The sequence below is a fragment of the Ursus maritimus genome, unplaced genomic scaffold (genome assembly GCF_017311325.1).
Source record: "Ursus maritimus isolate PB19 unplaced genomic scaffold, ASM1731132v1 scaffold_3, whole genome shotgun sequence".
NCBI lineage: Eukaryota > Metazoa > Chordata > Mammalia > Carnivora > Ursidae > Ursus > Ursus maritimus.
Window position 1 is genome coordinate 6,524,996 of NW_024425563.1, and position 65,687 is coordinate 6,590,682.

Consider the following 65,687-nt stretch of genomic DNA (forward strand, 5'->3'; position numbering starts at 1 on the left):
ATGCCGAAGATTGTTACAAGGCAAATGTGTTCGAGCTAAAAATTAATAATTTTTAAATTTCCAACCCACTGTAAAAGGAGCAGCTGCTAATTAACATACATCCTTCTGTGTTTTTCTAAGTTTACACGCATACACACAAGCCTATGTGAACACACAGGGAGACTTGCTAAGCATCTTGTTGGGCAATCTGCTTCATAATATGTCCTGTACAGCTGTACGAGTCAGTACACGTAGCTCAACCCCGTTTCTTCAGGAGATGCTATTTGCTCCACAGCGTGGACATGGAACATTCCGCACTAATGTAACAGTTCCTTTATTGGTAGACTATCGGGTTATTTCTGGCTTTACTATTTCAAAAGATGCCACAATAATTACCCTTATACATACATCTTTATATATGGGAATGTTTTTATTTCTGGATAATAGTCCTAAAAGTGGGAATCTTGCTCAGTCTCCGTGTTGTTAAAGTCCTTAATGTCTCCATAACTTATGTGAACCTTATACACATCCATAATAATACTAATAACAATAATAATGGCAGCTGATAATCAGTGGATGCTTACATCTCAAGTATTTGCAAATAACTTTGTAAGCATATATTTCACTGAATCCTCACGAAAATCCCTGAGATTTATATTATTACCTCTGTTTTACAGAAGACAAAAATAAGATCCTGGGTCAACAAAACGGATATGAGTTCTGTCCCTCAGGGAGTCTGTAGGGAGGGAACCACCGCAAGTATAGTCACAGCAATCACGTGACTCGCTGGTGGCCATGCGAGGAGTGCCATGATGGAAACAGGGCCGGTGAGGAAGACTCTCCGAGGAAGTGAGCTCACACTGAGGCAGACGGATACAGAAAAGCAGACCTGGTACAGGGTGGGATGGCAGAGGGGAAGTGTCCAGGTGGACTAAATCACAGGTTGGAAGCTTCAGAGTGGACATGAAGGCAAGTCAAGGACCACAGGGAAGGCCAGTGAGACCAACACATGAAGAGCAAGTTAGAGGGTGAGGGACCAGCTCAGGTCAGGGATTCTGAACTCGATCCGAAGATCACTGGACAGTCACTCCAGCATTTGAAACAAGAGGGTGTTGTGTTCAGGGTACATTGCAAGAGCTCATTCTGTGCTCTGATCCTCTCTGTGGACATCCCTGTTCCAGACAGCCTTCAAGAGACAGACAAACGGCTATAAAGGAGAAAGAGGGAGGGCAGAGCTAGGAGATAAGAGAGCAACAAGTTCTCTCAAGCCTCAGGGTCCTCACCTGTAGAACATGAGTACCCAGAGCGCTTGTGAAGACTTCATCCGTTCATGTGCCTGGGACTCAGTAGATACTCAGTAACTATAGCCTTCCTTCTCATTTCCATCCTGTTTGGGCTTAACGCTCAGCAGTTCTCAGAGTTTCACTCTGACCAGCACCCCCCCACACACTGGATTTTTTGCTTGCTTTACCTCCGCTGGCATTTGTGTTAAGAATCCTCTGTCCCAACATTCACTTACTTATCCTGAATCAGGAACTGTTTTGTGTCTTATACACGAGTCACTCAAACCGAAGTATAAGCTCCTCAAAGGCAAAAGCCTGAATTTTTGTATTTTTCTTGTTCCATTCAAGTTTAGAAATTAAATAAAATATCACTCTGGCTGTTGTGTATGAAATGGATTGAGGGGTAAGGCACAAGAATGAATGGGGGGAAGGTTGTTTGTAAGACAGGACAGGCAAGAACCGAGGCTGGCTTGGACCGGATGGGGGGAGTGCTGATGGAGAGAAGTGAGTGGGTTCCAGGCACACTGACCACACAAAACTTGATGACGTCTCGGATATCAGATGGCAGCTAGTAGTAGCAGCAAAGCTGACCTCTGGGTTTAGGTTTGAAGAGTATGGTGAGCAGCACGACTGTTTACCCAATTGAGAGAAAAACGGAAGTCCTACAGATTTCAGAGGGAAAACCAAAAGTCTGGATGTGTGAAGTCTGGGATCCTACAGGAGAGCCGAGTGGAGATACCAAATAGCAGTCAGATAAAGAAGCAGGATTCAGAGGAGAGGTCAGAACTGGCGTGATGAATCTGGAAACCGTTAGTGATCGACAGAGCTCAAAGCTAGAAGGCAGAAAGTTGAGAAAGCCTAGAACCATGCCCTGAAGATGCCAACGTTCAGAGGCCATGTGAGGAGAGCTCAGGAATCACTAGAGTAGCCAGAAAGGGCAGGAGGAAGAAAACAAAAGAGTGCAGCTGTATTGAAGCCAAGGGAAGACAGGGTCCATTTGTGTGTCCAATACTGTGAGGGATAAAGTTAGGTAAGGACATAAATGTGTCCATTAATTTACCAAAAATCCGAAGTCCAAAGGGTAATACTCAAAGCACCGTACCATCGGGTGTCTCATCTTTGCAGATCATGGACAAAAAAAGCCTGTGGTCCATCACACAACGCCGCACCTCCCTTATCTGTGCCCACCATCCACCCACGAGCTCTAGCAAGAAAGATCCTTGCAGACCTTAAGAATGTCTTACCAGGAACCTACTGCCTTCTTTTCTGAAGTTCACGATATACGGTCCTCCGTTTTCATCCATCAAACGCTGGACCTGGCAGAGGAGCCCCCTCACCTGGCGGGCCCGCCCCTCCTCGCTTGCCTTGTTGTTCAGAGCGCAGTACCGGCCTCCGTAGTTTTCAACCAGCTCCGAGAGGTACTCCTCCCCTTTGATGTACTCTTGCAGCGAGTTACCCTCCAAATCATCCTCCCGAGTGAAGACGATAATGATGTACCTCCTGGCTTCGGCTCCAAACAACTTCTGGATGCCCCTGACTGCCTCTTTGTCCTCCCCCTTATAGCGGCCGATGGGAATTATCAGCAGCAGGACGTGGAGGCTGGGCGCAGAGAGCTCCAAGCAGTGTTCCACGTTACGTTGCTTGTCTTCGTCAGAAGACATGGAGGAGAAAAGGTCGGGGGTGTCGATGACCACAACCTTCCCCTCTCCTATGGTCCCACTCTCTCTCTGGCACATTTTCGTCACCATCTGGCCACTACATCTGGACACAAACACAGTTTTGCCCAGAATCGTGTTTCCTGTGGCACTTTTTCCCGCACCACAGCTCCCTAAGAGGAGAAGCCTCAGTTCCGGCATGGAGCAGCCAGGCTCCGGCTCTCTCTCCTGACACGGGCTCTCGTTGGTTCTGCTGGACAAAAAGCAACGTATCAATGTGCAACCATGCAAGAGTCGCTAGAGGAACAGCAAGAAAATGCATTCTCTTTTTAGTTTCTCGCCAAGGATTGGGGCTACTGACGTCAACTCAGACTAGATTGGGATAAGAAATCCTGTTTCCCAGGATACTCTCTGTGCTCTTGCCTCTGAAATAAATCCATATTGGTAAGACGTCACACACTGTTGGTTGGCTAAATGAACAACCCCTTCTCTATATATTCATCCCCCACTATACACACTGGGGGAAATGGAGACACTATGATAGACAGAATAATGCCCTCTCCCTGAGATGTCCATGTGCTAATCCCTGGAACTTGTGACTACGTTATTTTACGTGGGAAAAGGGACTTTGCCAATGTGTTGAGGATGTTGAGATGGGGAAATAACCTTGGCTCATCCAGGTGGACCCAATATAATCACACTGTAAGAGGTCCTTCCGAGAGGAAGGCAGGAAAGTCAGAGTAAGAAAAAGAAGATGTGAGGACAGAAGCAGAGGTCAGAGAGTGAAAAGAGATCTGAAAATGCTACACTGTTGGCTTTGAACATGGAATATGGGGCCACCAGCCAAGGGGAAGGCAGGCAGCTTCTAGAAGCTGGAAAAGGCAAGGAAACAGATTCTCCCACACAGCCTTCAGAAGGACCCTACCCAGCACCTTGATTTGAGGACTTCTGACCTCCAGAACCGTACGATAATAAGTTGGTGGGTTTTAGCAACTAATTGTGAGGCAATTGGCTACAGCAGCAACAGAAACTAATACACTTTCTCTCCCAGCTTCCTTTCAACTGGGAGTGGCCACGTGACCCGGTTCTACCTGATGACAGTTGAGAAAACATTTCCTTGGGCTTTCTTCTTATTTGGAATTTAAATGTGATATCTGGGGGCGCCTGGGTGCCTCAGTCAGTTAGGCATCTGCCTTCAGTCAGGTCACAATCCCAGGGTCCCGGGATCGAGCGCTGCATCAGGCTCCTTGCTCAGTGGGGAGTCTGCTTCTCCCTCTCCCTCTGCCGCCCCCCACTGCTCATGCTCTCTCTCTATCTCTATCTCAAATAAACAAATAAAATCTTTAAAAAAAATAAATGTGATATCTGGAATCACAGAAGATATCACGAGGCAATGAGGTAACCAACAAGAGAACAAAAAGTCAGCATATACCATCACGCTGAAGGACCGCAGAGCAGAGAGATGAAAGAATCCCTGATGACCTCACTGGGCTGCCTTGAGATCACCTTTTTGTTAAGTAAGTAGCTGGTATTCTAAAGATTTAGCTGTTGCTACTCCAAGCGTGGTTCACAGGTTAGCGATACTGCCAATAATTGAGACCATGTCAGAAATACAGAATCTCGGGCTCCACCCAGACTTCCTGAATAAGAATCTGTCATTGAACAAGTTCCAGGTTCATGCTTCTCACGAACACACGAGTTTGAGAAGCACTGGTATAAGCCACCCTTAGTTCAAGATGAGCATTCCCAACTGAATCAGAATCCACTTGAAGAGCCAAGTTTCCCAGCACCATTTCTTGAACAGTCCATCCTTTTCCAAATGATTCTGTCAGATACCATGTGCCCGAAATTCCATGAGTCTATTCCTAGGTTGTCTGTTCTGTCCATTAGATGCTCGCTCAGTCTATTCCCAAACCAGAAAATTTTAGTTACTAAAACCAAAATGACTTAATATTATTCTACTTAAAACATAACTTTAAGTCTTCATTATGTGATACAGAAGGTAGGTTCCAACACCTTGTTATTGTTCAAAATTGTCACACTCCTCTTGCCTTTTTAATCTCATGTACAACTTTGAAAATTGGTTGTCCTTGTCTTTAGGAAATCCTGTTGAAATCTAGAATGCCATTGCATTGAATGTGTAGCTTAGTTTTAGAAGAACTGATATCTTCATGTTGTTGTCATTCCCTCCACTCTTTTTGTTGGTTAGTCTTAAACATGGTCTAATTTCAACCATTATTTCTTTTTGATCCATAAATTAGGAGAAGTGATTATCGAATTTAAAAATGTATTGGGAGACTTGCTATCTTTTTATTTATTTCCAATATTATTACTCTCTGGCCAGAGAACAACATCTGTATAAAATATTTGTCACTGGTAGAGATTTACTTTTTAGCCCAATAAAATTTTTGTAAATGTTTCACATGGGCTTAAAAAGAATGTGTAGCCTGCATTTGGGGGTGCCTTCTTAATCAGGGACCCCACCTCAATTCTGCCACCTAGGCTCCAGTTATCCAGAAGGTCCAGCATGCCCTTCCCTGCACCACTCTCCTGTCTGTCTGGAAAATTCCTCCCCATTCTTCACCACTTAGCTGAAGTGTCACCTCCATGTCAAGCCTCTTGTGATTTTTCCAGATTGAACTGATCATGAGCTCTTTTCTGGACTTCTGCAATATCACTATCACTGGTCCCCCTGCTTCCATCCTTCTAGAGTCTATTGTCCATCAACAGCCAGGGTGCTCCTACCAAAACAAGAGACAGATAATGTCCCTCATCAGTCCAAAATCCCCCAATGGCTTCCCACTGACTTGAAGTAACAGGCAAAGCCTTTGCAGTGGTCAGCAAGACCCTACCCAATCTGGGCTCTACCTGCCTCTCCGATTTCATCCCCCACCCCTCTCCACCTTGCTTTGTCTGCTATAGTCACATTGGCCTCCCTGTTGTTCCCCAAACATCAACCTTGGGGCTCTGTGCTGGCTGTTCATCTGAGCTAGAACATTCTTCCCCCAGACCTGTGCAAGGCAGCTTCCCTTCCTTTAGGTCTTTACCGTATTGTCCCTGTAGTGCAGAAGGCCTTCTGTAGTCATCCTATAATTAAGAGCAACCCTCCCTGCTGCACCCCACCAGCACTCCTCGTCCCCCCCACCCTATTCTATTTTGCTTCCCAGAAACCACGGCAGCCACCTTTCACACGGTGCCTTGACTTGCTTCTTTTGTGTCTCCCTACCACTGAAAGGTAAGTCCCGGGAGAAGGAGGACTTGCCCTGGTTTGTTCACCATCGCATCTACAGCTTAGAGAAGGCATTCGGGGCTAAGTACCGGCTTGTGACTGAGTGGATGGCTGTGGACTTGAAGAACAAAGACGAGCAGCTGAAGGAACTGGAGAGTGGGCCCAGAGAGCCCTGCAGCTGGGAGAAGCCAGGAAAGGTAGTGCACAGACTCCTCCTCCCAGAAGCCCACCATGAAAAAAATGCAGTGGACTGAGTGAGGTGCAGAGGAGGTCATCGGGCCATGGATGGAGGCCTGGGCTGTTCTCTAGACCTGTGTCTCTGGATCTCCACAGGATGCAGGAGGCAAAGCAGCCTCACTGGGACCACACACCTCAGAGTTGTCACGCCAAGAAGAAACAGACTTCTTGGTGGCTGAGGTCCAATCACTCTTGCAACGCTTCTAAGAGTACCTTTGTACCCCGACACCCCCCTGAATGAAGAGACCCTCTCCCTAGCTTCTATGTTCTAGTTTCTCCCTTAGTATGAAACTCCACAAGCATAGAGACCACGCCTGTCTTCTCCTGTGTCCTGAGGTCCTAGTACCGTGCCTGGCAGGTGGCATATGCTCCATAAGGGGCTTTAAATGAATGATCATGGGGGAGAGGGGTGACGAAAGGAGGAAAAACAGTTTTTAGAAATGAAGAGGGAGATAAAAGTGATGTCACTTTCTTTTTCATTTTCATTCTGTTTTATTAGGTATTTATTTTATTTTTTTATTATTATGTTCAATTAGCCAACATAGAGTACATCCTTAGTTTTTGATGTAGTGATGTCACTTTGAATAATAAAAGAGAAATAACTTGGGGGCACCTGGGTGGCTCAGTCCTTTAAGCCTCTACCTTCGGCTCAGGTCATGATCCCAGGGTCCTGGGATGGAGCTCACCGTCGGGCTCCTTGCTCTGCAGGGGGCTGCTTCTCCCTCTCCCTTTGCCTGCTGCTCCCCCTGCTTGTGCTCTCTCTCTCTCTGTCAAATAAATAAAGTCTTTTCAGAAAGAGAGACAGAGAAGTAACTTTATATTGTATCCCAAGCCAGTGAAGTGGTATTTTTTGTACATCAATTTTTTTTAATTCAAAAAAAAAAAAAAAGACCCCAGTGGTTAAATAGCTGAAGGAAGCAGACACCTCCAGCAGGTCTAAAGAAGAAAGGAATTTATTTCCCACCTAAGCTCCACTGTTTTACGTGATTGTCCATCATAGTAACTAAATTAGTCTTTGCTAAACTCCTAGCCAGGCCGCCATATTGAAACGGGACCCCCTTCCCTTCTTGTGGGCAATTGCTAACCTGTGGCATTTTTTCCCCAGCATATAAAAACACTTTTAAGGACAAAAAGGAGCCAAAACACCGCCTTCCCTCACTCTCTCCTTTACCCACATTCCCCTCCCATCATCTCCCAGACCACTCTGGAGACACCCAGCAGGTTAATGGAGAGGAAGAAAGAGAACTTTCTCTCCAAAACTTTAGTTGAGACACTCCAGCAGCCTGCACTTCTCAGGATATAGCCCAAGGGGGACGTGGCTTCAGCCATCTAAGCAAAGATCCCAGTGCTGTGGGGATCTGTCCCACATTAAGGGGCAGTTCACACCCACAGAAAAAGATGGCCAGAGAAGCTTCCAGAACCCAGTCTGGTGAGGACTCAGTCCCAGCCCAGCAGGTCAGTCATCAGGAGGAGGAGAAAGAGTTCAAAGGTGAGAGCCCAGGAGGCTTAAAATCAGAGTCTTTTTGGCAACCCCTGGCATCTTCAGTGCTCAGTTAACAGGATCCAAAAGTGCACAGGGAGGAAAATACTAGAAAAGCGAACATGGAAGACCGACGTCCGAGCTGCTAGCTTCGCAGGGAGGCTGGGTGTCCTCCCGCGGGCTCCCTCCGGCCCAGACCCGGCCCTGCCATCAGCCCCCCACGTCGGGTGGGGGCGCCCCGCGAGGACGCCCTCCCCCTGGAAGGCCGTGACCCGCGCGCCAGCCCCCAAGCCCCCCACCAAGGCCCGGCCTGAGCGGCTGGCTGCCAGGGAGCCCGAGCCCGGAGCCCGCTGCCCGCCCTCCAGGGGCCCCCGCTGCCCCCCTTGGTCGCCACCTGCCGCCATCTCGGCCCCCGCGCCAGCGCGCACGCACCTCGATCCGGTCTCCGGGCGCGTCGCAGGCTCCATGGCTCCGGGGACGTCGCTGAGGTCCCCGCGGGCAGCGTGGAGAGAAAGAAGCGGCGAGCCCGGCGCGCCAGGGGCGGGATCCTTCTGACGAACTCCGCTTCCTAGCAGGAAGAGGTTTCTACGTTGATGTACAAACGGGAGGCAGTTGGGGGTGGGGGTGGAGTTCGCAGGGGTGTCAGGTTCGCGCGACCGCCGACCGAAGGGCAAGTGGGGACGCGAGAGCGGAGGCTCGGTCTGGGGCTGCGGCACGGGAGCTGGGGCCCAGGCCGAGCTTCGGGAGGGTCCCCAGAGACGGTCATTGTGAAGGGGCTCCCCGTCCCCGGGTCGGACACCGTGACGCCTGCGGAGGCTGAGCCAGGCCAGGGAGGGGCCGTTCTCCTCCGGGTGATCTCCGCCACCCCGGCTCCGAGGCCCCTTCCCAAGACTGCGGAAACCGGGAAGATGCTGTTTTCTTTCTCCCACCCCCACCTCCAGCAACTCCTCACACCCCTCCAGGGGGACCTTCCAACCGGACCTGGGGAACGCGCTGCTTCCCAGGCGAAGAGGTTCCTTCCTAGAGCTAGTAAGACGTTTGAAATGCTAGAGCTGCCACCCCTTCCCTTTCTGTGAGTGATGACAGTTTCCGAAAGCTCCCTACCGCCGAACGCAGTTGAACACTGAAACAGACTTATTTTATTATGGTTTTTAGAAAGGCAAAGCACGCATAATATTACATAAATTTACCATCTTAGCTTTTTTTAAGTGCACAGTTCAGGAGCCTCGAGTACATTCGTTGCTCTGCAAAGAGCTCCGGAACTTTCCCATCCTGCAACAATGCAACTCTGTACCCATTAGCCCCTAATTCCCCTCCCCCAGCCCTGGTAACCGCCTCTCTAATTATTTCTTCTTCTTCTTCTTCTCATCCTCCTCCTCCTCCTCCTCCATCTTCTTCCTCCTCCTCCTCCTCCTCTTCTTCTTTAAGATTTGATTGATTTATTTGAGAGAGAGAGCTTGGTGGAAGGGCAGAGGGAGAAGGAGAAGAAGGCTCCCCACTGAGCAGGGAGTCCCACCCCCCCGCATGGGGGGGGGACTCCATCCGGGGACCCTGGGATCACCACGCGAGCTAAAGGCAGGTGCTTAACGAGATGAGCCACCCAGGCGCCGAGGCAGCCCTCTACGTTCTGCTTCTATGATTTTGCGGGCTTTAGATACTTCGTATGAGTGGAATCCGACAGTGTTTGCCCGTTTGTGACTAGCCTTCCTCGCTTGGCTACGGCGTGTCCTGGAGGCTCATCCCCTTGACAACACTTTAATGCGCTGCAGACGCTGAGGAGCCATGGCCTTAAGCTCACACTAGCTCACCAGGCTTGGTCTGAAAGGTCTGAGGTGGTGCTGAGACTCCCAGAGAGAGACCCAGAGGAACAGGGAGGGCCCTGAGCAGGTTCTGAGGGGCTGCTCTGTCCTAAGTAAGGGTCCACCTCCCCTCTGGGCTGGTCTTCATGTTCCACCTCCTTAGAAAGCCAAAGAAAACCTGGAGACACTGGCGCTACACCGTGACAGGGGCGCCTGGGGGGCTCAGCCGGTTAAGCGGTTAAGCGGCGGCCTTTCAGCTCATGATCCCAGGGTCCTGGGGATCCAGCCCTGAGTAGGGCTCCCTGCTCAGTGGGGAGTTTGCTTCTCCCTCTGCCCCTCCCCTCCCCTGCTCTTGCTCTCTCTCTCTCTCTCAAATAAATAAATAAAATCTTAAAAAAAAAAAAAAAAGCAGCGTCTCCCATTCCCCACCCATTTATGCCCCTAGTAAGGAGGACCCATTCTAGAAACAATCCCCACCCTCTTTAGGGTGCTAGGTCAAGTCACATAAAATCAATTCATTAAAATAATCAGACAAAAGCCTTCAATCCCACCCCGTGATCATCCCAGGAGAGTGGAGGTCAGTTCGAGGGCAGAGAGTCACAGCCTAGTGGAATATCATTTCCCCAAAATAGAGAAAATAGTAAACTGAATTCAGGAAAAGCTCGCTTCTTCTGAAACATTAAGCATTTGGGGAGCATTCTGAGTAAAACCACAGCTTCAAGTAATTCCTCATTGATTTAGCAAGCTGATTACCTGCTGAGTTGACCATTTTGCAAAATGATCTTTCAGCACATGGGCTTCTTGGAAAATTGAATTCTGCGGGGAAGGCTGGATGGGCTGGCATCGGGGGAAGGATGGGGGTTTTCTGCCCCCTAGTGGCCTTTTGGCTAATGACAAGGGCACCAAGACTGCTTCCCCAGCACTTCCTCTCCCTTCTCCCTTCCTCTCAGTGGGGGTGAGGAGGGAGAGGGCTGACCTTCTAAACATTATATAAGCCTGGAAGACACAAACTGTGCAAACAAGGAGGACTCTACCGGGCCAGGCACCATATTAGGTACAGGGGCTCAAAGACCCGCAAGACAAATCTCCATTGAAGTCAAATGATGGGAAGAGGGACTGAACTATGGTTATGGAGAAATAGAACATGTATTATATAGAGATGTGGTCAGGGTGCCACGGGAGCAAAGAGGAAGCTCCATAAATCCTACAAGATGAGAAACAGCCAAGTGGGGAAACAAACGTAGGAACAAATCCATAAACCATTCATTTTCTATGGCAGATACTGTCATGGATGACATTGTAAGACACACGGGAGCTCCACACAGTGGGGCTTCCCCCTACCCTAAGTCGTGAAGGGCATGTAGAAATGTCCCTGCAAAGGACCCTCAGGCAAACCCCGCAGGCAGGCGTTCCTTGTGCTGTGAGCAGCATGGGGAGGTGGGGTCAGGCTGGAGGTCGGAGCGAGCTAGAGGGTACTGCAATAGTCCAAGCTTGACGCACAGTGGAAAAAGGAACATATTGATGATATATTTAAAAGACGGAAACAACGAAATAATTTTTAAAGAGACTAATTAACGGTTGCCCTTGCAAGGGCCCAGGCTGCCACATCAAGGGGAGGCTGTTCACAGCGTAGACAGTGCCTTCTCTCCGAAAAGTTGTGTTATCTGTTGTTTAACTTCATCGATGGGAGCTGTGTTTACCACAACGTTGGCAGATGGTAGTGAAGTCTCTTGTAACTAAATGTGTATATTTTGACAGTTTTCTGATGGAATGAAATGTCTTATTCAAACAGAGTCTTTGTTTGTTACAGTAATTATTAAGAAATAATATGCTTATTTATAAATGTTTCACTTGAAGAAGAGACACCATTTTCTCATTCACATAGAGGCCAGTGGTCACCCCAGGCCGATTGGCTGTGGAATGTCTGGGGTCACAGCACTTCTAGGGGCCTTCATGGAGACAGAGCTGTGGGAGGCCCATGTTTGGGAGGGACGGGGGAGAGATGGGCGCTTCAGCCTGGGGACACTGAGTCTCAGGCACTGGAGACAAGATAGGCAGAGAAGTCCCAAAGGTCATGACTGCTCCCTCCTCCCATGTTATTTATATCAACCCTCCACTGGAAACAATTGCAATTAAACAAGAGAAAAATGTTTTCTTCTGCTCAAAAGCATCCAGGAAGCAATAAAGCAATAAGAAACTACTGGGCCACAGCAAGAATGGAAATGCAAGTAGGAATCCTTTCCCTGGGGGTGGGGGGGCAGTCCTGGAAAGATGAGAACCTTTGCTTTGCAGCCTCCCTGGGAGAGGGGATCAGACACCAAAGCCCCGTGGGAAGGGTCAGAGCAAACCTGCCCTGGACGAAGCTACCCCATCAAGGAAGACTGTTCAGGGCTCAGTGGTGAGCACAAGAGGCCAGCTGCTGAAGCAGGGCTGGGACTGGAAGGGTTGGTATGAGATGGTGGCAAAGTGCTAGAGGACGTGAAGGGGACACTGGTTAACATGATTAGGCCACGTGGGTTCGCGGAGAGGCACCCACATCAGTTAGGCTTCTACCCTCCCACAGAGACTGGGAGATGGGCCGGCATCGCCAGGGATGGGTACATTTCAAAGGGATGGCACCCACATCTTTGAGAAAGACAGTTCTGGGTTGTAACACTGGCAGGAGGCTTTATAAAGATTTGCATCTCCAAAGAGTGGAGAAAGAATTTGCAATTACAAGTTTTCTGAAGTAAATTGTCTAAGAAGGGGAAGGTATGGGGGGTGGACCAAGAGTCAGGACCAACCCATCTCAAGTTTAGCCGGGCTGGGGGACGCGAACACACCTGGCTACACCTGTGCCTGCCTGGCGGGAGTGGCTGGCGGGGGCACACGCACCTGCTGGCTGGCCTCTCTTCACGCTCCTGGTTATGGTCCCGGGGTCTGACGGGCTCTGAATGCTGGGCATCACCCCCAGGAGGCGCAGCCCCAGCCCCTCCCCACCGCCCCAGCCAACTACTTCCTAGCTTCTCCTCTCTTCTAATGCTCCCCCACCTCCCCTCCCCACTCAGTGGGTGCCTTCACTTCTTCACTCTTTAGGAAAGCAGAACCAGTGGGTCCAAAAGCCCCACTGCTACATCCCCTCCACCCCCCCATCCACCCCCACCCCCAGCCTTGGGCTGTGCCACGGACTCCACCTGCCTTCCCATTACCGCGACCGACCTGTCCAGACCCTGGCCTGAGCCCAGCTCCTCCGATTGTACATCAACCCTCTTCCTCACCCTTCTCAGGGACGTCACTCTGGCAAGTGCCCCCCGCCCCAGACCATCTGTGCCCCCTCTCTCCTGGACCACTGCCAACAGCATGCGGCCATGCATGTTCTCCCAGTTTTAAAAAGAAAACTCCCTTGCCCCACTCTCCCCTCGGGCTACCACCTAATTTCTCTCTCCTACTGCAAATTTTGCAGGTGTAGTATCTAGGCCCAAGATCACCTTGGGAAGAGGTGATCTTTCCAGGCTTTTTGTTTTTCTTTCATTTTTTTCTTAAGGATTTGATTTTTAAGTAATCTCTGCACCCAACATGGAGCTTGAATTCACAACCCTGAGATCAAGAGTGTCACAGACTCTGCTGATAAAGTCAGCCAGGCGCCCTGGCCTCAGCCTTTAACACCAGGCATAGGGCACTGGGAAGGGAGGGCAGCTCCCCCTGCAAATGGTTCTGACGGCACCTGGCAGGACATTTTCCAGGATCCCGGGACATCCGCTCCTGCCACCGCCCCGCTGCTGGCTGGAGAAGAAGCAGAAGAGGATTTGCAGGGAGCTTTCTTCCAACTTACAGCCTCCCTGGAGCCTCTAGGTCCCCTGCCACCCCCTGGGCTGCAGCCACCACCCCCACTCTGTGAGTCCCCCAGGGTGCTCTTAATTTGTTTTCTTAATTTGTTTTTGGTTTGAGGTTTTCTGAGTGGTTTTATTTTTTTCCCCCCTGATGCTGCTGCTACTTTTGGTTTTGGTTTCTGAAATCTTCGTTTTTCTGTCCCTTCTTCTCCAAAGGAGACTCAGCAGAGGGGGTGAGCCCCGGGCGGCGAGCTTGGCGTCTTGGCAGGACCAGGCTGACCTTGCTGTCTCCCAGGAAAGCGGGAAGCTGCCCACACTGCCATCGGGTGCTGAGCAGGTGGAAGTGTTTAAAAAGGGGCCCTGACAGGCCGAGGAGAACCCCCACCAGACACCCAGTGGGCTGCTGCCAAAAAGCATATCTAGAGGCAGAGGAGTGTCACTCCTACTTCCCTACTTCCCAAGGGAAAACAGTCATGAGACACTTTTCTGTGGCCTCTGCAACTGTGAGAACCCCCACCCCCCACTACTCCACCTCCCCACTCCATAAGGCCCAAGATGGCCGCTTCCAGTGAGGTTCCAGAGCACGGAGCAGGGAGACCCGTGAGACCCGTGGTGGTCCCTTGTAGTGAAGGGCCACACAGGGCTGTCCTGATTTCTGGCTGTGTCCTGCTGTGTTTATTGCTAAGCAAGATGAAGTGCTCCCTTGTTGTTATGGTGATGGTCATTCTCTCTGCACCTCAGCTGTCAGCAAAGAAATTAAAGAGTTGAATTGCTTCTGGAAGGTTCTAGAGACACAGGCCAGGCCCAAGAGTCCTTGAGATCTGAATCGCCAGTGAAAATAGGAAGTTCTTAAACCCCAAGTGATTGATAATGGTAGCAAAACAGCTTTTTGGAGGTTAAAAGTGTGTTTGTATCAGACTTTTGAAAGGTCAAGAGTAGTTAAAAGCTAGTGAGAGACCTGATTTTGACATAAAGGAAACCACCCAGAGAGAAGGAACATGTCAGCATAAAGGGGAGGGGAATTTCTGGGAAATTCAGCAAGAGCTTTACAGCCTCCCAGAGCTTCCTGTGAGGGGAGACAGTTTCACACTGGTTCTTCTTCCAGAAGTTTCTCCAAATTCTCCAGATTTGTTCACCTATAAAGAGCAAAGATTTCGGGAGAAGGGAATGGGGAATTATGGTTTAACAGACAGAGGGTTTCAACTTTACAAGATGAAGAGCGCTGCGGATGGATGGCGGGCATGGTTGCGCGGGCATGACCGTGACCTTGCGAATCCTGACCAGCTGCACACTGGGAGCGGAAAGGCAAGGCTCTCGGCCATGACGCGACCTCCACACCAAGTTAGTCCTCTCGGGTGTCTGGTTCATCCCCACCTCTTCAGAACACCGCTGCACACGAGGAGAGATCCCTGCGCGCCAGGACCTCGTCATCTTGCTTCCAGTTGCATCTCCAACTCCCGCCACGCAGCCCACGTAAGGGACAGCGCGCCCATCCGCGGATGAACAAAAGAGTGCGGGAAGGAATGAATGAGTACATGAGAAAAGCACACACTCCTTCATTCTGGGTTTCTTGACATAAACCCCAGGAGTGACACATTCCTCCCGGAGCCTCCTTCGATTGTGTGTCTGGAAGAATGGGAATTCGGTCTGCCTTCCTCAGGACTTGGTGCGTGGTAGAAACCGACGCCTCCCACCCCTCAGCCACGACCCCGTCTTTCAGCCTCCTCGCGTGGCCTGGGCCACAGGTGAGCATTCCAGGACTTCATACCGGGAACAGGAAGAGAAGCAGAAAGACAGAGGGACCGCTGGACACCTCCAAGGGCAAACTGTCCCCCTTCCCCAAGGACATGCTCCCCTTCCTGCTTCCCAACCCCTTCCTGCCCTCTTCTCCCCTCCCCTCTGTATTTTTGACCAATAGGTCTTTCCCTTCTCACATCGCCAATTGTTAAGATGTGGCTTAACAAAACTTCAGTTTGTGGCTCTTCTGGACCTACGGACAAGAAGTTGGAAGATGTTAGAAAAAATCAAGGAAGCAGTCAGTCATCACTCATGGTCACTCTTACCCTTTCTCGCCTGGGCTTATCATAAATTGATAATTATATATGTGGCCAGAATTGCATTTTCTGCTATCAACCCATAGATATTATCATCCTGGTACCCCCGGTACCAGGAATGGCAGGTGGTAGAATCCAGCTCGCCTGGCCACACAGCTCTTTGCGGGGCTTGGGGGACCAAGGATGTGAGTGCGAGCATTTCAAGAGCCCCCCCCCATCCCCCCCAACTAGACATTACCAGAAGGAAAGCTACATCTTCCTCCTTCCCGGGGATTAATCAAGCCTGGGCAAATCAGCAGGCATCTAGCCCTGGGCCAGCTCTCCTGGAGATGCACTTCGCAGTGTCAAGGCCTTTAGCACCGCTAAAGTGACATCAGCAGCGAGTGGTGAGGGGTATTTACCGTAATTTACGGTACCGTAAATACCGTAAAAAGTGGTACGGTATTTACCCTAGGGCAGAGCAGACAAAGGCGACTTGGCACACCAGAACAACAGCGGGCTGAAAGGCAAGGGGGCCAACAGACGAGCCATGAGCCAGAAAGAACCTCGGGGTCGCTTGCCTCCTGCTTCTCAAACCTGGGTGCTGCTCCGTGGGCTAAGGGCCAGCGCTAAGGCTCTGATGGACCAAATATGGACGGATAATAAAGAATCATTCGCCGTGAGAACTTCTGAGCTAAATGAAAACTTCCCGAAAAGCCTGGTTTGCAGATGGTGCCCTTGGGACACCCCCGCCAAGCCTGTCTCTTGGGCCAAGGACTGAGTCAACTCTTTCCGAGATGCAGAGAATAATCACATTATATACTTGAAAGTTGTTAAGAGAGTCGGTCATAAATGTTATCACCACACACACCGAAAAAAGAGAATTATGTGAGAGATGGAGGTGTTATCTAACCTTAGTCTGATCATCATTTTACAATACATGGGGTATCAAATCCTCACATTGACACATTACTTATGTATGTTATATGCCAATAATATCACAATAAAGCTAGAAAAATATTTTCAAAAGTTTAAAGGCCCTTTCTTTTGAATAAATAAAGTTAACGGCAATGGTGTGACATCCACGTGTCCTGACTCCTGGCCCACGATGTTTCCTGCCACACCACACCTGTATTTGATTCCATGCATTCCAGAAGCATAATGAATTAGAAGCATCAGGACCATAAAAGTCAACGTAAGAGACAGTGCAACACGGCCGGAAAGGGCACGAACTTTCAGGGCAGGTAAAGCTGCACCAAGTCCCAGGTGGGAGCCAGGAGCAATCAAGTCGACCTCTACCCTCCTCACCTCCTGACTCCGGAGCAGGTGCTCCCAGGACCAGCCTGCCCTTTTTCTCTCTTGCTTCTGTCTCCAAACTGCTCTTGGTTCCCCCTGGATCCCGGCTCTGGCAGCTTCTAGCTCTGTCTCCACGGGGTACCCATCCCCAACGCCTGCTTTCTGCCCTGGCTTCCTGACAACTGGGGATGATTCTCTGCTGCCACCTGCTGGCACTCATCAGTTACACCAGCCGGTCATCCTGAGTTAGCAACCCTTGGTCAATTACATTTAAAAGTTCCCTCCCCAGTAGGGAGTGGGCTTCTCCCTCTTCCTCTGACCCTACATCCCCCCATTCTATCTCTCTCTCTTTCTCCCTCTGTCTCTCTCTCTCCAATAAATAAATAAAATCTTAAAATAAATAAAACAAAAGATACTTCCCTCCAAAACAGACCTCACACATGCACACATGCACTGTATATACATACAGATATATCAGCATATACCAATTATACCAATAGAATACCAATATATCTTATGAATACAGACACACAAATCCTCAGCAAAATACTAGCATACAAAATCCATAAATATACAAAAAGAATTATACACCAAGAAAAAGTGGGCTTTATCCCAGGAATGCAAGGTTGGTTTGACAGCTTAACATCAATTAACGCAATATACCATATCACTAGAATAAACAACAAAAACCACATGATCAGAGACACAGAACAAGCATTTGACAAAATCCAATGCTCTTTGGTAATAAAAACATTCCATAAATTAGGAATGGAAAGGAACTTCCTCCTCCTGATAAAGGGCATCTACAAAAAATCCGCAGCTGAATCTCAGGTCCTCTCACTGCAAAGTGGATGCACCTTTCACTATGCAGGGAGGTGGCTAAAGCTGCCTCTGCCCATTGTCCCCCAGGTGTCTCTGGCAAACCCCAGGACAGGAGAGGCTGGAGGGTCACGAGAAAGGCCTCTCTCCCCTAAAGACTCTCTCCCCCATGTCCCAAACACCACACTGTCATCGGGCCTCTGGTCTAAGGCATAAAAGACCCAGTTAGAATGCTAATTTTATGCAGGAGGGTTAATACATGAAGCCCCTGTCACTTGTGACCCCTTGGCCTGAATGAATTTTCATGAGCCCTAGCAGGGGGCTCAGGCATGGGTCATGAGACGAGTATACTTTGGTGAGTGAAGGAATAAGGAAAGCTGGATCTCAGGGGTGCTGAGAGCAGGCCAGGTGGGCATTGGGGCCACAGACGCAGAAAGCCAGAGGTAAAGCTGGAAGGGCAGAATGGGCACGAAAAGCCAACTGGCCATGTCTGGTGCCGCAGAGCAAGCAGCCTTTCATGCCCCGAGTGTGGAATACCCGACGGAGAATTTGCTCCAGGAAGGACAGAGCGGGCACTCAAATCTGGTGGGAAAGGGCAGAGAGGCACCAAGGCCCACAGAATGCTCTGGATCCACAGCTGCTCCGCCCTGGAGAGCAGATAAGCTGTGGGCTGGAGAAGAAAGGAGAAAGCCCAAAGCTGCAGGAAGGGGCCCGACCCGAACTCTGCCTTCCCAGCTGGGACCCCCCGCAGGACTTTGTGCACTTGTCCAAGCATGGTGCCCCCTTGCGAGAAGGGAGGTAAGAAGACCTGGTTCCTGTGTTCCCTGATGCACATGATGGCAGCTTGGTGGATGGAAGTCTGCGTCCTGCCTTTGCTACTGTTGAACGGCACATCCCTGGCTAAGTGCTGGCACTCTGCGTGCGTCCATTCTCTCCTATAAAATAGGGAAAGTGGAACACACTTCAGAGACTCACAGGGGGGAGGACTGAATGAGACTCTGCTTGTAAATGATCAAGTGCCCATCCCGTGGGGGTCCCTAATAAATGCTAGCTCAGATTGTAACCCAAGGGCGCCTGGGTGGCTCACTCGGTTAAGCGGCTGCCTTCAGCTCAGGTCATGATCCCAGGGTTCTGGGATCAAGTCCCACAAAGGGCTCCTTGCTCAGTGGGGAGTCGGCTTCTCCCTCTCCCTTTGCTCCTCCACCCCCACCCCGTGCTCTCTCTCGCTTTCCCTCTCTCTCAAATTAATAAATAAAATCTTAAAAAAAAAAAAAAGATTGTAACCCACGCCCCAGGAGTGGCAAGCAGGCACGGAGGGACTGGTGAAGTATGTGAACATCGAATTTGAGGAGTGGGGTCCCTGGCACCCCACAAAAGCCAGTAAAGGCAAAGGGTGAAGCAGAGAGCCTCTCTGAGCATTTCTCTCATTTGACTCAAGATCTCTCAGTGCCTCCCACCAGTGGAACCGCCAGATCCAGACTCCAACGGGCAGGTCACCTGGAGCGCCAGGGGACACCCTCCATGCCTGAGCCAGGCAGGGGATCGGACGCTCCCCCTAAACCGCTAGGCTTTAGGGATGGCTTCTCAGAGCCTGATAAAGACACGGTGCTGGAATGGACGCCCACCCCGCTCCTTGGACCTTCACCAGGAAATTACCATTTTAAACAGACTGCGAGCTGTGTGTGCTGGCTTCTTCACAGTTGCTCTTTTCAAGGATGGCCCGGAGCCTTCCAGAACCTTCCTTCCGAGGGGTGGGCAGGGGTTGAACTCAAACATTTCCTCTCCCCCACCAACACTAGCTTTGCTAGCAGTATTAAGGGAAATTTTGAAAGGCTAGCATTGAGCGCAAGCATGCTTTAAGCTGTTACTACGAAATCTTCTAACACACAACAACGATAGAATGAGTGAGAGGAGCCCAGCTACCTGTTGCTTGACTTCAAATTATCAACACGTGGTCCCTGTGCTCCATCCCCTTGGTTCCCACCCCCCGTCCTGGTCGAAGCAAATCCCAGACAGCATTCCATTCCGTGTGTATCTCTGAAATTAAAGATCCTTTATTAACATGAGTACAGTAACTAATTATAACTACGAGGAAGCTGTATTATTGAATACCCAGTAAACGCTCAGATTTCCTGCAGAGCATCCACACTTTGAAGATTTATTGACTGATGAAAACAGCCCACAGCTCTTGAGCTCGTGGCTGCTTCCCCACTCTTACTGCAAGTTTCCCTCCCTCTGGTCCTGAGGCCGGCTCAGCCAGGGGCTCCGGGCACCAGCCCATATCACAGCTATTCCCACCTAGGACGAGTCAGGCTATTTGGAGCCAACTTCCTTTGCTAGCTTTTTTTGGCTAGCTCTCTTCAGAAAGTGACTCTAGTTTCCATCTTATTTCCTCTCGAAACCCAGGAAAGAAACACGCACAAAGCTTCTGTGCTTGGAATTTTCCCTTCTCTCCTCTATTAGCCGTCAGACCAGTTCATCTCTAAGGGGACAACTTACTTTGACAAGTCGGCTTTTTTGACTCACTTCCACGGAGGCTCCGAAAAAACCCGATGGCTCTATTTATTCATTCAAGGCATATTTATTGACAGCCCACAAGCTCCCGGACCTGCCGCTTCTAATAAAAACGTGGCCGGGGCACCTTCTGGGAAACAGCCCTCCTTGCGAAGTCCAAGGCACTGAACGTCAGTTCTCCAAACGTGCACTAGAGGGCACCACTCTCCCTTCGACCTCTGCTGCAAAGTCTAGCGTAACTATGCAGCCTCTTCCGGGTTGTTTTCTTACTTGAATACATTTTACACACAACATGTGGAAGTTCAAGATGTACAATGTGTTGCTTTGATATATTTCTATATTTTAATATGACTGCAGTTCTACTGATATCTATCACATTACATAATTATAGTACAATATTGTTGTCTATACTCGCTGTACTGTGGGATAGATCTCTGTGGTTTATTTACTCTGCCTTGCAAGTTTGTATCCTTAAACAACGTCAATCTGATCCTCTTTGTCTTATTTAGGCTCTGGATACCTAACCACATAGTCAGCCAAATGAGGACTCTCACACGTCCTGAACCTTAAGAAGGAAATAACTTCATTTACTGGGTGCACAAAGAGGGAAAGATAGGAATTCTATAATTCTCCCAAGCAGGTCCATTTATCCATTAGCCACAGGTACAACTGGAAGGCTTACGGGTTTTGTAAAATTACGATTACGTTGAAGACTGTTTTTAATTCAAAATACCCAAAAAAATCTGCACAATCGCAATCAATAAATCTTTGCTGAAATGTCTACAACCAGCAATGTATCAACTTTGCTAACTTTGAAGTGTCATCTCAAAAAGATTCATTACGTTTGAAACAATTCATAGGAACAGACAACAGCGGTAACTATGAAAGATGGGTTTGGGTTTGGTTTTGTCCTATATTTACTTGGTTTTGTTTTGGGTTTTTAATTACAAATACATCGAGTCTTAGCTAAAGCTTTTTCTACATCTATTCAGATGACCATGTTTTTCCTCCATCACTCTGTTGAAGGGGTATATTTCTTTAACAGATTTTTCCAAAGTTGAACAATCCATATATTTGTTCCATAAAATCTTCTTGGCCATGACATATTTTTCAATAGATTTCAGGATTTGATTTGCTAATATTTGTTTTGGATTTGTGTGATTATATCCCTAAGTGGCATTGACCTAAAAATCTTCCTTTGTTGTGTTGTCCTTGTTTGGTTTCGTTTTCAAGCTTTTGCTTGACCTCGTTAAGAGTTTGGAAATGTTTATCCCCCATTCTCTGGAACTGACTGTAGATGAAGGATCATTTCTTCACAAAAGTTTGACACACCTTCCCGGTTAAAGTGACCTGGGCCTCCCATCTTGATCTGGGGGGTTGAGGGAGTGTTGTAGTTGATGACTGATTCAATTACTCTAGGCTCATAGATGTATTCAGATTGTTTAAGTGTCTTTGGATAATTTATGTTCTTCCAGAAAATTATTCATTTCCTGTGACTGTAAATGGTCATGAATTGTGGTATTCTTCTGTGATTTTTCAAAATCTCCACTGTGCGCACAGCTACAATCTCTCCGTTTCCAGCATCATTTACACGTGTCTTCTCTCTTTTTAGCCGGAGGTTTGTCTATTTTATTTGTCTTTTCAAAGAACTGGTCCGGGTTTTATTGAGTCGCTAATAGGATTTTGTTTGCCACCCTATTGACTTCTATCTGTGTCCCTCTTCTTCGGGGCACATTCTGTTGTACGCTTTCTAACGTTTTAAGTTGAGCTCTTCACTTATCGGTTTTCAAACTTTCTTCTCTTCAGATGAGTGCAATAAGGCTAAAGTTTCCCTCTAATTACTACTTTCATTGTACAGCACAAGTTGGCTTTTTTAAAGATTTTATTCATTTATTTGAGGGAGAGAGTACTAGTTGGGGAGGCGCCGAGGGAGAGGGAGAAAGGGAGAATCTCAAGCAGGCTCCCCGCTAATCACAGAGCCCAATGCAGGGCTCGATCCCACAGCCCTGAGATCACCACCCGAACCGAATCAAGAGTCAGATGCTCAACCGACTGAGCCACGCAGGCGCCCCTGTACAGCACACGTTTTAAAATGCAGTGTTTTCATAGCCATCCGTTCATAAATATTTTGTCATGTCCATTACATTTTCTTCTGTGATGTGAACTATTAGTGCGTTTTTAAGTCCCTGAATGTACAGAAACTTTTGTTGTTTTGTTATTAATTACCTCTAATTTTATTGCATTGAGTTCACAGAATATGATCTTCCAGTGATCTTTGGGGGTTTTTTGAGAGTTGCCCCATAAATAGGACTGTTGTATTTACTGGTCCTATTTCTCAATTTTCTCATATTGTTAAGATTTCCCGAATATGCTCCCACGCTGGCCAACAAAACAGTCTCATTGTATAATACTCTCCAGTCCGTAGGGGGAAGTGACTATAAATACGTACCAACCAGGGGGAGACGATAGAAACCGAAAGAAGCTCCCAAAATGATATTTTTGTTCCAACTCCAGCACTATACCCAGAGCACAAACCCAGTCAAAGCCAGCATTCATGCACCCAGGCCATCGACCTCTTCCCTGGGCTCCCAGGGTCAGGCACCTCGGTCCCAGACCTGCAAAATTTCACCGAGTCTTTGAGGGCTTTACACACAAGAAAATGAACCATCAGATGATGTTCAAATGTTGTTATTGGAGATCAACCAAAAACATGAGAAATTAAATATTTTCTTTTTTTTTAAGATTTTAATATTTATTTATTTGACAGAGAGACAGCCAGTGAGAGAGAGAACACAAGCAGGGGGAGTGGGAGAGGAAGAAGCAGGCTCCTAGCGGAGGAGCCTGATGTGGGGCTCGATCCCATAACGCCGGGATCATGCCCTGAGCTGAAGGCAGATGCTTAACAACTGCGCCACCCAGGCGCCCCTAAATATTTTCTTTTTAAAGATTTTATTCATTTATTTGAGAGAGAGAGCACAAGCAGGGGGAGGGGCAGAGGGAAGCAGGCTCCCCGCTGAGCAGAGAGCCCAACACGGGGCTCGATCCCAGGACCCTGGGATCATGATCTGATCCAAAGGCAGACGCTTAACCGACTGAGACACCCAGGCGCCCTGAGAAATTAAATCTTAAGAAAAAAAGCGCACAAGGCATATGGGATAATCTGCGCAGTCAAAGGGAGAGAGCAGAGTACCGGCTGGACAAGAAAGACAGCCCACCGCCTGTCAGTTCACTGCTGTCCGGGACACGTGCTCAGACATGCCCTCATAAGCCCCCCGGACTGACCCTGACCCTTTGCCCCTCACCACCCTGGCCATAAGGACCGGTGTGTGCCTGCTCGGCAGGTACCCTCCCAAGGCTCACCGGCGAGGTCGGCTGTGCCGGGAGAATGGACTGTATCCAAGGGACTCCCTCAAGGGACAGTGGCCAGTCACACCAAAATCCACCCTGGGGACTCTGTGTGTGAGACAAAGAGAAGGACACACAGGGCAGGAGGCGAGGAAGCCAAGGGCAGTGGCAGAAAGCAGCATTAGCGATAAGGCGCCGCGGCAAACACCGGACCTCAGGTGGGAAAGACGGCCAGTGTGTCCTCCTTTGCTGGCCCAAAATACACTTCTTATGTTCACATCAAGACCGAGTCCTCCCCGATCCCAAGAACCCTGTATGATCCATTCTTCCTCCAGGAGCCCCACGCCGCACATACACTCAGGGGGTTCTGGGAGTGCTCATCTGCGGGGGAGGCTGCCTGTCCCCAGTGATCCTCAGGCTGTGTTTCTCTCACCTCCCAGGACCCCCTGTGCACCCCCATGCCACCCACCTCCAGTGCACCCCTGGCCCTCACGTGGACACAGTTCGCACTGCTCCTAGACACAAAGGCTCTCTTGAACCACATGCCTTAAACCTAACGTCAGGGGCACTGCTTGCCCCTAGCGGGTTTCCACGCGCCAGGAGAAGGACCAGCTCGGCCCCTCACAAATGAAAGGTCCTTCCCACAGTTCAGAGGCCCCGATCCCCAGGAGCTCTGCTGAGGGCTCAGTCTGTTGAGCATCCGACTCTCAGGTCATGAGATCAAGTCCTGAGTCCGGCTCTACGCTCAGCACACGCTCTATCTCTCTCAAATAAATAAATCTGGAAAAAATAAAATAAAATCACAATGATGATTATCAAACACACAGCTAACAAACTGTCTTGAAGCATCTGCATTTGAAATGCTGTCCAAGTCCCAGGCTAGTTTGAGACGAGCCGTGAGAATGTGTTGTACGTGGGTTTAACGGACGACTTTCTAGAAACAAAGGTCTGCTCCAAGGTGTCTTTCCGTCTGTGCAGCTAGAAACTGCAGTCATCTTGCCTAAAGAAAAAAAAATTAGTTCTAGTTCTGCTCCAGAGTCGAAGAGGTGGCAGCCATAGGAAGGAGCTCAGCTGAGTCACAGGAGAAGTGTTGGGACCAAGGAGGAGGAATGCCCTCCTGGGGGACACAGCTACAGGGCCTCCCTCACATCTCATGAGACCTTGCAGCCAGAGTGGTCTCGGCTCCTTACAACCCCAAAAGAGCCCACACAAGCAGTCAGAAAGTGACTATGGAACTTCAACCCTAAAAGAAACTTTGGGGGGTGGCTCGTCTACACGGCTCATTCCATGGATCAGAACTAATTGCGGTTCAAAATGGTAAGGATCTTGAGGTGCCTGGGTGGCTCCGTGGGTGGAGTATCCAACTCTTGGTTTTGGCTCAGGTCACGATCTCAGGGTCATGGGATCAAGCCCCATGTCAGGCTCTGTGCTCAGTGGGGAGTCTGCTCCAGATTCTCTCTCGCTTCTTCTCCCTCTTCCCCTCTCCTGGCTCGCTAGTGCTCTCTCTCTCTTTCTCTCAAATAAATAAACAAATCTTAAAAAAGAGAGAGAGAGAGAGAGAGAGAGTGAGAGAGAAACTACTTAAAAAATGGTAAGGATCTTGGCCAAAGCCACACAGCTATACTAGACCCCAACCCTTGACCCTTCGTCTAGATTCTAAGGCCTTGTCTGCAGCTGGGAGGGGCCCTAGAGCAGTGGGTGAGGAGCTGCCACACCAGCACTTAGGGCCTCTGGCCTGGCCCCTCACAGAAGAGATGGCCACGCCAATCTGTTCATCCACTGGCAGTTCTCCGCTAGAAGCCTACGGGTAACCGGCCCCACACAGAACCGAATAAAGATATTTGTCATGGGGCGCCTGGGTGGCACAGCGGTTAAGCGTCTACCTTCGGCTCAGGGCGTGATCCCGGCGTTATGGGATCGAGCCCCACGTCAGGCTCCTCCTCTATGAGCCTGCTTCTTCCTCTCCCACTCCCCCTGCTTGTGTTCCCTCTCTCGTTGGCTGTCTCTATCTCTGTCAAATAAATAAATAAAATCTTTAAAAAAAAAAAAAAGATACTTGTCATGACCTCTTGCACATGCAAAGTGCTTTAAGCCTGTATTCCTTAAGACATTTCCTTAGTCTGGAGTCCCTAGAAGCAGAGCCTGAGACAAGGATTCTGTCCAAGGTGAATAAGTACTATTGCAAAGTGCTCTCTGGAGAAAGGGAGTGGGAAGTAAGATCGGGTGGGGAAAAGAGCCAGGGATGGGGTCTCGGCTGGAAACTGGTGTCCTCTGATCCCCCGGGCAGTTCTGAGGCCATGCTGCACTTCAGAGCTGCCCCCCCTGCCCATGTCAGCCTCAGTGGGGGTTGGCTGGGGCAGCCCCACAGGTGACAAGCTGTGAACCCTTAGCAGCCAGCACTCACAACAGCTCAGACAGGGGATCTGGCGTGGCACCAGCAGCAGCCGTGGCAGACATCCTCTCACTCGGGCATCATGACAGGGAGGACATTGAGACCTGGCCATGTTTGGACAGACGGGGCTCAGACAGAGGGGAGAGGTGGACCCGGAGGGTGCACAGTGGGGGGAGGAACTGCTCTGTGAGCCACCTGCTTCCTCACCCAGGACTGGCCACCCTCCGGGACCTTCTCTCCAGGTCAGGATAGGCGCTGCTGGCATACATCCCCAGGATGGGGTGGGCACTGCGGCGGCCAGGGACGTGGACCCCGCTGGAGGTGGCATCCTGTCTCCACACCCACGAGCCTGCCTCAGAGGAATGCACATCCCCATCTCCTCCTTTAGACGGAAGTGTGGACGGAACGTCTGAGTCCAGAGGCCCACCTCGGGGAGGAGGGGAAGACGGTGCAGACAGCCTACACACCCAGCTGCCCGGGGGGTGTCCCCGACACGCAGCTCCCGACCACATTCTGGAGCGGGGCAGCCAGCATGCACTTACAAGGTCCCAGGTGACTTGGCGGCGCTGGTCAGGAGCCAGAGCGTCAGTCCATCCTCCTGGAGCCCACTCACTGCCTTCTCCTTCTGGTCGTCCCCCCTCACTTGCAGACCATGGGCTCCAGGCGGGGCTGACCCCTCGGCAACAGTGCGGGCCCAGGGCCTGGCCATTCAGATCGCTGCCCTCTGCCGCCCAGGCAGCCCTGCAATGGGTTCAGACCTTTAGGGGAGAAACGAGCTTCAGCAGGCAGAGGGCTTCTTCCTGCCCCGTGTGCGAGCTGGGGAGGCAGCCCCCAAGAGGGAGGGCAGAGCCAAAGACGGGTTAGGGTCCCCGCTGTCACCATCAAGTCACTGCACCACTGCATGAGCTCACACTTCCCCCATTTCGGCATTAGTCAATTCCAGTTGAACAAGAGTCCTGCCTGATTCTCCCCCAACAGACCCAGGTTCCCAAGTCCCCTTCCTTGAGTTACTGCCCCTCAGGACCTTCCTTGGCTGATAGAAACAACCGATGTGGCCCCAAATCTGATTGAAAGAGGACACAGGGGCACCTGGGTGGCTCAGTCGGTTGAGTGTCTGCCTCTTGATTCCTTTTTCTTTTTTTTTTTTTAAGATTTTATTTATTTATTTGAGAGAGAGAGAGACAGAGGTAGCAAGAGAGAGCATGAATGTGGAGGAGAGGGAGAAGCAGGCTCCCCACTGAGCAGGGAGCCCACAAGGGGCTCCATCCCAGGACCCCGGGATCATGACCTGAGCCAAAGGCAGACGCTTAACCGACTGAGCCACCAGGCGCCCCTGACTCTTGATTTCGGCTCAGCTCATGGTCTCAGGGTCTGGAGATGGAGCCCCAGGTCAGGCTCTGCACTCAGAAGGGAGTCTGCTTGAGATTCTCTCTCTCCCTCTGCCCCTTCCCTTGCTCTCTCTCTCTTTGTCTCTCTCTCAAATAAATAAATCTTAGGAAAAAAAAGAATAGGACACAGGAGCAAGGTTCTGGGGTGAGCCTTGGCCATGACCAGGCCCAGCGCCTCACCAACCGCAGGAGGGAAATCACTCATCCACCGCTACCCGGTGGCAGACCTGACATCCCCGCGCCCTCCAGCACGTTCTGCTCCAGGAGACTCCTGGGCTCTGACACCAAGGGGTGCACTGCCAGGTCCCCCTTCAGCCCGAGGACAGGGACGGCAAACCCCGGCCTCCGCGTCCTGCTTGGCAGAGTTTATGCACATTCTAACTCGGCCCTCACAACTCTCAGGTAGGAGGAGCACGGCAGTCACAGACGAGGGGACCAAGCTCCGGAGAGATACGTGGCGGGCCACGGTGCCCCGGGGGGCAGTGGCGGGCCTGGAGCACGGATGGCCTTTGGGAGGAGCACGCTCAGCGGCCATGTGTCAGGGGTGACCGGGATCACCACGCAGCTTTTCAGCAGACCCGGCCTCACTCCCAGCCGAGCAAACAGCTGAAGCTGCTTGAAGGGGCCCCAAAATCCATTACCCAAATCCAGACTGCAGTCATCATCCAGACCATCGCTGCCATGCTGTGGCTCATGAGCTCTGCTCTCTACAGCCTTGGGCAACCGTGGAATGTGCCTCCTCGAGCTAGGAACGCGGCAGAGCTAGAAGCCACCCCTGCTCCCAGCTGAGCCCCAAATGACCACCGCTCACACCAGCTGATGTCGAGAGAACATTTATTCCACTTGGTCAGCCCCAGCAGGTCTCAGTGACCGACAGAAACATCCAGCCCGGACACCGTTCCCACGCACTCCTGCGTAGCCATGTGGGGGGTCCCTCCTGTCCCACTGCCCCAAGTATGGGGGGACCTGAGGGCTCCCATGGCCATTCCTGCCCCAGGGGAGCCAATTCACGCCCCAGTGAAATGCACCGGCGTGTGAACTCACGGGCCCTCCCCTTCTCCTCACCACCAGTCACCCCACAGCCCACCAGCCAGTCGACAAGTATTTCCTGAGTGTTATGAGCCCAGCCCTGTGCTGGACCCTGTTGGGGTTCAAGAAGACATGGCACGTCCCTTGCCCTCAGGGAGCTCACAGTCTAGCTGGAGACTCACACACACATGCACACGCGCGTGCACAGAAAACCGGAGTGCAAGGCTGCACGTGCTACCCGAGGGTGAGACGGCGTGTTGACACGGGGACAGCTCGGAGGACGGGGGTGGAGGGCCTGGCAGAGGAGAGGGCTCAGCAGGGCGGCAGAGGGCCACATTTCCGAGCAATTCCAGGGAAGATGGAGAAGGCAACAGCGGATGCAGGCCGTGAAGTTACAGGGAAGGGAGGAGATGAGAGGACAACCAGCGGAGAAGGGGTGCATCTGCGAGGCTCCCTTCAGGTGCGCCAAGGATCAGAGCACGTGGAAGCTTCTGGAGCTCAGACTGCCTCCTCTTCCTCTGATCTCCCCCCCCCCCCGAGCGGTGTGTCATTCCAGGATGAGGCATATGGCAGATGGCCCGTGAGAACCTCTGTGCCAAACCGAACCGCATGGGAGACGCGACCAGCAAGGTCCCGGGCTGGGAGCCCAGGAGGCCTCCCGACAACCCTAACCAAACCCCAGCTTGGCCCTGGGACATCCCACCTGAACAACTCCACTGTGCCCCCCACAACTCACATTGCTGGGATTTGATCTGAATCCCATGGCAAGAGTCCTCTCCCCACCCGCCAAGGGTCTCACTAAATAGAACCGGCATCGTGACGCCTGGTTGTCATCGGAAACCCATCCCAGCCCTAACTGGCCACACCTTTTCAGGTTGAGTGGTTCATTCCAAGGAGGCCAGTGAGCTCCAGGCCAGCTTGCTCCCACTGTCCACGCCAACACTGGCAGGCCCCAGGAGCGAGGCTTGAGCTTCCTCCCCAGCCGTCCCCACACCATGCCCAGCTGCGCTAAACTCCTGTCTGGCAGGACACAGCCCCGCCGTGGCTTGGATGCTGGAAGCAGCACCCCTCTCCCAGGTAGACTTGGCCCAAGCTCCTGCTCACCCCACATCCAAGGAAAATTCCAGCTTCCCGGCCACCTCCACAGTGAAACTGGAGTCCAGGCTGCGTGGGGAAAACCAGCAGCCAGGTAGCCAGAGTAAGCAGCCCCAAACCAGAGATGAGAAACCCCGCCCAGGGAGCCTCCAGCAATGTCTGCGGAAGGGAGGAAAGGTTCCAGAAGCCTGGGGCACTGTTAGGCCCGGGAGAAGAGAGTGACTGGAAGGGTCCCCTCCTCAGAATCCTTTATTCCTGAACGAGGGAAGGAAGTTCAGCCCGGGGAGGGAGAAATGCTACTTGCAGGGTGGCCCAGGCTCTTGGTCAGGTGAGGAGCGCATGGCGGGTTAGGTCCTGGAGCTCCGAGCTTGCTTGCAGGTTCTTGTGTCTACATGAGTATGCGTGTTTTCCTGGGGAGAAGCTTCCTAGTGTTTGTGAGACTTTCAAAGGGCTTCATGCCCCCCACGCATTAAGAACCACCGCTCTGAGCGGCGAGTGGAGCCCGCAGGTATGGGTCACACCTGGGGCAAGGCTTTGCCTCTGGAGCCAGGTCTGCCACCGACTTGCTGTGTTCTCGTAGGCCAGTTCCTCACCGTCTCTGGGGGGCCAGGCAGGCACAGAGAAGCCGGCTCTCCACACAGGTACTGTCCCTGCGGCCACAGGAGTGTGGACTGTGGCCGGGCAGCCAGGACAAGCTTCTCCAGCTGGGACTCCCACCGGGTTTGGGGAGTTTTTCCACTGAGCACAGAACCCGCTTCCAATTCCAGGCTGCACAGTTCCCCTCTGCAGGGCACCTCCCAAGGTAGGTCTTCTTAGGGGACGTGTCCTCATGCCAGTGGGCAGGTCCCCATGGGGCCCAGTTCCTTGTCTCTGTGCCCAGAGGGCCTGCCCACTCCACATCTGTTCATGGAGACAAAGAGACCAGGGTCAGGTCTGGGGCTCAGACATGGGCCCTGCCCAGGCCCCCTCGCCCCCTCCCACCCCCACCCCCCATGGGTAGGCGGGAGCGGTCAGCTGGGCCACCCTGCACTTGTCCGGTGCTTTGAGCCAGTCCTCTTAGCCCCCTACCAAGCACTCCAGGATTATCAATCCCATTTACCACTGAGACAACTTGAGTTCAGGGCATTCGAGCTCCAGATGTCCCAGGTCCCGGGTTAATCTCTTCATCTCTGCCACTAAGTACTCGTCCACGTAGCAGCGGCCACATTGCAGCAGCCACCTAGTGGCAAGCAGAGGGCCATTGACCCCAAGGAGACACGAAGCTCTAAGGAAGGGCAGAGGGCGGGGACAGGTCTCCAGCACCTAGCAAGGTGGTGGCACAGGCTGGGCAGAGAGCAAGAGCTCTGTGAGTGCAGGTCCCCTCCAAGCCCCCAGCTCCCTTCCTCCCAACCCACTACTGTGGATGCCATGGCCCCCCAAGCCCCCACACCACCCAGGGGCACCCCTGCCCAGGATCCTGGCACCTGGTCTCCACTCACATCCCCACATCCTTGACACCCCATGTCCCACCAGTAAGAGCCGCCCTCAAAGGCACAACGGTAGAGATGAAGAGTCTTGGGAACCAGGCTTGCCCTGCCCTACCACTACGTACTAAGTGAGATTTGGAGCAAGCTTGGGTGAGCCTCAGTTTCCTCATCTGCTAAATGGTGAAAAAGCCTGTGCTTTGGAGCACCAACTTGGAATCAGGGGCCTAGGGTACAGGCCCGACTCTCCCCTTGGTCAAGCCTCTTGGCTAGGGGCCCCATTTTCTCTTGCCCAGATGACCCCACAACTCTCAAGGCTCCTGCTCATCGCACTTTGACCTGTCCTCACAGTGCTTCCATCTCTCCTTGAGCTGCATGCCTGAGATCACCGTGCTCTCCTCATTAAACATCTTGGTGTCCTCTCTCCCCCACCACAAAGTCCCTTGGAGGGCAAACATCAGCCTCCTCCATCTGATCCCTGCCTCAGAGACTCTCGACCTTTGCTCTCCCTAGAGCACCTCTATTCATCCCCAGAACCCAGTTCAAGCCATCAGACTGCCTTGGGTGACACCAATCCCCTCCCCCAACCTCCCGGACCACCCGATAGGCTGTCCCTTAGGATGCTCTGCATACCCTGTGTGAGCACCAAGTGTCACCCCTTAAAGCTTTATGTCTGTACCTCCTCCCAAGAGCACAGCATCGTGCATGACACACCGGGGTGCCCAATAGATGTTTTCGGACCAGTGAGGTCACCCTCTTTTATCTGGTAATGTTAAACCACAATCCTCACAATATCCCAGGAAGAAGTCCCTTGTTAAATGCAACTTACAGATGAACAAACTGAGTCACAAAGTGAAATGACTTCTCAAGTACACCAGATAGTAAGTGTTGGAGCCAGGACACCTTGGGGGCTGAGGGTGGCCTGGGCATTGTGGAGAGTGGCCCTCTCCAGGTGGCTTTCAACTCTGACATTCTGGGAATGAAGATCTAGTAGGAAGCTAGTCATAGACCCAGAGCCCAGTGCACCCCACCTTCCCTGCCTGTCCCCCCAACCCCTGCCCAGGCCTGAGAGGGGCTCCGGGTGGCCCTTGGGTCTCACCTACTCTAGGCCGGGTGAGCCTGAGGAGGAAAACCAACGCAGGGCCCCAAAGCAGCTGTGGGCGGCCAGCCAGAGGGTGGCGCAGACACGGAAGGAGGCGTCCCAAGCCCGGCAGCGGCCCATTCCTTCAAGACCCCAAGCCAGCCCTCCCCGTCTCCAGGGATTGCATCCAGACAGGGGGCCTCAGCCCAGCGCCATCTCCAGGAGTCACGGCCCCAGCGGCCCTGGCCCAGGAGAGAGGTGGCGGCAGGCCTGGGGCTCATCATAGCACGCGGCCTAAATGGGCCGCCTGGCCCTCGGGCCCGTGGCCGTGGCTGCGCTGGTGGGTCTTGAGCGAGCCCTCGCGCGCGAAGCTCTTGCCGCAGCGGGCGCAGAAGTAGGGCCGCCGCTCCCCGAACACGCCGGGGCGACGCGGGTGCGGTGCGGGCATGCGCGCGTGGGTGCGCTGGTGGTTGAGCAGGAAGCGCGGCTCGCGGAAGCAGCGGCCACACTGCGCGCACTGGTGCGGCTTCTCGCCGCTGTGGATGCGCTGGTGCGTGAGCAGGTTCTGCTTGAGGCTGAAGCAGCGGCCGCACTCCGGGCACGGGAAGGGCCGCTCGCCGGTGTGCGTGCGCTGGTGCACCTCGAGGTTGTGCTTGACGCTGAAGGCCTTGCCGCACTCGGGGCACACGAAGGCGGCTGCGCGGCCCGCGCCCGCGTGCGCCTTCTGGTGCCGCACCAGGCTGGGCTGCTGCGAGAAGGTCTGGCCGCACAGTGGGCAGCGGTGTGGCTGCTCCTCGGCGGGGTGGTGGATGACCAGGCCTCGCTCGTCCCCCAGGCCCTCCTCCCCGTCCCCCGCAGGGGACCCGCCCCCCGACGACGCCAGCTCTGTCATGGGCACTTCCAGCTGCAGTCACCAGCCCCTGGAGAGGCAGAAGCAGAGAGAGGAGTCAGAAGGGAGGTGGGGGGCATCTAAGGACCAGCCGGCCCCCAAGCTCAGGGAGGACACTGCACTGGCTCCCCACAACTTCAGCATCTGCCCCTCCACAGTCTTGGTCGAGCCAATGTTTCCCTGCTGGAATGCCCTTCTCTCTCCTCTACACCTTAATCACAGCCCGCCCCTCCTTCAGGCCTTTCTCAAGTGCCGCCTGCTCCCACGGCCTTCCCTGATCCCTCCAGCCCCTCCGGGGCCCTATGGCCCACCCTGTAACCCTCCGTCATCACACTGCATCCAGGCCAGTCACGGCCACCTCGGTCTCCCAGCCCTGCGCATGCCTTAAGGACAGAGCTGTCTCCTTCTTTTATCCCCAGTGCCAAGCACTGTGCCTGCCATTCCAAGCATTGGATAAATGACCATAGGTGAGATTCAGGGGCTTCTAGTATTGTAAGTTAGCCTGCCCCTGGATAGGTCTTCTCTCTCCAACATTCTAGAATCTCAAGGAGGGGGGTGCAGACCCAATCTGGAGGGAAGGGTGGGGTCACCGGTGGTTCAAAGATATTTTTGAAAAGCTTGAAAGAAGAAACAACACGAAAACCCTGTAAACTTGAGAGTCATCTCAATCAAACATTAAGGGCAGCAGCTCTGTGTTTATCAGAATGAGGCATGCCTGTAAAAGGCTTGCAGATCCCTGAAAGAGGGGGAGGTGAGCTCCCAGGAGCTGGTCTCAGCCTGATTCCTCTTGGCATCCCCAAGATATGGAAGTCTGGCTCCACGCTCGACAAACACCCCCAGGTTCAGCTCCACCCCTTTCATGCTGGTTCCAGAGGGTCCTCTTCCCCAGGGCACTGCGTTCCTCTTATTCCTCTTAAATCGTTACCCACTGTGCTCACAGCAACCCGGGGGAAGGAGCAGACCTTCCTGAGCCCCGCTTTATAGATGGGGTAACTGAGGTCAGCTTACTCACCCAAGGTCACACAAGGTGAGCCAGGGCTAGGCCCTAAGTTTCCTGACTCACTGGCAAAAGCTCTTCTCAATATACCAGCTGCTCATCAACTGAACTCCCCTCAAAACACACACACACACACACACACACACACACACACACACACGACCACCACGACTGTCCCGACCACCACGGGGTTAGAGACACCCAAAGCACCCCTGCTCCTGGAGGGCCCTGTCTGCCGCCACCACCTGCATGCCCCCCAACAAACCTAGGGCCCCTGCAGAGCCCTGGGGCCTGCTCCAGAGGAGGCTGAGCGGGCACCCCCCTGCAGTCCTCCACCCCCATCAGGGACCTAGACCTCCACGCAGGCCTTCACACTCGCAGATCGCACTGCTTACTACAACCTCAGTCCACCTATCTGCAGAGTGGGAGCTCCGAGATACCCCTTTTGTCTCCCCCGCCCCTCAGGCCAGGGTGGAACACACACCCACCCTGGCGAAGGAGACAAGTACTACTTGCAGTAGACCCACCCACGAGGCTTTCCCCAGCCAGCGGCACTGACATTTGCAAAGACAGACCGTCATGGTCCCCTCGGCCAATCTCAGCCTGGCCTTGTCTCCAGGCAGCCTCCCCACTCTCCCCAGCTATATCCCTGACTAGGGCCCCCCAACTACGGAGAAAGGTCTAAAGCAACGGCCCCCTCTTCTCCCCCAAGTTCCTCCATCCCCTCCCGCACTCACAGCCCAGGCTGCGCCCCTGTTCCTCCGGTCTCCGGCAGTGGCTCTTTCCTCTAGAGTCTGCGCTGCCCAGCGCAAATACGGTAACTCTCCCGCAGCGACTCCCGCGCCCCTTCTCCCTCGCCCCCATAAAGACGGCCAGCCTCCCGCACCGCTGTTTTTATGAAATAGCTGCATGAATCAAAACAGCTGACCCCACCCACCCGACCTCCGCACACAACCGTGCAAACTCCCGTGGCCCGAGCGACCCCAGAGAAACACGGTAAACTCTGCGCCGCAACCTCGCCCCCACGAAAACACGTAGGCCTCCCACCCTGCTGCCTCAACCCACCCCGCCCCGCTGCAAGCCCCGGCTCCCTCGGGGCACGGATGCAACCCACCCCCAGCTCCCGCAGCACCCCCGGGAGGACCACGCAACCCTGGATAAATACGTAATTAAGTCGCGGCGCTCCCAGCTCCGGGAAAAGGGTCTGCGCGGTTCCCGGCAAATACGGTAGCGCGCCCGCAGTGACCCGCCCCCAAGGGTCCGGCCCCGGCCTCGATAAATACGGTAATCTCCCGCCGCGGCCCCAGCCCCGGCGGCCCGGGACTCACATGGCGCCGCCTCCCGAGCCCCTCCGTCTCCTCCGCAGCGCCGCAGTCGCCGGCGTCGCCGCAGCCGCACAGCAGCCCCGTGAGGCTGGGAGGTCTAACTCGCCAACGACCTGGCTGACGGAGGAAGGAGGGCTGCGAGCGCTGCGCCCGCCCGGGCAGGAGGCAGGAGAGGGAACCCGGCGGGAGCCGCTTCGCAAGCAGAACGCCCCGCCGGGCGGGACGCCCCAAGCTCCCCGGCCCCCGGCCTCAGCCATTCCCATTTCAGGATGGTCCGAGCCCCAAGCCGGCAGTGAGAGCCTCGTCCTCACCTCCCTCGTCCTAAAGCCGCGCTACCCTGGCCAGGCCCACGGACTGCCCCCAGAGCCCAGGAAGCGGGGTGTGGGGGCCTTTCCTTGCGAGGGAGAGCAGGGGGTGAGGCGGGAGCCCCTGCCAGGGAGCCTCTCTGAGCGGGGTGTCTAGGGTGGGAGACAGCCGTGGAAGGGGCAGAATCAGCGGCCCGAACTAACTGTGTGGCCAAAGCCTCCCCACAACCCTCTGGCCCGGTTTCTGCCCCCAGGACGGCAGGGGACCTGGAAGAAGTGACACCCCCAACTTCCCCACCTCCTCCGAACTGGACACATTCTGGTCAAGCCAAAGATACCCCATACAAGATATCCCATAAAAGAGCCCCCTAGAACACCTAGAACACCCCAGTGGACAGGGCTGGGCTAATTCCAGCTTTCAACCACCCTCAATAATAATACCCCTTACCTACACATTACTTGTCTCTTTACAAAGCTTTTCTCATATATTATCTCGTGGGAGCCTTCCAATAACCGTGTGCCATCTAGGTTGTACAGGTATCATTATCCTCTTTTATAGATGGGAAAATAAAATAAAATTGAAACACGGAGCAGCTTCCCCACAGACCCGCAGAGGCCAGATGGGAAGGCAGCCCCCACCCCCCAACTCTCCCCAGCACCACTCTGGTACCTAGAACCCCAAACAGAAACAGGGTGCAATGGTTATGACTGGAAATCATCTTGTCCAGGGTAAAAAAGTGCCCCCGAATTAATACTTCTATGAAGAAACCGAGACCAGAAGGGAAAGTGATTTTTTTTTTAAACTGTAAGTGCTGGAGGAATATCGAGTAGCCCTTTTCTCTGTGGCCCCTGGTAGCTGCCAGGTGGCGGCCCAGGCGGAGCTCCTTACAACAGATGGTGGCTGTGGCTGCTGGGGTGGCGCCATCCCTGAGGAGGGGCTCTGGCAGACGCAGGCCTCCCGGCCCCATGAGGCAGGCCCGGTCACCCACAGGTGTTCAGTGTACCTTCCTGGGAACTGCACAGTTCCAGGTGGGGTCCACCTGGAAATACACTCCACCCCTTATTCTCAACAGCAGACCTGAAGATCAGCCCTGGCCGCTATCACATCTCGCTCTGAGGACAAGTCCATCCCAGCGGGTCCACCTCTGGCCCTCTCAGCCCCTGCAGGACCCACTCCCCACGCCACCCCAACCATGCTGCTCCCACAGAGCTAAGTGGGGCTTCCCGAGCCAGACATGCCAAGGAGATTGGCATTTAAAATAGAGGCACCAGGGAGGGAATCCTGGGAAGCCACAAGAAATGAATTCACCAGGACAGATGTCCCCATGACATTGCCAAAAGGCCCCCCTAACCGCTGATGACCCGCCCCCACCCCCGGCCCTGGTGCTGGAACTTTGTTCTCCCAACAGCCACACCTGCCAGCTGTCCAGCTCCGGTGGCAGAGGCTGTCAGCTGACAGAGCAACAGCACAAATGGGGACACCTAGTCAACAACCAGGTTTTTCAGAAGCAAAACCAACAACGTACCCGAGGATGTCACCCATATTTTTAGCAGCATTTTCTAAGTAAGCTGTGCCGAAGAGGCAAGGCACACAGCTGGGGGACGGGCGTGGGAGGGAGGTGACACCCCCTAAGACCCACCCCGTCTTGGTGGGCGATGCCGAGGACCCGGGGTTCCCGGAGGCCTCTGTTCTCTGCTCTGCCCATGAATGAGTTCTGCTGAGTCACTTCATCTCTCTAGTTTCGTACACATGCACCCCCCCCACACACACACGCATCTCCCCCCACGGTTCCCATGTGCTGTGGTGAACACCCCAGAATGGAGATGGTGAGACTTTCTGCAAACAAAGCCATGCTTCTTCATACAGGCAGGGCCCGGGGCAGGCATGGCAGTCACCACCACACCACAAGGCTCGTGTGACAGCTGGACGTTGGACTCTAACAAAGGCCTAGGTTGCTCACAGCCAAAGCATCCCAGAGAGCAGGCGCATGGCCCCCTTGTGGGCAGAGGTGTGGACAGCCCAGCGGAGCCCTGCCCAGGGCCCTGCACAGCATCCATCCCACACGCCGCGGCCGTGCTAGAGGGACAGTCACCCCGTGTGCTCCCCTGGCCAGCCCCAGACCGCTGCCCCTGCAGATCCCAGCCCGGTTTTCCTCCAGCTCCTCTTGCTTTGGGCTGAACCCCAGGCCTTTCCTGCTCCGCGGGGCTACCACTCCCCCCTCCCCACTCGCTCCTCCCATCTCCCCAAAAAGGACAACTATCACTTCTCACTTCGCATCCCCTTTCAAGCATCTTGTGCTGACTTCAAGTTGGGATTTACCACACCTTTGTTCTCCCACCAGGTTGTGAGCTTCAAAGGGCAGGGGCTGTGTTTCCGGCATCTCTGGATCCCAGGTGCCCGGCATCTAATTGCCCCTCAGCCAATCTCTGCGGAAAGAATGAATGAATGCACGTCCGGAAGACATAGCTGCTAGCCGTGGAGGGACGGTGGCCCTGCAGCCAGTCAGCATGCCCATGCGATGTAAGGAATGAGGTTTTGCAGGCACAGCCACGACCCCGGCCGCGAGACCCTGCCGGCACCTGGCTGGAGACGTGGGGCTGTGGGTGCAAGATCTCATCGGCTCCGAAGTTCTCTTTCCTTGACATTAAAGCCCAAGATGGGACCTAGGATCACTTCAGCCAAGCCCTTAAACTTACAGCTGGCCTCCTTCACACAGGTGGAGACTCCCTCCTTATGGGATGGAGCTCTGTTTGGGGAAAACCCTGTTCTTCTCTTTCCATAGTAAACTTGGCACTTGTACAAACACTGTGCACGTAGCCACACACAGGGCTTGTTAAAATAACGGTGGTAACGGCTATTCATTGAGCGCTTGCTGTGTGCCAGGCGCTACACCACAAGCATTGCATGGGTTCCTTGCACGGGGTCCTGCAGCCTACACAGTAAAGCCAGGATTCAGCCCCAGAGCTCTCCGACTCTATCCACGGCTCCCAACAACAAAAGCAAGCTCTTTCTAGATTTGGGTGGTGACAGGGAGAGACCCAACATTCCTACTTCTTAATAGGGGCGTTATTCCTAGAGTTATACTGTCCAACAGCCACACGTGGCTTAATTAATTAAAATTAAATTTTAAATTCAGTTCCTCAGCCTCACACGCCACATTTTAAGTACTTAGTAGCCACATGTGGCTGGTGACTATGGGATTGGACGGCACAGTTATAGAATATTTTCATCCCAGAAAGTTCTACCTGGACAGTGCCTGTCTGGGGCACCGCCCCCTCCAGATCTGAGCAACCTAGGAGACACCACTCTCTTTTTAACCCAAGGGACAACCTACAGGATGTTGTTCATTTTTCTCTCTTCTCTGCCATGATCCAGTAGAAGCAGTGACCTGTGAGAACATACTATTTCCAGCCCCAACACTTCTCCTCTTGCCAAAAGGTCGATATATATATATTTTTTTAAACCAAAGTACTTAAAGAATAAAAGGAAAAGGTCTCAGAAGCATCCCCCAGGTGCTGTCCGCCAAGTGCCTGCTGGTCCCGCTCTCTCCCTGTCCGTGCACCTGCCCACTGGCCTCCCAGCCTCTTCTCCCTCTGGCAGCTCCCCGGGGCTGGGGCTGGGGCTGGGCAAGCAGGAAGCCCAGTCCTCCTGAGGAGGCTGCCAGCTTGCTGGCCGACTCGAAGCTCGGGTTGCTTGCCAAAGAACCACCATTTTCCCAGTTCCTAGGTCATTTTTCTTAGCTCCCAGCCTGCTTCTCACAGAGGAACACAGGGATGACACAGGCGGTTCCGAGAACCCCAGCTCCCCCAAGCTCATCTGGCCCGTTCGAAGCTTGGCTGTGGGTCCTCACCACGGACCTGCACTTACCTGGAGGTGGACCAAAGTCCTTTACAATCTTGATCTGCTTATGGTCGTTTCCTGTTCACCTGAGAAACCCTTTTATCTCAGCATGCTCTCGAGTATTTGGGATTGTAAACCACTAAGACAGATCTGACCTTCTCGTCTGATTTTATGACATGCTCTTCCTAAGTATTCCCTGGCCTAGTTTTAGTATTTTACAATGAAGGGGGGAAAAAATTGAAGTCGACAATGCCAGGCCACCCTTGGAGAAGCCAGTGATCGTGGCAGTGGAAGGGGCTTGGCTAACAGGAGGCCTGGGACCTGCCCTTGGTTTGTGACATGACCTGGTGGGCCAATCCCGCCGCAGCATCCCCCCTTCCCTGTACCACTGCCCTGCCACAGTCACTGACTTCACAGTGAGGCTAAATGACATAGTGAACAAGCTTTAGTCAGGGAGCTGGGGCTGGGACAATTTAGTCAAGAGCTGACTGGACAGACCTTTCTGAGCTATGTGTGTATTAGTGATTTCCCACGAAGGTGCGGGAACCCCTCAAGGATAGGGACCGTGGCTGCTACTGGCTGAATTCTGTCCCCCTCCAAATTCATATATTGAAGCCCTGACCCTCCCCCCCCCATGTGATGGCATTCAGAGCTGGGTCCTTTGGGGGGCAATGAGGTTTCGATGAGGTTATAAGACTGGGATCTTCCTTGATGAGATTAGTGTCCTTAAGAGATATCAGAGGGCACTCTCCCCCCCTCCCCCTGCCATGTGAGGACACAGGAAGAAGGTGGCCATCTGCAAGCCAGGAAGTGGGCCCTCACCAGGAACCGAATCTGCCAGCACCTTCATCTTGGACTCCCAGCCTCCAGACTGTGAGAAGTAAACACCTGTTGCTTAAGACTGCTTACCCCAGTCTGTGGTCCTTTGTCATGGCGGCCCAAGTGCCTGGCGCACAGTAGGCTTGTTAGTGAATCGATGTGTGCCATCCCCTGACCTGGCCAATGGGGCATACATCTCAGTAATTCTTCACTCTCATGGACGTGGCCCTGACCCCGTGACCCAAAGCACCCATCTGTGAGGATCAGTCACCTTGGGTTAGTGAACAAGCCTTCTCCTAATTTGCACAAGGAAGAAAGCCGCGATTAGGCCTCATTAATCCCACGTCCTACCAACATAGCTGTTGGATTGGCTTGATCATTAAACAGAGGCCGTTGGTGGATGAGGACACCTTCAATCGCACAGAAAGTGCCCCCTGCCTGAGATCTTCAGTGGCTGCCGGCACTGCCCCTCACGCACCTGATCCCACGGGGCTCCAGGCTCTGGCAGGCTCATCCTTGCAGGCAGCAGCTTTCCAATGCAGGAGTGGTACTCTGGGATGCCTGCCTGGAGGAGGCGGGCTTGCTTGAGTGGGTCTCAGGATTTGCTAAGTGGCAAAGTGGAAGAAGCAAATGACCCATGGGTAAAGTAGGTTTTGCCGAGATCCAGGGCGCTTGGCCTCCCTGAGCAGGGCAGGCTGGGAAAGGAGTTGCAGGAGGGGACAGGCATTCTGGGAAGGTAGGAGAGCACCGAGAGCCTAGAAAACCCCCGCTGGACTGACAGCCTCAGTCTCACATGGGCAGCAACCAGCGGGCACAGCTTGCCCAGTGGGAGAGATCACACAGCAGGGTTTATGATGCAAGCAAGACCTGGCCCAGGAGTGGGCGGCCCGGCTGAGCGCTAAGCATTCCTGGCGCTGTGTTCCCCAGGCAAGCGGGATCACCTCCCCAGGTCTTTCTGTGATGCTGCAACAATGAGACCCCTGCCACATGAACGGAACTCAACAGAATCCGAGAACGCAGTGACCGAGAAGCTCCTGGGGAAGGCAGCACTTCCCTGAGTGAAGAGAAGCCGGTGGGCTCCTGGGAGGCAGGCGGACACGGTTCCTCCTCTTAGAGAATGCTACGGTCCCCCCTTTTCCCTCCCACCTCCCAGCTATCCAACCCTAAGTACCCACAACACCCCGCTCTCTCTGCAATTCCCTCCCCTCCTATGGAGGACGCCATCCAAGGCCACAGGCCCAGACTGGAGCCCTGGGTTCTCCTGTCAGTGCCAGGGCCCCAGCACCCTGCTTTGGAAGAGACCTCTGGGGGGGGGGGGGGGGAGAAGGGTATGTGGGAAGATATCAAATTGGTTTGGAGAGGGCAAGAGAATACTCCCTCCACCCCCAGCAAGAACTAGGCATAGGGAGCTGCTAGGCTCGTGGCCAAAGCTTCCTGTCCTGGTCCTGGGGGCACATGAGTACCCCAGAGCCCACACAGACTTGGGAGTTCCAAAAGGGAGGCTTACAAAGAACAATGAGACCACATGAGACAGTCAATCCTTCATTTTTCTCTTCTGCAACACTGGCATTGATAAAGCCCCAAGTCAGTGACAGCCGTCGGGAGTGCCCCTGGGCTGCTAAGTAAGAGCAGCTCCTGTGGTTCTTTCCTGCTGCAGCCCCCTCCCCAAGCTACCAGACCTCAGCTGCCACCACCCCTCTTATACCCCAGTCCAACCACCGCACACATACCAGGCCTAAGGTCCCGCCCGCCATGACAGCACCCTGGGCTTTGGGGCACTCACGGTTGAGAAGGACCAGGGAACCATTCACTCCTTCCAAAAATACGCACTGAATGGCCATTAAGTGCAGGGCACCGCCCTTGGCACTGGGACTATGCCTGCCCCTCCACAGCCACCACGGCTGGCTTCCATCCTTGCTATCAGAGTCTGTTAAAACTCCCCCACTAGACCGGCGTTTGGCCATCCGGCAGCCTGCACGTGACAGGCTGCGGCTACAGCTGATCAGTCCAGCCTTGGGCCATTTCACACCGGAGAGCCTCTCCCAGAGCCCTGACAGCGCCTCCCCGGGGCCTGAGGCCTGCGGTCCCAAGACTGACGGACCGACTGACACATTCAGGCTCCAGAGAGAAATTCGTTCCATCCCACCTCCTCCCTCAGCCCACCCTGGGGCTGTCCCCTTTGAGAGGCTTCTGGAATTCAATTCTGTTCTCTAGCCTTCGGAGCCTTGAGGAAATCACCCTTTCACGGGTTCTACCCCAGGGGTTGTAGAAACCACCATTTCTGGCCACGGCACTCCCACAAACATCCCCTCCCACCCCCACCGCGTGTCCCCTAAGGTCCGGCGCACTAAAGCGCCTGATCCTTGGTGCTGGGGGTGGGCGCCAGGGCCCCGCGGTGCACGCGCTGGTGCTTCAGCAGGTGCTGCTTCTGGCTGAAGCCACGGCCGCACGCGGAGCACAGGTAGGGCCGCTCGCCGGTGTGGTTGCGTCGGTGCCGCGTCAGGTTGGGCTTCTGGCTGAAGCGGCGACCGCACTCCGGGCACGGGTAGGGCCGCTCGCCCGTGTGGATGCGCTGGTGGATGGTGAGCGCCGACCACCACGAGAAGCTCTTGCCGCACTCGTTGCAGATGAACTGGCGGGGCTCGCCCGGCCCCGGGGCGGCGGCGGCGACAGCACGCGCCCGGGCCCCGCCTGCGCCCTCAGCCCTCTTGAGAAGCCCCAGCCAGGCCCACTCAGGGGGCGGCGGCCAGCGCCCGGGCGCAGGCGACACCCCGGGGCAGCGTCCCGCGCAGCATCCTGCAGCCGCGCGGGCGCCTGCGGTCGGCGTGCGCGCGCTGGTGGATGCGGAGGCCCACCTGGTGGCGGAAGCAGCGCGCGCACTCGGGGCACGAGTGGGTGGCGGGCCGCGAGTGGGTCTTCTGGTGCTTGAGCAGGTGCTGCTTCTGGCTAAAGCGCCTCGCGCACTCGGGGCAGCAGAAGGGGCGCTCGCCCGTGTGGTGCCGCTGGTGGCGCGCCAGGTTGGGCTTCTGGCTGAAGCTCTTGCCGCACTTGCCGCACAGGTACGGCTTCTCCCCGGTGTGGGTGCGCTGGTGGATCTTCAGGGACGACCACCAGCTGAACCTCTTCCCGCAGTCCAGGCACACAAAGTGACCCTCGCCGGCAGAAAGGGCCCGGCCTGCCAGCGCCTCGGCCTGCTCAGTGGGAGGGGCCCACCTTGGACCCCCAGACTCCTCCTGTCCCCCCAAGGCCCGAGGCTTCCCCATGGTCTGGCATGGCGGGAGGCCCCGATGCTGCTGGAAAATGTTTTCCTTATCCTTCTCGGAAAGCACGGCCTGCGGCACCAGAGTCTGCAGCATCCACTCCGGCTTCTCCTGCTTGATCTTCATCACCAGCCCATCTCCTGCCAGAGGCAAAGGGAGAGAGGACGGGAGAGTCACTCACTGCCCCCTGGGGTGAGGAAAAGAAGTGCTGGGAGGGCCGAGCACAGAAAATTCGAGGGGAGGAAAGGATGCAGAAGAGAGGGTGTAAGAGGACACCAGGCGGGAGAAAGAGGAGAGGAGAGGTAGAACAGTCAGAGAAAGGGAAACTTGGGACGTGGAGAAGAAAAAGTACAAGAAAGGAGGAGAAGCTGCTGTTCCAAGGCCACACCTGCTGCCCCGCCTTCTCCAACCGGAGGCCCCCAAGATACAAGAACGGTCTTCCCACCCAGGGAAAAGCAGAAAATGGCCAAGCTTCAAAGCTTCTCATTGTTTTTCTAAGAGGATCCATGTGCTGGGAGCTTGCTGAGTGAGTGCATGCCCAGTCCCCCAGTGCTGGGGAGACCAGGCTCCATTTCATGGCCAGGCTCTCCCCACAGCAGCGACCCGGCCTGAGCGCCTCACCTTCCTCCACCTGGGCTGTTTGGCAACTTCACCGTCCTTCCACAAAACCAAGAACCAGAAAGTAGGCCGGAAACGACTGAGCACCCAGAATAGGTGCTGTCCTGCCCTTCCTAAGCCCTCCTACATCAGTCTCAGGAGTCCCCTGCCACACGGCTACGGACCTACCTCTTACAGCGAGCTCGGGTCTACAGGGGTGCTTTGTCCCCCTTGCTCACGGACTGAAGCCACGATGGAAGAGACCCGCTACAGACACTGCACACGGACTGTAGGAGTCCACTTACGGGAAGGGCAAAAGCTGGCAAAACTAACAGCTGAGTTAGATGTCAGGAAACTGCTGCCTGCGGATGGCACAGTGGTTGGAAAGGGGGCCTGAGGGGGGCTGGCAACGTTTGGGTGTTTTGTCTTTTTTTTTTTAAGGAAGAGAGAGCCCAAGCGGGGGAGGGGGGGCAGAGGAAGAGGGAGAGAATCTTTTTTTTTTTAAGATTTTATTTATTTATTTGACAGAGAGAGAGACAGCCAGCAAGAGAGGGAACACAAGCAGGGGGAGTGGGAGAGGAAGAAGCAGGCTCATAGCAGAGGAGCCTGATGTGAGGCTCGATCCCAGGACTCCTGAATCAGGCCCTGAGCCGAAGGCAGATGCTTAACGCCTGAGCCACCCAGGCGCCCTGAGGGAGAGAATCTTAAGCAGGCTCCTTGGAGCCCGAGAGATCAGGACCTGAGCTGAAATCAAGAGTCGGGAGCTTGAGGGACAGAGCCACCCAGGCGCCCCACTGTTCCCTCTCTCGATCTGGGTGCTGGTTTCATGCATATGTTCACTTTGTCAGAATGTACAGAGCTTATGATCTGTGCACTTTTCTGTGTTATACGTCAACAAAAAGTTTACATTTAGTAAAAAGTAGGTGAAATAAAACAGCTGTGAACAAAAAAGAGAAATTCTAAATGAGTTCTGATATTTAAAAGACAACAAAATAAACCCAAGGGAAGTAGGAGGAAGGAATTAATAGATAAAAAGCAGAGACTATAGGGGTGCCTGGGTGGCTCAGCGGTTAAGCGTCTGCCTTCGGCTCAGGGTGTGATCCCGGCGTTATGGGATCGAGCCCCACATCAGGCTCTTCCGCTAGGAGCCTGCTTCTTCCTCTCCCACTCCCCCTGCTGTGTTCCCTCTCTCGCTGGCTGTCTCTATCTCTATCGAATAAATAAATAAAATCTTTAAAAAAAAAAAAAAAGCAGAGACTATAGGGTAAAGGGAACATAGAGATGTAAAAAGGATTCTGAAAATCCTAAAACACTAATGCATAAATGTTGTATCAATTTGAAAAATCTATATACAATGGATGATTCTGTGAGACAATATAAATTAACAAAAGTGACTCGAGAAGAGGGGGAGGTGGAGAAGAAAAAAAAAAACACACGTCCTAAAAGAGACAGAAAAGAAAGCTAACATTCTACCTCAAAAGTGGGTAACAGGCCTCTTAACCGTAAAGACAGGTTGTACTAAAACTCGAAGGGAAGGGTTACCCGAAGTGCACATAAACTGTGACAGTGACTAGCCGGGGAGGGAGCCACAGGCTGGCATGACCCCGTGTCAACAAGACAAGGGCAGAGCAGGCAGGATATTATAGGTTTAGCATTTGAAAGTAGACACCAGAAACAAACAAGCAAAACCATTGGCAAAGCAGATTCAGCAGCATTAAAAGAACAACATATCATGACCTTGCTGCGATCCTCCCAGGAAAGCGAAGATGGCTCAATATAGTTCCTGACATTGGCTTTCTGAACAAGAACAACCTGACACAATCTCAATCCATGTAAAAATGTCATATGCTCAAGTCCACCATCATTTCTGGAGGGAGAGAAGGAAGAAGGGATAGAGGGAGGAGGAAGGAAGCTCTCAGCAAACCAGGCCTATGAGGAAACTTTCTTAGGCTGACAAAGAAGCCATTCTAGAAACGGCAGCAAATGGTATAACGAAGGGCGAGGCATGAAAAGCCCGCTCAGGTTAGGAACAAGCTGATGCTCGCGGTCACTGCCACTCTCCAACGTCGTCCTGGAGGAGCTACCAAAGTAGGGGGAGAAAAGAAAAATAGACATAAATATTGGAAGGGAAAAGAAAAGTGTCATTTGCTGATAATCATTAACATGGAATGTGCAAGAGAATCTACTGACAATATTAGAAATAAAAGAGTTTCAGCAGGGCGCCTGGGTGGCTCAGTGGGTTAAGCGGCAGACTCTTGATTTCAGCTCGGGTCGTGATCTCAGGGTCCTGGGATCGAGGCCTGCATCGGGCTCCGCGCTCAGCCAGGAGTCTGCTTCAGGATTCTCTCTCTCCCTCTGCCCCTCCCCACTGCCCTCTCTCTCTCTCTCTCTCAAATAAATAATCTTTTAAAAAGTTTCAGCAAGCTTGCCAGATACAAAAACATATAAAAACTCATAACTTTTAAAAAATGGCAATAAAAGCTATAAAATAACTGGGAATAGACCTAACATACATACATAACTTACATCAAGGACACTCTTAAATGTTATTGAAAGGATAAAGAAAATGTAACTAAAAGGGCTGATACATCATAGTCCTAGATGAGAAGGAAGGAAGCTCTTCACTCCAAAACAATGTTTAAATCCAGTGCCATCCTAATTAAGTGAATTACAAAATTTCTGATGTGCATAGACCATCCAGAAAATTCTAAAAATGAGCAAGGAAGAATTTGGCTTATACAACATTGAAAGCTAAAATACTACCACTAAAAAATGAATGAATGAATGAATAAAAATAAAAATAAACATAAAACACTACCACTACACATCTATGGGATGGGCAAAACCCAGAATACTGCCAAAACTGGATGTTAGCGAGGCTGGGGAGATGCGGGAACCGTCACCCGCTGCTGCTGGGAATGCAGAACGGTGCGGCCACTTTGGAAGCCAGCTTGTCAGTTCCTGACAAAATGAAACATACTCTTTCCATACGATAAGCAATCACTCCCTTGGGTATGTTCCCGAAGGAGTTGCAAACCGTCCACACAGAAACCTGCACACAGATGTTTCTAGAACAAGTGTCTCCGTGGGTGTGCTGGGGGCATGAACTACTTCCGACTTCTTGGAGAACAATTTGACAGTGCTTATTAAAATTATGAATGTATCGAAACTTCCACTTCCTCCACCCAACAGTTTCACCCTGGGCGTTCAACCTAATAAATACTGACACAGGAGTGTACAGAGCAATGTCCACAAGCATTTACGGCAGTGCTATCTGTAATTAGCAAAAGCTGGAGAACAGTCTAATTGCCCATCAGTAACAGTCCCACAAAATGATCGCTCCCTTCATAATATGGAATAGTAGGCAGCAACCGAAAAAAATGCCACGCAGCCGTATACACGCTGATGGGAAGATTCTAAAACATTTGCAGAGAAAACAAAAAATCAATTGAAAAACAACGATCAGTCATCTGACCCAATTTGTGAAAACTAACAGGCTAGCTCTCCATGTACAGACATGCACACGCTCCGGACGGTCCACACTGAAGCCTGACGGTGGGCGCCCTGCAGACGATGTGGACAATACGAGGACCAGATGGCAGATGTCAAAGGGGACCCTCACTTTATCTGCACTGTTTGAATGTGTATGAGAATATTCAAGTATTAGAATTTTAAAATCTTAATATCTGCATTGTTTGAATTTTTGTGAAAATACTCAAATATCAGAATTTTAAAATCTTTAAAACACTTTAAGAAATAAAAAGAAGGGGCGCCTGGGTAGCGCAGTCGTTAAAGCGTCTGCCTTCGGCTCAGGGCGTGATCCCGGCGTTCCGGGATCGAGTCCCACATCGGGCTCCTCCGCTGGGAGCCTGCTTCTTCCTCTCTCACTCCCCCTGCTGTGTTCCCTCTCTCGCTGGCTGTCTCTCTGTCACATAAATAAATCTTTAAAAAAAAAAAATAAAAAAATAAAAAAAGAAAAAAGAAAAAGAAAACCTCACTTAGAATCTGGTGGCCTTTGGTTCTAGGGCCAAAGAGCCCTGCCCCCCTCCTCTGCCTCACTGGCCACCATGAGGACACGGAAAGGGATGTGGTGACCGCGGGATGGGGTGGAAGGGTGGGGGCCCACCTGTGAGGGGCCAGTTTCCCAACTGGCGACACGACCCCAGAAGGCCTCGCCAGGTGCTTGGTTGTGAGAAAGCATTTTAGCAGGAGTCATAATTTGTCGATGAAAGTGGTGATTTAAACTGCACATTGGCAAGAATTGAACTACCCATTTGTAATGAGTTTACTTGACTCTAAGAGGTTTCTTTAGATGCCCTGAAATGTTGGCCAGCAGAAGTATATTTAACAGAATAGGTGTCCAAACCGGCGATCAGGTAGTGAATCCAAAATATACTCAGGTAAGCGGGACATCACTGTCCCCAAGTGACAGGGTCCCAATTAATGCCCCAGAGCCCCACAAAAGTCACTGCCTTGCTCCGATTAAACCTGACCTTGATATTCATCATGGTGGCTGATGGCTGGGAAGGCTCACCCTCTCCAGCCAAAAAGATGGGCCTGGCCTCAAAGCCCAGAGAACATTCCTGTCCAATGCTACCCGGCCCAGAGCAGACACAAGTGCCTGGGTTGTGCGTGTATAGGCCCCTCTGAAGTACGTACATGGGGTCCTTGGTCATCAGGGACACCTTACCTCGGGGCTGAGGTATTAACACAAGGAAAACAGGCCTTGGCCTGCCTGTCGAAGGAGTCCTAAAACAAAGGTTCAGCTCCTCCGTCATCACAAAAAGGATCATTTTTTTAAAAAATTCTAGATGGTTCAGGAAAAATAGAAAGCTGCTAAATGCGAAGCTATTGCTCATTGGGGACAGTTTCTGGGGTGATGAAAATGCTCTGGAGATGGTGGTGTTCGCACAACCGTGTGACTGTACTTAAAACCACTGGCTTGTACACTTAGACGTGGCTGAAATGGTAAATTTCATGTTGTGTATATTTCACCACAAAAGAAAAAACACACAAAATAAATAGAAATTAAAAGGTGCTTAAAAGAGGTAAACTTGTAATTATCTGAGAACTTTGGTCACCCAGGAAGAGTCCCTCCCTCCCTAAGCCTGGTCGGCAGGTGCTGTGAGCCTGTGGAAGGCCCAGACCTGGCAAGACCGTGGCTGCAGCCCCAGGGGCATCCAGCCCCCCAGTGCCTCCGTCCTCCAGCATCAAAGCCGGTGGTCTTCCACCTCTTCCCTAAGACTCCAGGGCACCTCAGAAGCTGCCAGGGGTGGGGGAGAGGGCCCTGGCTGACCCCATTTCTCATGCCTGAACTGGGAGTCTGCTTATAAGTTTCCCTGGGAAAAGGTTCCTTCTGCTAAAACGTCTGGAACCATCTGTCCTCGGTTTTACTGTAATTATGGTAACGTCAGCATCTCTCACTCTCTCTCACACACACACACCCAGGGGCTCCCAGCCTTCGAAGTGACATGGCAGTGGTGGGGAGCTGGACTGGGAAGTGGGGTGACTGTGCTCCCTAAAGTCTGCATCAGGACCCGGCCCCAGGATGCACGGTGTCCATGGATCCTCCTGCCCCCTCTGAGCTGGATGCTTCATTCCTTTATCACCCTACTGCCTGATTTTTGCCTCCATCTTAGGTTCATTGTGATGATTATCCTGGGAAGGTGGGGGCTCTGGGGTCCGTGGGGCAAGGCCCTGGAGGGGAGGGGGGTAAAGAAACCAGAGTCACTGAGCCAAGGGGCGGCATTCCCAGGGACGGGCCTCGCCCCCTCTCCCAGGACCAGAGCCAGTCGACAGCAGGGTGGCGAGGAGGCCGGGGGTGCTGGGGGCTGGGGGGCTCGTGCCGAGCACACAGGATCTCCGCTCACAGCAGAACCTGCCTGGTGGACACCGAAACTGCCTGCCTGTCTCCTCCCACGGCCTGTGAACTCTGAGTGACACCAGGAAGCTCTCAGGGACCAAACTGAAGGCACTTTCCTGATCAAAACCCCACAGGGATCGTCTTACCCGGAGTGCTGGTTTTCAATGTTGGATCAGAGTGACCGCCAGCAGTTAGCAAAGGCCTCACTCACCCTCCCGCCTGGCTTTCTGCACGGGTGTGTGCGCGTCCCCTTGCCTAGCAAGGCACGGTGGCCTTTTGTCATTTTCTTAGCTCCCAAAGTCTGTCTTCTTTGCCTTCTTTGACATAACCTTCCACCTCCTGGTCCCGCTCTGCAGTTCTACAGCCCACAGGCTCCTAGTGAGAGCAGCGCCTCACACTCAGGGGCAGGACGGGGACAGGGCGGGGAAGACGGGCCTGGCGGAGGAGGGCGCAGTGGGTTCCCACCTGTCCCTGCGCTCGCTTACCTGTGCTCGCGCCAGCCGGGCCACACTCCATCGGCGGAGGCCTTCCGAGCACCACGCTTGCCCTGCCGTCTGTGGGTGAGAAGGGGGCAGAGGAAGGAGAGCTGGCCAGTGGGACAAGGACCAAATGGGGCCCCCCGCCCTCCTGCCACCTCACAGAACATGTTCCCTCTTTTTCAAGAGCTTCTCTGTCCCTGACCTCAGTTGAAAGTGCAGGGCTTTTGTAAAATTGTACACACAGGTAAAATAGGCATTATTCCCATTTTATGAGGAGGAAACTGAGGCCAGGGAGGGCCTCTGACATGCCCCGAGTCACCGAGGCAGCTGAATGGTGACGCCGGGGGAGGCCCCAGCTCTTCTAACTCCTGACCAGAGCCTCAAGCCCATGGGCTCAATATCAGCAGGGTCAGGGTGAGAGGTGCACCCCAGGAAACTCAGCTAAGCCTGACACCCGCCTGAGTGGTCGTGGAGACACCCCGGAAGGCAGGACTGGCCCTCCAAAACCACCGGCCCCTCTCCTTCAAAGTCCCCTCCCGTCCCTATTGCATGCAAGATCACACACAAGCCATCTGGGGGACCCGTGAAAGAGTTCACCAATCTGGGGCTCATCTTTTTTCCTTGTTTTAATGCTCAAGGTTTTAGGCACGTCCTGACTGGCTCATTGTCAGGGACAGGTCAGCTGGGGGGCCCCAGGCTCCACTGGCTGCCCCTCTGCGTAGGGTGCCCTTCCCCAGATCCCTGCATGCCCCTCGCCTTTCAGTCTCCGCCTCAATGCCCCCTCCTCCGAGTGGCCTTCCCTGTCACAACCCTAACCCCACTTCACATTCCTCCTTGACGCTTTTCACCACCTGACATGGTATTTACTTGTCTGCGTATCCCGTCATCTTTCGAGAAGACAGGACTTTTCCATGCTCGCTGCTGAATGTCCAGGGCCTGGGAGAGAGCCCCCACCCCAAGGGCACTCCCGGTGCTGTGTGGCCTGACTGGCCGGCTGGCTGACCTGCACTCAGCAGAGGGGGGATGCTGCAGCCGGGGGGTTCATTTTCTGCACACAGTGCCGTGGGCTGCCTCCCCTAAGGACAGGGATCTTGTTTCACATGCCTGTACCCCCCTAGTGCCCACTTGCCAAGGCCCGAGTGAGGATCTGTGGCACCGGCCCCACACAGCCCAGACGCTCGGCTCCCCCGCTGCTACAGTGGGGCTTCTCCAGGTCACAGGGCTTTCTTCCCCGCACAGGGGCTCAGCCACCTCAGGAAAACCCATCTCCTCTTGCTCTCCACTTCCGGCCCTCAAGACACCCCATCCCAAGGGCATCCGCCTCCCCTCTCCCAGGTCCCCTTCCAACAGCCACCCTGGGGGGTTGGAGGGCAGGGACCCAGGCTGGGAATCTGGGCCCTGCCAAGAGAGGTGGGGGCAGGGGTAGAAGGGCAAATATGCATTTAAAAAAGAGAAATATCATTTTCCCTGGGGCAAAAAGGGAAAGAAACTCCTGCCCTTTTCTCTTAGGGCATTTACTTGAGAAAAGTTGTCGTTGTAAATTTTTCTCTGCCCCTTTGAGAGGCATGTAAATCTTTTCAAAAGCTACAAAGCCTCTTGCCAGCTTTACAACCCGGGCCTCCCTCCAAGGCCCTGGGAGCCACCTCCTTGAAATGTAAACACCGAGGGAGACAGGGACCCACGGGAGCGTGGGTGGGGCCTGACTTCCGCGGGCGCCCGGCTCCAAGCTGCAGAACTGTCTCCTGTCCTAAAGATAGGAGACGCGCCCTGTTCCTTGGGAGCAAGGCAATTAGCAAACACAGGCGGCCACCCCAATGGCCAGGTGAGTTTAGGATGAACTCCAGGTGACGCACGGTGCCATCGGGGAAGTCCTCTTGCTGAGGACGAGTTAGGCTCTAGCTGGAGACCGTGTACAGCGGGCGGCATCTGCTGGGCTGTGGAACCAGGGAGATCTCCTTCTGCTTTCCTGATCTCTCAGCGGGCTGCCTGTGATGTGCCTCTCTTTCTGTATTCATGCTTATTCAGTTAAAAAAAAAAAAAAGCTTCTCTTTCTCTCCTCCTTTTGTGGGGAGCTTTTCTGAGTTGGCAGGAGACTTTGTTTTTAATTCTATTTCCCCAAAAGGGGTCTGCTATGCACCCCTACTGTGGTTTCTTACAGATGGCTAAAACCTGCTTGTGGTGCAGAGAAAAAGCAGGCAGGGAGGAAGAGGGGAGGGAAAGGCCCAGCGGGAAGGCCCCGATGGATGCTGATGGATGGATGGGTGGATGGATGGACAGATGGGTGGGTGGATGGATGGACGGATGGATGGATGGACGACGGATGGGTGGGTGGATGGATGGATGGATGGATGGGTGGATGGACGGACGGACAGATGGACGGATGGATGGATGGATGGATGGATAGATGGACAGATGGATGGACAGATGGATGATGGACGGATGGATGGATGGATGAGTGAATATGGACAAATGGATGGATGGGTGGATGGATGGACAAATGGATGGATGGGTGGATGGATGGATGGACGGATGATGGACGGACGGATGATGGACTGACGGATGGATGGACAGATGGATGGATTGATGGGTGGATGGATGGATGGTCGGTGGATGGACTGATGGATGGATGGATGGATGGACGGAAGGATGGGTGGATGGATGGATGGATGGATGAATGGACGGATGGATGGACAGATGGATGAATGGGTGGATGGATGCTGATACTCCTGCCTTGGCACCACCTCTTCCCTCCAGGTTGCTACACAACGGGCCTCTTGAGCCCAATCAAATAGGTCCTACTTCATCCATTTTGTCTTCCGAGGGGTATTAGGACCTAAAAATCAGCTCAGGTGGCAGAAAGGCTTCAGTTCTTGGTGAATTATTCACAGTGAGCTACAGAGCAGCTCCCTGTGTCCCTGGGAACTTCTGTCCCAGCCACACCAGGTCTTGGAACATGGTCCCAGTAAGCTCAGGAGTGGGAACAGAGGGAAGGGGACCCCCATGGGCCCAAGGGGAAGTAGTAAGAAATGAGAGGCAGGGCACAGAAGAGGCACAGAAGACAGGAATGGGGGGCAGGCCCCCATGTCTTGAGTGCCCACCTCCAACTGCGTGCTCAGGTGGAATGTGTCTAAAAACAGGCCAGCAGGTGTACTGCAGGTAAAACTCTGAGAAAGCCGAACAGAGGGAAGTGTCTGCCTGTGGCCACGTCTCTGCCCCCCCAAGCTGCACCTTTTCTCTCGTTCCCTCTTCTTCTGCCTCCACCCTGCTACGCTGCCCTGCAGGCCCCTTCTTAGCCGCCACTCACCCACTGTCCCTGACCCACGGTCACCCGACCTGGCCTGACATGCAGGATGCCCAGCAAAATGCGCCTGGCTGACACAGAAGGCAATGAGACCAATCCAGCACCCCCGACAGTGCCCACACTGAGTCTCCGAAGGTCGCTTGGCCTATCATGCAGGGCCCTCACCCCAGTCTCCAGTGACCTCTCCCCTCCTGGCCCAGCAAGTTCTATGCAGTGTGGGACACACACAGGGGATGGGTCTCGGGACAATGCCCCGGTCACCTCCCCCTTCCCAGCACCTGGCTCTGGGCCTGGCCCTCCCCACTGAGTCAGGCTGCAGTTGGGGTGGGAGCCCTCTCCACGAGAGGCCTCCAGAGGGCAGCTGGAGGACAACTGCCAGACCACACAAAGCGAGGATTGTGCCCGGCAGCAGGTGGTGAGGTCTGGGGGCAGGGGAAGGTAACAAAGGGGCTTTGCTCTCAGCAGAATCCTGGGGGCAGGGAGGGGAGCGGACAGCAGCTGGGGTGAAGAGAAAGGCCGCAGATGGGAGGGGCAGTGCAGGGACATGGCCCCTGGAACTCTTTATCCTTGGCATCTCCCCGAACCACGGCCAAAGGCCCAGCTCCCAGGCCCTTCTCAGCCGTGAGCTCCCACCGGGCCCACACCCAGGTCCTCACCAGCCACCACTGCTCCCCTACACCAACAGCTCCTTGACCCCACAGGAAACCGCGGGCAGGGGGTCCTCTTCCCAAATGCCCCCTCCACGTCAAGCTGATCCCCTTTGCCATGCCAATGAGGATGCCATGCTTCCCGAACGGCCTACCTTTCCAGTAACCACATCTTTCCCACCCCTCAGCGGGTCTGACCCACCTGGTCCACAGTGCACAGCCCACCCACCCAGCCTCCCACCCTCGCCCCCACCCCCATGCTCTAATCTGCCTGGGCCGCTCCCAGCTTTCTTTCCTGGAGAGTTCCCGGTTCCCTTCGGGCAGGCCCCACTTCTCACCTCCTTGCCCTGACCCACTGCGCTGGCTCACACAGGTCAGATGCCCGGGACCAGACTCAAGACTGTGGCCCAGGACAGCATTTGTAAGGGGGTGGCCCTGCTCAGGCTCCAGCCAGCCTCCACCCTGGGGGGATGAGCTCAGAGTGCTCCCTAGGGGCCGAGGTTCTTCCTCTCCTAACCTCATTTTTTGAGGGGCATAGGGGACATCCCTGAGATCTTGACATTGATCTGGTCGTGGAAAGAGGACTGCTCAGCCGAGACTCTGGTATGGACAGGGAGAGAGCCACTGTCCGCTGAGCACCACTGTGCACAGAACACTGAGCAGGCATCTCCCGTTTCTTCCTTCCCAACCAATTACAGCTGAGGAACCACGGCTCTGAGAAGTTAAGTCATTTGTTCAAGGTCACACAGCTGGTAAGAAATAGAGCCAGAACCAAACTGGGGTCAACCTGCCCCCGCCAGAGCTCCTTCTCAGGAACAATGTCGCCTCCTAGAAGAAAGTACAGGACTTACCAAACCTTAAACTACCCATCCCTACTTTCAGGGGTCTGGCTTCTATACCCACACGTGATTATTCAAGTTTACATTAATTAAATTTTAAATTCAGTTTCTCAATCACACTGGCCACATTTCAAGTCCTCTAAAGCCTCATGGACCCCGAGCTACCAGGACAGCAGAGGACATGCCTATGCTCCCGGAGCTCCGGCGGATGGCGCTGCACTAGACTGTAAGCTCCGGGAGGGCAGCAGCCTTGCTCCATTGACAGGCACACCTCGCTTTCTTGCACTTCGCAGACGTTACTTTTTTTTTTTTTTTTTTTTAACAAACTGAAGGTCTGTGGCCAAACTGCACTGAGCAGGTTTACTGGCACAATTTTTTTCCAACAGCATTTGCTCCCTTCGTGTCTCTGTGTCACATTTTGGTAATTCTCGCGATATTTCAAACTTTTTCAGTATTACTATATTTGCTAAGGGTGATCCGTGATCCGTGATTATGACCTGTGGCAAGCCCCGATGATGGCCAGCAGGGTGTGGCAATAAAGTATTTTTTAATGAAGGCACGTACATTATCACTGGAGACATAATGCTGTTGCCCACGTCCTAGATGCTGTATCGTGTAAACATAACTCGTGTGCACTGAGAGACCAAAAAACTCACTTGATTCGCTTTATCACAGTATTTGCTTTACTGCAATATCTCCGAGGTGCACCTGTATATTGAATGAATGAGTGAATGAATGAATGGTGGAGTAAAGAGGGCTCCTCTGGCCCCAGTCCTTGGCCCCTGATGACAACTATCTTGGGACAAGGTGATGGTGTTTTCTGCCTGGGAACCCAATTGCAGTTACTGTCAGGGGGTGTCTTCATTTACAACATGTGATTACAGGCATCTGCGAAGAAACTGACGCAAACGCGAAACGCACACACAAACGCATCCAGAAACGTATCTAACATCTAACACAGCTCGGTAAACCGAGGTTCAGGGGCGCAAAAATACAGAGACGCTCGTACATAAGAGAAGAGCTGCAAAACCGTATGCAAAGTACGGAGAAACCGAGGCCTTTAGAAACCCAGAGATACACCTGCAGACCTGCAGAAACCAGCGCGCGCAGGCGCGAACCACAGAAATACCAACACCACACAGCGCGCTCGCAAAAGCGGAAACGTGGGTCTGTGTGTGACACAATTACGCTCCCAGCTGCCCACTGCTCCAAGAAAGGGAACTCAGGGAGACGGAAGCGAGGTGGTATGATGGGGGACAGTCACCTGTTAGGTCACCCGTGCTGGGGGCGGGGGATGGCACGGGGCCAGCCAGGGCTGCGGCTGGCTGGGGAGGAGTTGGCCTGGTACAGAAAGCCACGGACAGAGAACTGGAATCTGCTGGGCAAGCCCGAAGCAGCGAGAGACCCCTCCCGGGCCTGCAGGGGGTCTAGCCCCAGAGGAAGCAGCAGACCCTTTCCCCTGGGAACCTAAGCCCCACACGGCTGGCCCCTCAACAAAGTCCACTCCCAAAGGCTGCCCCTCTCCTCAAGCCCATGTCACACCTAGACTGGGAATGGGGCCCCTGAGTTCTAAGCCACCGGTGGCTGACAAATCACTTTACCTCTGGGCCTCGGGTTCCTAAGGTGAAGGTGACTGAAAAGGCCTGCCCCCCAGGTTTCTCGAGCACTGGATGAGACCCTGCAGCACACGGCACTCCCCGGAGCCTACAAACCAGCCACGTCTCTCTCCCACCCCTACGGACTGAGAACCACCCACTCCCCATTCCCTACGCCCTCTCCGGCCGCTGCTGCTCACTCTTCCTAAACCTTCACTCCTCCAGCTGCTTCAGAATCTTCAGAGGCCCCCACTGCCCACACAGTCACCCCAAACTCCGCTCCCCGATGTGAGCGGGCCTGGCAGGAGGAAGAGGGTGTGCACTCTTCTCCTGTTGGAACCATCTCAAGGCCGTGCACAGCTCCTTGGATGGCAGGTCACGGGACCCCAACAGCCCTGGGGGGGGGGGGCTCTGGGCTGGTGCAGGTGCCTAACAGGGTAGGAGTGGAGGGGGCTGCATGGACGGTGGTAAGGAAAGCAGGGCCGGAGGCTGGGGGGCCTGAGCGCCAGGCATGGGGGCTGGGCTAGAAGCCTTGGACGCTTCTGCTGGCCTAAGGCTCAAAGCCTCAGCTTCACTGAGGGGAAGGGGGCAGTGTATCCTGTCTCCCAGGACCTGTTCCAAAGCCACCAGGCCCTCCCCCGAGGCCAGTCCCACAAATGCCACTCCTGTACAAGGCCTGTGCCCTGGGGTTGTGTCCTGGCTGGCCTCTGGATAGTCTGCTCTCTCCAGGTATCAAGTCCCTCTACACATCAGACCTCCCACCCTCCTCTCATCCACAGTGTGTGACCAAGAAGGACACACAAACCAGTGGCTTTAAAATGTTAGAAGAAACAGCACAGCTGCTGCCCGAGCCCCAGGAGACCTGCTTCCCTATATGGCCCTGGGCCCACAGACAGACAAGCAGGCCCAGGGGTCTCAGCTCAGACCAAGGAAGGGTCGCCTCCACCGCCTGGAGGCCCACCTCCATCCCTCACCCCAGCATGAGCATGCCCAACGTCCTTCTACGACTTCCAGAAGACTCCCCAGCCCCTCCAGAGCCTCCAGCCCAGCTTCCTCTCTTCTCACCTGCCCTGCTCCTCAAGAACGCCTCCCTCCTCCCCGGCTTCCCCAGATCACACTCAGCACCCGATCAGGTGTTCTGGGCACCTCCCACTGTGGCCTTTCATCCGAGCTCCGCCCCTTCCCCTTCTACTCCTCCAGCACCTTCAGACCTTGGTCTCCCAAACACTGTGGTCCTAAGTCCTAGGAGAGGGGTCAGAGGAGCAAGGGGAAAGGGCGGGCCATTATTCCACAGAAATTATTAAATTATTATTTAGAAAATAATAACATTTATTCCTATGGATGGAATTGTCCTATCAAGCAAGGGGGGGAAACGGAGTGAAAGGACTCCGGGAAACACAAAGTGCAAGACAAAGTATTTTTAGGTCACCACATTGCCGTCACCCTCTCCTTGCCTCCCACATTATATGAACTGTATCTCAGGGCCGCCTGGCAAGAACAGCCCAGTTTAGTGACATCAGGATCCCTGGTGATCCACCAGGGATCCCTGGGGAACCAGGTCCACGGACGGCCGGGGCAGCCAGGGCAGCCGCTTATCCTATCATGCCTGCCCCGTCCCAGAGGTCCGTGATCTAACCCCAGGCCAGTTTCAGAAACACCTCCTTCCAGGACTTCTGCCTCCACCCGCCCAACATTCACCCCTTTGCTGGGACTGCCCCACCCCACCTCCCTATCCCTATGCCTGTCCCTCACCCGTGGCCTCCACATCCCCAGTCTCTGCTCACCCATCTCCCTTTAGAGGAGAGAGCAGCACCCACATTCCTCAGCCCCAAGGTCTAAGACTCAGAAGCCCGCCAGGGCCTGGGGACCCCTCATGACCTGATCCAAAGACAAGAGATGAAACTGACTGCTAACAACACTGATCAGATGCCACATTTTCATTTGTAACCACTTTCTAACCCTTGCTTTGTTCAAAAGAGCTTGGAAAGGGTAAGGAGTGCCCCCACCCACCCACCCGCTTGCCGGATGAGGGGAGGGATGCAAAGCCCAGAGGTGATATCCCTTGCCTCATAGAGAGTTAGACCTAAGGTCCCCCTCTGCACACTCTGACCACGCTCTTCCCTCCCAGCCACCGCCGCACAGGGAAATGTTGGACTCCTCAGCTTAACCCTCGCCAGGGAGGCAGGTGCAGGGGTCGGCCCACCTCCACCAAGCTCTGCACTTTGTCCTGGGTAGTCCTTGCCTCTCCAGGGGGACAGTGATCTTCAGGCCTCTCAAAACCACCACCACCTTCCACCACCCCAGAGTGCAATTGTCACAATGCACACATCGGTAAGTCATACCAGTGCTGTTTTTAATACTTCCAAGATCTCCTACTGCCCCACCTCAGTTCAGGCCTCACTGCTTCTTGCCCAAAGAATGTACTCGTTTTATAGGTTATCTTCCCCCGCCAATCCATTTATCATCCAGAACTCAAAGCAATTACCCTAAAATTACAATGAGGACAGGTTACTACTTTGCTTAAAATACTTCCCAATGGGTCCCCAGCACTTCCAGGTTCAGCTAAAAATTTCTTGGCAAGACCCGGCCTCTGCTGGGTTCTCCTGCCTCCCAGCTCCCCATTGTCCCAGCATGTGACTCCCTGACCTTGCAGCATCTTGGCTGGCCCGTGACCAGTCTTGGAAGACTCTTGCCCAGCTCTTCCCTGCCCAGCCTAGACCAGGGATCCCTCTTAGCGGGAAGCCTTTTTGGATATGCGACGCTCAGTTAGGGGCCCTTCTCTGTCTGACCTGGTATACCCACTCAGCCTGATACCATGTACATAGTATAATAATGTATCTGTCTCCACAACAAGACTGTAAACATCTTAACACGGAGTATTTCTGTCTCCCCAACATCCAGCCGAAGGTCCCATGTGCTGTAAACCATTAACAAAAATTTTAATAAACACAATACAGAAATTTAAGTTCAAAACGGATTAGAAACACAGAATCATGGAACCTTAGAGTTGAAAGGAGACTAATATCCTCTAATCGCTTCGTTTTACAGATGAACACAGGGACCCAAAAAGAATAGCTAATAGTGGAGCCCGGACATCAGCCAGTCTCAAGCTCCTGGGCTCTGACCACACCCAGCCCCAGGTCTGGCTGACCAGGACCCACTCCAGGCTCCACCCCGCCCAAAGGACTGGAGGAGGCAGCATCTCCGTTATCCTCCACTTTTACAGGGGAAGAAGCCCCCGGCTCCTACCCCCACCCCCACTGAGGTCTTGACTCCTGTGCCCATTTTCCTGGAATGGAGCCCCCCCCCAACACACCACACACACACACACACACACACACACACACACACACACACGCATTTTCAATTTCTGTGGTCTTCCCTCTCATTGTTCGCACTCCCAATCTTTATGCCCACTCACTTAATCATTTATTAAGCACCTACTCTGTGTCACTGTGCGGCGAGCACTGGGGTTCCTGCCCTCCAAAAGCTCGGTCTTTCTGACACAGCTGACACAGCCGCGAACATAGGGGCAAAGCTTGGGCAAAACGCGCCAAAGGGACCAGGGGTCAGCCCCCCGCTCACCACCCCGTCCCTCCCGCTCTCACGGCCCCCCTCCTGCTCTCTGCCCCGGCCTGCAGCCCCCTCCCACGCACGACCCCCTTCCCCAGGGGCTGTGTGGGGGCGGAGAAAGTTCGGGGCCGCAGTGCCAGGGGCTCAGGGGACCGCGAGACCCCCGAGGCCGCCGCCAGCCCGAGGCTGGGTGGGGGCAGCGCGGGAGGAGCGGGCCGGGCGCTGGCCCCACAGCACTGTCCGTCCCTCCGCACGCCCCTCCCGCCCGGATTCGGAGGGACTCGGAGGGAGGGGACGGGAATAAATACCTTGACTTTGTGGTTAAGGTTAACGGGAACTGCCACCCCGGGGCGACTTGGGCACTGGGCTCCCCGGCCCTGCCAGTCCCGGGACAGGCGGGGCGGGCGCCTTCCCTCTGATTGGCTAACGGGCCTGGTCATCCCCGGGGCCGTCCCGCCGCCTGATTGGCTGCGCCGCTCAGATGACCAGCTCTGCCCTATCGGAGAAGCCCGCGGGGCGGCCCCTTTGTTCTCCTGAGCCAATAGCCCTGGTGGGCGGGCTGACCCCGCTGCCCGCTGGGCCTCGCGGGGCCCCGCGCGGCGTTAACGCTTTGGCCGCTGGCGCGGGAGCCGAGTCCAGGGCTCCGAGGGGAGGAGGAGCGAGGGCGAGGCCGGGTGCTGGTGACCGGTCGGCGCCGCGGCACCCTGTTCTTCCGCTCCGCCGGGCTCTCCCTCTGGCTCTGGCCCCGCGGACGCGCTCTCAGATCGATCCCGTCATTCCGCAACTCTCCTCCGGCTCCGGGGCGCGCCCGCACCGCTCTTGGCGCCGGGATCGGGAGAACAGGACGCACGAACCCCACTCTGACGCTCACACTCGAGTGTACATGTGACATGGTGGCACTTGGCACTACAGTACACCAAGTGTTAGGGTGAGAAGCTGTACTTGTCTCCCGCGACCCGAGAGAAATCGCCCTCTGTACCCCACGCGGCGCCAGGCACGTCGTGGGCGCCCGATAAAAGATCCTGGGGTCTCTACGAGAGAGACGGAGACCTCATTAAATCCACCCCCTCGCTTTCTCGTCAGGAAACGGCGGTCTGAAGAGGTCACGTTCCTCGATGGAGTGTCACTGCTGATTTAGAGGCAGGGTCCAGACGGCCAAGGAGGGTCTTGACTGCTCCTGGAGATCTTCAGAAAAGAGAATTTTCTCTTCTACCCACACGAATTGGAAGCAAATGCTCCTTTATGCCAATAAGAGTCCTCACACTGCTACCTCAAGCCAGCTAGGTCAACTCCCACTGGCAGGATTCTCTCTGGAGCTGCTTAGAAACTGCCTTTGGGACTTGAGGCTGATAAAAACAGAAGCTGGCCTCTCTCTCTGAGACTTCCTACTAACCTACAAGAAGCTGGTGGACCTCATTCTAATGAATCGTTAGCCACCTGCTAAGCATTTGCGGTGGGCCCGGCTATTGTTTGGCCTCAGGACAATAGACACTGTCCCGCTGAGATTCTGTCGGTTTTGCTACTAACTTCTGTGCAGTTTTTCTGTCTCTGGACTTTGACTTATCTGTGAAAGAGTAATTTCCTAGTTACATACTTACCTTTCCAGACTTTTGCAGGACCCAAATTTGTTCTGTTGTCTGTGTAAACATTTGTAAAGTATAAAAGTCTACACAGAGGTCAGATACCTCTAGGCCGTCAACTTTTTTTTAAAGAATCCCGTTCACCTCTTTATTTTCTAGAATGCCTACTGGAGGTTTACCAAAGGCTTGTGGAATTCCAGTATTCTAGTTCCAGATCTGCCACTGGTTATGAGTGAGAAAACCCACTTTTCTCTGGGTATGTTTCCTCCTCTACAGAGTGAAAGACTTCTCCGGATTGGCATTTCATAACCAAGGGTATTTCAAGGACGGAAAGAATGAAGCACATCTGGGATCCTATTTACATTAAGAAAAAAGAGAGAGAGAAAAGACAGAACGGGGAGGGAGGGGAATGAAAGACTTCCACATTAAAAAAAAAAAAAGTATGCATTATTAAATTTTGACAAGATAATTGAGAACGTTTATAATTGTAGAAGAAAAAAGGGGGGGAAAAACCCTGGATCCTCAGAACAGCAGTGTAGCTCCTGTCACCAGAACTATGACCCCTCCAACCTGAGCAGTTCCTCCCTCAAGACTACTGTCAGCATGTGCCATACTGAGCAAGGACTTGGGAACCACCAGGTCCTCTGAGGGACCCAGGAAGGACCTATGGACAAGTTCACTGTCCCAGCTTTACCAGCCCCCTCAAGGCCACTTCTGTGGCTTTCCCTGAATTTTGGACTTCTAGCCATCTCTACCCAAAAACAGGTGCAGCACAGCACTAGGAAAAAAACAATGCCAGCCTTCCCCACCCCCAAGCATTTCCTTTAAAGGTGATCTTTCAAAGTCAGGCACCCTGGTCAGATTCCCTCTCCATCATCCTTTTCCCCAACCCCGAAGTACAAACCTTAGATGCCTGAGGACCTGGCTCCTGCTCCGTGCCCATCATCCCCAGACGTTGACCTACTTTCCTGCCCCCCAAAAAGCATTGTTCCCCTTCCCTTGAAGCCCTAAATTCCCTGAAAGAGACATACTGACGTACGGCATTCTTGAGTCAATGCTTCTAGTCTCCGAAAGATAATTTGCCATTAACTATACAGGTTTTTAAGTGGCCCCATGAAGGCGTGAAGTGGCTTCAACCAATATGAAATCTGGAAGCTGTCTGCTGCCATTCTACACACCTGGAGCCCCACTCACCCCTGTCCATCGCACCCTGCTCATTCTTTGTGTACACAGACACGTCCTCCCCAGACTTGGGCCTCTTAGAGGTAAAAACAGGGTCTTATCTTGCTGAGTCCCCAGTTGCCATCACAACATCAAGCATGGTAGGCATTTAATAATTATCGTCACCAAAGCAGCAGCATACTCCATTCACCCAACAAACACGTGGCAGTGGTCAAGACCACACGTTCCAGGAGTGAGAGAGACCTGGGTTTAAGCTGCCTCTGGTGATTGCCAGTTATATGACCTTGAGCAAATGTTTTCATCTGTATAAGAAGTACCTACCACGCGGGGATTATGTGAAATAATTTAGGTAACCTCCTTTGCAAGGCGCCACTCCCATAAACAAATTGTGGTTGTTACTATGCACGGTGTGCTAGGTGCTGGATCTCTGCGAAAATTACTGGAACCGGCAGGAAAAGGGCCTACTGATACCCGTCAAGAATAGGCACTCAAATGTGTATGAAACGGCCAGTGCAGGGAAGCACCAGCGGGCCAGCCAGGAAGACACTGCAGAACATTCAAATCAGACCTTTTCCTCCTGATAATTGGCCCCTGGCTGGTCTGACCCCACAGAAAGCTAAGTCCCTGCAGAACTAGTCCCACCCGCGGGGTGTGCCTGGCCTCCCCTGGGGAAGAACTGAAAGCAGGGTGCAAAGGAGCCCAAGTGGGGGCACTTGTCCCTTGACCAGCACCCCTCCTCCACCGCCCTCCCCCCAGCCCAGAGCAGAGCATGCTGCCCTTCTTTCAAACTACACAGCTCCCCAGGAGAAAGGAACACTCAGCCACCAGCTCTAAAACCAAATCTTTATTCTCTAGTTTGAAAAGGAGGGTAAGTGGTTGTTCTGTTTCATTCCAGAGAACAGAACAAGGCCCAATAGGTAGAAATTACAGGAGAGCAGATTCCATTCATTATAAGGAAGAATTTCTAACAATTAGAATTATCCTACAATAGAACCAGGGCCTCAGGAGGTGGGGACTCCCTGTCACCTAAGTGTTCAAGCAGGGGCTGGGCATCCATAACCTGGAAATGTGGAAGAGGAAACTTGCCCCTTTCTGCCTGTCAGCCGACCCTCCATTATCAATGGGGCAGTCCTTTCCACCATGTCAAGTTCTGGAACGAGTGGAGGGTGGGGGTGTTCAGACAAAAGCCTGGACACAGTGCTGCTGTGTCCAGGGGATGCTCTAAGCGCTGGGAGGGTGGTGCGTGGACCTCAGGGAGGGGGAGTGGAGCTGAGTGCTAACAGTAGATGGGTCTCTCTGAGTCCCGGTGCCTACGCAGGGGCAGGAGGAAGGGGACGGGGTGGGACCGGTTAGAGCAGCGCGGCCTCACCTCTCTGTGCTGGAAAAGGCCCAGGTGCTGTCTAACAAGGCCAGCAGGTTCTCCCGGGTGTACAGCCAGCTGGTCCACTTTTCCTCCCAAGCGCTCATTTACTAAGGACTGTACCACACCTACTTCCAAAAAACGAGCTGAAGGAACTCATAATAAAAGACAAGGACATTAAGGCGTTAACACCAGGGGGGAAGGGTCTTCCTAGCCCCTGGTGGCCCCTCCAGCTGGAGGGCTCTAAGGGGTAGGTGGAGCTGCTATTGCTACTTTTCCAGGGCACGGGACAGTCAGGACAGAACCTTAGGGAACACCAGCTGGAGGCCGGAGTCCCGTGCTCTGCGAGTGGTTTCCCTGGCGGCCGGGGGCTGGACCTCCGTCTCTAACAGGGCGCAGCTCACTGGCTGCTCTCCCACCCCTCGCCTACACCAGCAGCAACACAGGCCCCTCGCCCAAGGCCCAGGCCCACAGCAACACTCTCGCGTAAATGACGCCCGGGCCCCCCCTCCCTCGGCCTCCGCAGCCCCTGCCCTCTCAGACATCATGCTTCTTCTGATGGGCCAGGAGCTTCTCCTCGTCGTCAAAGGTCTGGCCACAGATGGCGCAGCAGAAGGCGCCGTCCCGGATGTGGCTCTTCCGGTGGGTGATGAGATTGGACTTCTGGCTGAAGCTCCGGTCGCAGTCGGGGCAGGCATAGGGGCGCTCGCCCGTGTGGATGCGCCGATGGGACACCAGGTTGGACTTCTGGCTGAAGGCTTTGCCGCAGTCTGGGCAGACGTAGGGCTTCTCGCCAGTGTGGATGCGCCGGTGGGCCGCCAGGTAGGGCTTGTGGCGGAAAGCCTTGCCGCAGTCCGGGCAGACGAAGGGCCGCTCGGGGGCGTGGTCGCGCCGGTGGGCCGCCAGGTGGCTGCCCTGGGAGAAGCGGCGCCCGCACTCCTCGCAGGCGAAGGGCCGCTCGCCCGAGTGCACCCGGGAGTGCGCCACCAGGTGGGTCTTCTTGCCGAAGTTCTTCCCGCACTCGGAGCAGGTGAAGGGCCGCTCCCCGGTGTGCTGCCGCTGGTGGGCCCGCAGGAAGCGCTCCAGCCGGAAGCTCCGGCCGCAGTCCTCGCAGCTGAAGAGGGACGGGGGCGCGGCCGCAGCGTCGGGCGGGGGCGCTCCCGGGGCCTCCAGCAGAGGCTCGGGCGCACGCTCCCGGGCAGCTTTCAGCGGGGCCTCGGCGGGGGGCTCAGACGAGGCCTCCAGGGGGCCGGCCGGAAGCTGGGGGCTGCCCGAGCCGGGGGCGCCCTGGGCAGACCCTTCGGACCGC

The 65,687-nt window shown here is 53.7% G+C and overlaps 2 protein-coding genes across 5 annotated transcripts in view; both read right to left on the reverse strand.

Moving 5' to 3' along the window:
* Positions 1 to 9,172, reverse strand: part of GIMAP8 (GTPase, IMAP family member 8) — a 16,383-nt gene extending 7,211 nt beyond the window's left edge. The window contains exons 1-3 of one of the 4 annotated variants that reach the window (XM_040643818.1): positions 9,054 to 9,172; positions 8,296 to 8,431; positions 2,507 to 3,170 (exon numbers count right to left, since the gene is read on the reverse strand). In XM_040643818.1, the coding sequence (XP_040499752.1) occupies positions 2,507 to 3,170; positions 8,296 to 8,330 (699 nt within the window). In that variant the 5' untranslated portion in view covers positions 8,331 to 8,431; positions 9,054 to 9,172. The other 3 variants (XM_040643819.1, XM_040643816.1, XM_040643817.1) reach the window with 3 other exon arrangements.
* A 23,034-nt stretch (positions 9,173 to 32,206) lies between these two features.
* ZNF775 (zinc finger protein 775) lies at positions 32,207 to 60,665 on the reverse strand. Its single transcript, XM_040644529.1, is given in 8 exon segments — positions 32,207 to 32,830; positions 35,141 to 35,234; positions 36,969 to 37,037; positions 42,451 to 42,844; positions 42,847 to 42,906; positions 42,909 to 43,502; positions 50,308 to 50,376; positions 60,565 to 60,665. Coding segments are annotated over 7 exon segments (1,866 nt in total). The 5' UTR covers positions 50,339 to 50,376; positions 60,565 to 60,665.
* Positions 60,666 to 65,687: the final 5,022 nt, after the last annotated feature.